Source organism: Lindgomyces ingoldianus (genome assembly GCF_010093535.1).
Source record: "Lindgomyces ingoldianus strain ATCC 200398 unplaced genomic scaffold BDR25scaffold_44, whole genome shotgun sequence".
In the NCBI taxonomy this organism is placed as follows: Eukaryota; Fungi; Ascomycota; class Dothideomycetes; order Pleosporales; family Lindgomycetaceae; genus Lindgomyces; species Lindgomyces ingoldianus.
Window position 1 is genome coordinate 100,161 of NW_022985205.1, and position 57,759 is coordinate 157,919.

Consider the following 57,759-nt stretch of genomic DNA (forward strand, 5'->3'; position numbering starts at 1 on the left):
TAATAAGTTATAGTAGTCTTAAAAGACTATTATTTTTAAGTTAGTGCGTTTTTAGAGAGCTAGAGCTTAGTCTATATTAGAAATTATAACTGCGTAGATTTTATAATCTAGTTATTAAGCTAAAGTTATAAATAAAGTAGGTTTTATATAGTAGATGTTTATCTACTATTTAAGTTCTAGTTTATGTTTAAATTAGGTAAGTAAAGATTTTTTAAAGGCTTTTTTTTTTTAAGTTTAAGTAGTTATTAAATTATTTTACATAGCCTATCTTAGTAAAAGGCCTAGCTTATTAGCCTTACTTAAGTAGTTCTTTTCTAGGTTATTAAAAAGTAAGTCTAAAAACCTTTTATATTAAGTGCTACTTAGGTGTTGTTTAGGTGTAAGTGTAAGCATATATCTTAGCATTAAAAAAAGTTAAAGTTTAAAACTTACTTTTAGTAATTAAAGGCAACTTTATGCTAATACAGCTATAGTTGTTTTAGAATTAGGTTATAATATTTTATGTTTATTACATAGAGCTTAATCTGCTCCTTATAGTGTTAGTAAGTAATTATAATAGTTATAGTATAGAAGATAAAACTTTTTTTAAGTTATTTTTTATTAAATCTAGTTAGGTAAATTATTTAGGTAAGTAGTGTTAATTAAAGATTTAGTTTACATACTAGTTTTTTATTAATGTAACCTATACTATTTACTTCTAAGTTAATAAGAGCTTATATTAGAGCTAATATAGTTTCTTATTATAAATATATAAAAATATTAACTTAGTACTTTTAGTTATTAGTAAGAGACTTAGCCTATAAGTTAGTAAAGATCTAGTGTTAAATTAGTTCTAAAGAGTAACTTAGCCCTAAAACAAGCCTTTTTACAGGCTTCTACTGCTATAGCTGCAGCTATGTTAAGAGTAGCAAAAAAGATTAAAGCTTAAATATAAGTTAAAGCCTTTATTAAAATAATATTAAAATAGTAAAAATTTTTAATAAGTGCTAGTAGCACTACTTATATAGACTTAAAAAAAAGAAATAAAGTAGTTTTAAAAAATATAACTATGCTTACTACACTTAAAGTATTAACTTTTTTTTTTATAATCTTTACACTTTTTAGAACTAACTAAAGCATAATTTAAATTAATTTTTATTATATTAGGGTCTTTATTTATAACTGCGCTAGTTTAGGGGTGTATTAGGGCTTATATAGGGAGGAACTTTATGTTATTATTATAGGTAGTAATTAAGTTTGCATACGCATTAAAGTTGTTTAGAAGGGGTTCTCCTACTATAGCGCGTTACAGTTTAGTTAAGAGGGAGTTATATAAGGCTATAATTAGACCTATCTTATTTAGGCCTATATTAAATGCAAGTTAGCAGAACTTAGTAAAGTGTAAAGTAAAGCTTTTTTTTTTTTATTATAAAGTATTTAAGCAACTTAAGGCTGTTAACTCTTTATTTAAGTCTTTATAAGTTACTTATAAAAGCACTATAAATTAATCTAAGTTAATAATATTTTTATTTATTAGTAAGTTAATTAAGGCTATTATATTATAGTTAAGTTAAAAGTAGGTGTATAGTAACTAGAAGCATTTAAAAAGAAATTAGCCTATGTTTTCTTTAAGTTTATATTAAAGCTTATATAGAAAAAAAAGTAAGTCTTTTTATTTTCTATTAAATAGTAGAGGATTAAGAAGTTAGTTAGATTTTATTACTAGGTTAAAAAGGTTATAAGTTATAGGTAGTGTTAAGTAAAAAAAAGTTAAGCTATCTCTAGACTTTTAAGTAAGCTTTAAGGCTAGTAAGTTCTTAGTTTCTACTACTATAATAGAAGTTAAGGTAGAAATAGACTGCTTAATAATATAAAGATGTTTTTTAAAGTTTTTTTAAAAAGCTTTAAAGCTTATAACATAGTAGCTTTTTTATAAAGTAAGCGCTTTTTAAAAAGCTTTTTAGCTTACTTTAATAGCTTAGAGTTATATAAGTACTAAGCTTATTAGATTAGATTTAGAGGCTATTCTTAGCTAAAGTTTTAACATAACATAATGTTATAATTATGCATAAGTAAGGTTATAAAGCTTTATAGAGGTCTAGTTTAATTACTACATAAAGTATTATAGTAAGTACAAGACATTATATAAGAAATAGAAAAGTTTAGAAGAAAATTAGTAATTAAATACTTAGCTTAAAAGTCTAAGTGCTTTAAGTATAAATTAAGCCTATTTTAGGTTTAGTTAGTGTTAAGGCGGTTTGTGCTTAAGTTTATGTCTGTGTTGTGTTGTGTTTGTGTTAGACGTGCACTAATAATACTCTAGTACGCGTCTAATACGGTTATGTCTGGGATCCGGGGAGGATACCGTGACACACGCAACTAATCACAGCCTGCAACTTAGCGTAGCTAATGCTAATCCCTAACACACTAATATAGCTAGAGAGGTAAAACAGACGTAACTAACTATAATTTAAACATGCTTTACACAATACATGCTAGAGTAAACTATATGCAAATTAACATAAAAGTGTACTTATATTAAGTATACATCTTTTTAAAAAAAAATGTAAGAAATATATAAAGTAATTAAGAAATAGTGTTACTAGGGCTTATTTAAAGAAATTATAACTAACTAGCGCGTTTAAAAGAGAAGATTCTGCTTAACGTTTTATTCTACAAATCTGAATATATTAAGCAGAGCAAGCTCTGCTAACAAGCTTTGCTAATAAGTTAGCTATAGAATTAGCTTATAAATATTGTCTAGTATGTTAGTTATTTATTATCTTTTAAAAAACTTTGTACGTAGCTATAGTATGTTATTTTAAGATTATTACAAGTTGTTTAAAACTCTATAGTGTAAGCAATATTTATTATTGTTTTTAGCGCGTTTAAGTAGTGTTGTTAGCAATGTAGTAGTATAGAAAGAGTAGTTTAGTAGAGTCTTAGTAGAGGGAAGTAACTTAGGTGTGTAAGCAACTCGCTTATAGTATACGTTAATATATAAACACTTTAAAGTATAAAAACTTATAGAAGGAACTTTAAAAGAAATGTAACAGTTACAACATACTAAGTCTAACATAACTATATAAAAAGGTTGCATAAGAATGTAATAACTACAGACAGAACATAAACTATAAGTCTAAACTATATAGGCTACTATAACCTATAGAAGCTCTAGACTAACTTTAGAAAATAATTATAATAAACTTTATTAAAGAACTCTCTAAGTTAGAAGAACTAAAAATACATAAAATATATAATGCTACTACTATTATATAAGATAAGACAACTAAGTATGTATACTTTTAGCTATTAGAAAAGTTAATAGTTATACAGAAAATGGCAAATAAACTACATAAGTATATTATTACTAACTATATAGTTCTAAAAGTTATTATGTTAAATTAAAAGAAGCGATTTATCTTAAAGTATTAGTAACATTTAATAAGAAACTAAAAAAATAAAGATTTAACTATCTATAGCATATTGTCTAAAAATAAACCAACAAACTAAATAAATAAACTAGACGCTATTAGAATACCTACAAAAGTACATTAATATAAAAAGAAAAGACTAGGTACAGCAGCTACTAGCAGCCTAGTTTACTTTTAACACCTAAGATTGTAGAAAGCGGGGTATAATTGAGTTGAACGTTGATACTGTTCGGAGCAGGGTAATCCAAAGACGTGGGAAAGGAGAATTCGCGAGCCAATACACGATAGATTCCTTCGTCCGTCGAGCCGCTGAAGGAAGAGAGTATGTAGGCGGCCTTTTCAATGATCCGGGTTCGCGTGTCCTCTAAAACTACGCTCAAGTACTCTACGTGTGCGATCAACGCCGTGAGCTAGCGCACAGCGATGCTGCGCGTAGTACCGCGAGCCTTCCCCTACTACCTCTTTCTTCCTCGGCGTCTTCTTCATCCTAAGATGCGTAGCCAGAGTCGACTATGTTGGTGTGGGAGCAGGCATATCTCGGTCTTCTTCTATTTTGCGAACGATATGGGCAACCGAAGGGGGTGGTAAACCTCACACAAATTTCGCAGCGCAGCGTCGACGGTCCTTTCGCCAGCAAGGCAAAGTGAACGCACAGGGCGCAAGCTGCTCGGAGGGAGGGAGCATTCCTCCCCCGAAACCCATTAGACCTCTCAGGAAGCAGGGAAGGCGACGAAAAGATTGCATGAGAGAAGTGGAAAGAGATTTCGGGAAAGAGGAACATATAGTAGACTACCGGAACCAATGCTCTAACCGACTTTCGGCTTATCCACAGCCCTTATCCATAGCCCTCTTATCACCGCTCATCACCGTCAAGGCGTAACAAAGCCGCATCCCGACCCCAAAGTGGATATAAATAGCTGACATGGCTCGTGCAGTTATCGTGAAAGAGGATGGCTGATGCAAAGTGACCATTGTTGCGACTTCATGAGTCGCGACCTGGATCTCTGCAACTTTTCCCACGATGCTTAGCGCAAATTAGAGCTTCAAAATTGCCATATAGTTCGTTAAAGTGATCCATTCGCCGATTCGCAATTAGCCTAATATAAGTAATGCAACTTTCCCTGTCAAGACAACTACCTAGTATCTGCGTATTAATAAGAGTTAGCAAAACGTTAAGAATGGCAAAGTTGTTCTGTGTACTAAGCCTGCTGCTTTTTAGCTAGAGTAGATTAATGAGCAGGAGGACCTGTAGCTCTACACTGTACCTACCCAGGGTGTTAATATACATAGTGATTTTCGCCGCATACTCGAGAATTGCGAACTAGATAGAATATACAGTTTTCTTTGCTTCCCAACGTCGCAGGTAATGTTAGGCTTACTAAATAAAACAATAGTCCGCTCTCAATCTAATAGTCATACTCCGCTCCACTATTAAGACTATGTCCAGCTCATGTTGCTGGCCTTGGTTATATGCCATGTGCGATCGTACACAACTCTCCTTACCCTCACGTAGGAAGCGGCTTACAAGTCCCACTATCGCAACACACCGGATCCTCAGCCAAACAAGCCCCATTCACACAATGACACTGACAACTCCCATTCGCACAGCACGCCATACTCCCTGGCGAACACCCACTTTCCCCACAACTGCAATTGAAATCCGCCGGTCTCGCAGGCATAGGCGGAGCAGGCGGAACCGGCTGATCACCGCCCCCAGGTTTGAGGTCCAGCGGTTTATTATCAGGATCATCGACACACCGATCCACCGTGGCGTCTTTCCCCACATCACTACAGCTCTGAGGCTGTGCGCGATACGCTTGTAGTTGGAAAGCGTCTGTCTGGGTGACGCCGAGGCTATTCATAATGGACTCGGTGTCGTTGACGAGGCTGATGATGCCGTTGTCGTTGAAGACGGCGAAGGAACCGCGCGAGGGGGCTTGAATGGGGCGGTCGATGTCGGGGACTTCGGGGTGCCGGGGGTAGTCGCCTGCGCGAGAGGTGGCCCATACGGCGAGGGCGTACAGGGCGAGGTTGTCGGCTGAAGACTGGTTAGTGTGGAGCGTAAATCATTAACCTGGTTGGGTGGGGGACACAATGAGGTTTCATATGAGCGTGTTTCAGAGATCATGGTTTCGTACCGTTCGTTGCAACGTAGAGGCCTCCACCGAGTGTGTATTTTGCCATTGCCTTGGTGAACTGTGGACCGTACGCCATGAGGTTCATGATGTCGCCGTCGCGGCTCCTGATTTTGATCATCCGGTCCCAAATGTGTGTGACCTTGTATTTAGTGACCGCACTAGGCATTTGATCGATGTGAAAGAGTTCGTGGAGTGCTATGTAGCCTAGGAAACGTAGCGTCAGTAATGCTTCATCCATTGCAACACGGCTTTCGGCTCTCTCCCAAAGCGAACATAGAGTGTGAGCAGGAGCCGCAGTGCTCAAGAGAGTCGAGACCAGACTGACCGCGACATTCATAATTCTTCAGACGCAACCGGTTGTAAGATCCGGCAGGATAATCGTTGACAGCTTTGTTCATCGCATCATTGCATGTAGGAGTATCGAAGAATTTCGGACAGAAATTTATGGATCCAACATGCGGTCCATCTGAGCTGGTTGTATATGCAGCTGCACGATACGACCACTCCACAACATCATACTGCCCATCATCGGGGTTTCTCTCCGTACGCGCTGCCCAACATCTGCTATTACCTATATATTGTCAGAACCGGAAAAAGTTTGCGCAGTGCCAACATACATCGATATTCCCATTCGGGCTTAGTCCTTCCTGGGCAATTGAGCTCTGCACGACGCAGGTGATCATCACAGCGCATGTTGAGTTGCCAGGCCAAAATCGTTCCGTCGTCTTTCCACGTTTCGATGTTTTTGAGAATGGCTATACGCCATAATTAGCTGGACTCCCCTTCCAAGTGCGAGCGACTCGGTTGATTAACTAACCTTGAATCTCAAACTGGTATTTCTGATTGTTCATTTCAGATCCGAAGAAGTCACGCGTAGCCTGTATTCTCTGTTAATATCCCAAGCAAAAACCTGAATCAGAAATAGTGAGGAAAAGAACGTAATAAGAAAGGACAAGATGCTGCATCTAGGAGCCTTACAGGAGCCTTCCAGTCAACATCCATGTTGACGGCTTTTCCTAGCATGAGTAACTCCTTCCAGGCAGCTCGAATGTCCGACTGTTGGGCTTCACTGCATCCCTGCCATCCTTCAAAGCGAATAGCTGCTGGATTGATATCTTGTCTCCGCAGTAGGCTGTTGGATGATGCCTCAACATCTTCGTTGATCGTTGGAAGAGCGAGCGCCGGGGTAGCTGTGAGCGAAAGAGACGCAACAAGAATGCTGAGGGAAGCCAGGATTCGAGCCATTTCAGCTGTTGTATTTGAGGCTTAAAACTGGGAGAGGATATTGGTTTGCTAGCTTTTGCGGACCGGGACGTTGAGCTCTTTATAGCTTGCTCTCGTGAATTCACCACCTTGCTCTGATGAGGCTTGGATCGATTCGACGGAAATTGGTAGTGGAACGTCAACCATGAACTCGCATAGTCTGACTGGAGGATGCCATCACGAACATAGATCCTCTGGGGAGGAGGCTGAAGAAGTCTTAGCTGTGGAGTCATTGGACTCGTTAGACGCCTGCAGTCGGTATGGGTCGTGCCTACGGAGGTCTTGGTACTGTTCAATTGGCTAAAATCTCGCCCGGCAGCAAACTTCTCCCGAGCGTCAAATTTGAAGCTGAAACTATACGATCTTAATAATCTGCATATTGTTCAATGTGGTCTAGTGAAGAGAATATGACGGACGGGCAATGGTTAGGCCATGTTGGTGAGTGTAAGCCTTACCCGAAATACTTCCATCCCTGCAGAAAATCAGCATAAACGAAGGGGGGCTGTTGATTCGTCAACGTAGGCGCTCCTGTAGTCCTTGCAGTACCAGCAGGCCACAGCAGGTTCGTAAACCGTTGATAGGAACCAAACAGGGCGCGACGTGTTAAAACAACGCGGCGATAGTACCAACGTTAAAACGCGCCTATGAATTATTTAGCTGCTAGCTCCAGCCTAAAGTTTGCAGTGTCTAGCAGCAACGCGGTCATGCAATATTAGCAGGCTAAGAGAAGCTAAAGGCGACAGAGGCCTAGCAGTGTGTTGTGAACTTGCCTCCGTAGGGCTACAAGCTCTTTCTTGACAGCTGGTGAAGATATGCATCAACTAGGCTAATAGTCTGTCAAGGAGTTTTGCTTCTGTAAGGTGGATTGTAGGTGTAGGTGTACGTGGCAATGATCTAGTACTGTGCACAAGGGCAAGACAAGTTATGGAATAACCAAGTGTCTATTCAGTGAAGAAAGGGGAATAACTACGAAGAGACAATCTGAGTATGAGATCCATCCTCCTTATATATCGCTTCTGTTGGCTACGCGGGCGCTATATTAGCGGGAGGGAGAGCTATCTCACAAGTCAGCCGCTCTACAGTTGATTTCGCGTTCATGCTATTTTTAGACTAAATAAAACTTCTAAAATTTCTAGGCTAATTAAAAGTTAATTACTAATTATATATAAAATTATTTCTAATGTGTTTAACATTTTTTAGTCTATACTTTAATACTGTACCTTATAGGCAAGCTACCTACACACTTAAGTTGCTTACTTTTACTATAACTACACTAAACTACTCTATTTACACTAATGCATTTCTAATAACACTACTTAAATATGTTAAAAAAATATTAGATATTGCTTATACTTTAGGCTTTTAAATAAAATATAATACTTTTTAAGTAACATGCTATAGCTATATATAAAGTTTTTTAAAAAAATAATTAATAACTAACATATAAAATAACATTTATAAGTTATTTTTATAGCTAACTTATAAAAGCTAAATAATAATAAAAGTAAGTAATGTACACTACAGGCGAGTTACTTACTGTCAGATTGAAGCACTGTTTCTAGGCTTCCTGAGATGAATGATGGGTTTGGATATGATGTATAGGATGATTATTGATTGTATTGATTTATCGATCCTTTCTCTGCTCTACTCGTGTTGCTCGGCTTTTGTTTTTCCGATCCGAGTCCCTCGCGCACTAGCCCTATGCGCGACCAGCTTGCAACATGCTGCAAAATCCTGCAAAATCCTGCAAAATCCTGCAAAATCCTGCAAAATGCTGCAAAATGCAGCAATTTGCAGCAACATACTGTTCGAGCTTATTGCTCGTACTATGTAGCAGCTTTCGTCCAGCGTTCCTCCTGTCTTGACAGTAGGTGCGCATATCTGACACTTACACACCTAAGCTGCTTACTTTTGCTAAAATTCTACTTAACTACTCTTTCTACACTATTACATTCCTAACAACACTACTTAGACGCGCTAAAAGAATGTTAGATACAGCTTACACTCTAGACTTTTAAACAAGACATTGTAACAGCACAGGCAAGACAATAGGTCCGAATGCGGTGGGAATCCACTCAGAGGCATATAGAAGTGTGTGGGGACTTAGAACCTAGGAATTTCTATTAACACCTATAGGCCTTGTACAAAGGATATTAGATAACTACTAAGCTAGCTAAGAGAAAAGGTGCAACTAAATACTTAAAAAGAAATAAGAGTAACTATAGAGAACAGGATTAAGCTATAGTTAGAGCTAATACAGGGACCCTTTAGATAGGTTCTAAGCAACCTAAGATAGAACAATTTGTAAGAATTGTTATACTACCCCCTTTTTATAGGCTAATTGTCCAAATAGCAGTATTTGGATACGCAGTTAGGCGTTACGTGTCATGGTCTTGTGTCACAGTTGTACGCACAGACAGATAAATACCCCTTTCCTTTGCACAGAATTAGAAGAAGGAGAATTAACACCAGTTACCTGCAACCCCCCTGCGCAATGTATACACTATGCAAACCTCTTTGCTTTGTATAGCTAGCATAGAGCTTATTTAACACGAATTAGTAGTTTAAATGCTGTAAGATAGGAAGCTTTTTTTATACCTTTCTATTTAAAAAATTGTGTATAAAAGAAATTTTTTTTCTTACTAATTTAACTATAAATTAGTAAGAGTAAAGACAGAGTCTAATTTACATGTAAGTAGCTATAAATCTCTATTTAGTTACTTAATAAAAAGTAGAAAACCTGTCTGTATAATACTATTTAAAGGTATTATATAAATAGTAGTGCTTATTTAATACTAAAAGGTTTATTTTATTTTTTTGCACAAGGCTATTTAGAGGCAGTGTACAACAAAAAGTAAGATAGTGCGCAACAACGCATAACTAACTACTATAAAGTAACAAGCAACACTAGCTCTATCCCTAACTAGCTAACATAATGTATTAATGTATAACTAATACATACCTCTAGTAGGCATCTTAGCAAAGACTCTAGCAGAGCAGATAAATATTAAAAATTAAGTAAATAAAATTAAACTATTAAATAACACACTTAAAAAAAAAGCTTAATTTATATATAGCTAACTTAATTATAAAACTCTACACATTAAGCATAATAGAGGTATAAACTTTTAAAAACTTTTAAGACAACTTTATAAAGTAAAAGCTTATATACTTTAAAAATCTTAGCTAACTATTTCTATAAAAACTAATTACTACCTTATAGAATAAAGGCATTAGTTTTAAAAAAGATAAAATAAAAGCTATTACACTATATAAACTTATAAAAAAAAACACACTTTTACTATTTTATTAAACTACTATACTAAACTATTACTACTAGCGCTAGTTCAAACACTATAGAGAATATCTTTATATAAATTACCTATAGACGTAATACTTTCTTTATAATTAGTATAACTACTTTATAATAGCTTACTGTATAAGAGTATAACTAGGTAGCTACATATTTCTGTAGCTACAGCTCTGCATAAGACTCTCTAAAGGTTGTACCTACTGCATATAATTTAATTACTGTATAATCTATACTAACTTCTACTTATATAAGATATTATAGCAGAGAACTTTACACCTAAGAAGGTTATATAATTCTAAAAGGCATAAAGAAAAAAAAATAACTATATAAAGTAACTATATAATATTCTAGCTAATAAGGCTATAGTATTTATTAAACTCTACTAACACTTTATTATTTATAAAGCTTTATATACAAGCATTTTTTCTAATATCTTTAAAGGCTGCGTACATATGTTCTACTTTTATAATATTAGTTCTAAAAAGATGTAAAAGGTTTTATATAAATAGCTTAGTAATTACTTTAATACTAATATAAATTATAACTAGTATTAGATAGATTAAATAATAATAAGCTTTGTATAAATTAAGTTAAAGAACTTTATAAAAACTTTATATAAAGCTTTTAAAGCTATAATTAATAGGCTTACTTTTATATAAAAAGCTTTTAGTCTATAATTCTAAGGTAAGATACAACTTTACACTACTATTATATAAGCATACTAAGAATAACTTAACTTAAATAAGTAATATTCTTAATTAAGCTTATATATAAAGCACTATACAGTAACCTTTATTTAGCACTTTAAGTTATAATTAATTAGTAGAATAACATATTTCTAAATAAACTAGAAAATATGTACTACACTAATAAAAGATACAACTCCTCTTATATAATTAGCTTTTAATAATATAAAAAAAGTCTAAAAAAATTTAAATTACACTTTTTTATATAATTAAAGCAATTCTTTATCTGCTATAAAAAAGAATGTTAGTTAATAAATTATCTTTATATAAATTAATCTTATGCAAAACACTAGTACATCTTTTTATATAAAAATTTTTATAATAAAACTCTAATATATAAAAAAGTAAGCATGTACATTTAAAAATTTAAAGGTAAACTAAAGTAAAAAGAAAAAAAGTTATATAATAATAACTTAAATAAAAAGAAAAGTAAAAAGATTAAAATACTACAACAGTTTATACATGATCTGTAAAAGCAAAGCTTGCTTAGAGCAATAGTTAGCACATTAAGGTAGGTGTAAGGCCGGATGTCCTAGAGCGGGCTAGTATGGCCTCCCCTAACCTGTTTAGAGGTCACATGACCTGTACTTTGTATATAAGCATAAATTCTAACAAGTAAGGCCTAGTAGCAATTTATCCCTCTTATAATACACTTCTATCTTTAAACGCTTACTTTTAGTGCTATTTATGTTACTTACTATTCTATCTTTATAGTAAGTTATTTAGGTTAAAGAATAGTTTATAATAATTTTTATAAATTATTTTATCTTAAGTTGCTTAGAACTTATCTAATAAGTTTTTATATTAGCTTTAACTATAACTTAACTTTATCTTTTATAGTTACTTTTATTTTTTTAAATATTTAGTTACACCTTTTTTTTTTAGCTAGCTTAGTAGTTTTCTAATATTTTTTATATAAGGCGTATAGGTGTTAATAGCATTCCTAGGTTCTAAGTCCCCACGCACTTCTATATGCCTCTAACTAGATTCCTACTGCATTTAGACCTATTGTCTTGCCTGCGCTGTTATATAGTTGTAGCATAATGCTTAGCAAATTAGTATTAGATAGGTAATAGACATATAATAATAATATTTAACTATAGCACGCCTAAATGCCACCACACTAAACGCACGCCTAAGATTAATAACCGCACAGATAGCAATAAATAAAGGTCTTAATAATTAACAGGCTAGACATCTATACAGATCACTATCAGAACAGGCGCGCATGGCGTTGGGTATGGAGGACACTGTGTTACGGCCAACAGTCAGACCGTAATAACCCAACTGGCTGTCCCACACAGCCCGAACGATGTCGGATGGAAGACGCTTAGCCCCGCGCTAAGCGAATCACGTGACAGAACGGATGAGGAATGGCTTCAGCTTTTAGACAAAAGCCTCGCAGAGTGCACCGTCTAATAAGGACTAGAGCATTGCAGGTAATGCAGGTATTGCAGGTGGTCGCAGGCAATGCATGCAACACCTGCAACGCATGCAAACGCATGCAAACCTTATGTATATAGTTTTGCTTACAACTATAGTTAGAAGGCTGTGATTACTATTAAGTCTATTTACTACACCTCCTATCTAATAGACTAAGAAGCTGTAATACCTTTCTAAAAAGGACACTGCTGCCTTGTATATCTTGCACTATATATACCTCTATTCCTATCCCTACAGATTAGGTTTACTAGCTCCCTATACAGCTGCTAGGTTAAACCACAAGCCTGCCTACCTTACCTTCTCTTAACCTATACTCTGCGTAATAAACTGTACACTTAATTAAGCTAAGTCCTTCCCTTTTTGCTAACATACTAATATAGGCTAACGTACTCTTAAAAACACTATTTTACTAGAGTAAGGATTATAACAGTAATCACTACCCCCTACAAAGTATGGCTACTACCACCTCAGACATCAGCATAATAGGTGCTTTAGCCGCTGGCACTAGCCTAACTCCTACAGCAACTAAGGAAGCATAAAACTAGCAAATACTTTATCTCTAAAACAAGCTTAAACAACTTAAACAGCACCTCTAGCTACAGGCATAATAAGGGCCCTTAAACGTCTACTAGATCTAAGCCCTCTAGCTAGAAGTAGCAAACTTTAGAAACATTACTTAAGAAAAAACTAGTATTAAGTCTAAAAAGACCCTATGTTTAGCCCCTTCTAAAGCATTTAATAGCTCTGCTAAAGACCTAAAACCTTTCTTTACTAAATGCCACCTTTACATGTAATATAACAAAGGTGCCTTTAGAATAGACAAAGAAATAATCTTATAAATAGGCCTATACTTAGAAGGATTACCTGCTATTTAGTTTTAACCTTACGCTAATAACTAGATAAGCTATAAAGTAAATAGCAAACTTTTACTATTAGAAACACAGAAAGTCTTTAATAACATTAATTTATTTAAAGCAGCTCTAACTATAATTTATAAGCTAGTTAATAAAGAAAAACAAGCAGTTAATAAAATAAACGCTCTCTAACAGGGCAACAGCTCTGTCTAATAATATGCAGCCTGCTTTAGAGAACTGCTAGCTATCTGTAGATAGACAGATAAAAAAGCTATAGAATAAATGTTCTATAAAGGGCTCTTAGAAACTATTAAGGATAAATTTACTTATATTAGAAAACCTAAGAACTTTAAAGATTATGTTAAAAAAGCACTTACCTATAACAAAAGACACACTAAATAACATAGTAAGAAAAAAAAAGGCTAGATAACTAGAAAATCTAACTAGTTCTAGAAAAAGAAGGAAACTCTATAAGCTAACACTAAGCTTATAGACCTTAGTTACACTAAACACACGCGTAGCTTCTTTAAAAAAAAAGTTATACCCCTAGAAGTGTAAAGCTACCTTTAAATAAGAAATAAAAAAAATAGCTTAAAAAGAAAGCATGCCTTAACTATAGAAAAGTAGGCTACTTTTGCTAGAAATGCCTAGACTCTAAACAACTAGAGAATAAAGATAGCAGATTAACTATAAAAGCAATGCATATAGAATAAGGCCTAACAGGACAAGAGATCCTAGACTAGCTAGATAAACACCTCTACTAGTAATGCAGAGATAATTACAAATCTAAAGAATACCTAATAGAGTACTAGGAAGTTAAGGTACAAGACAGTAATAAAGCCTTTAGAGCACTAGAACAAGCTGCTACCTATAAGAGATAGTAAGGCTACACCTAAGCTGCAACATACGTTGTAAATGTTAAAAAAGGAAAAGAAAAGTTTCCTTTAGAACAACTAATAACAGGAATCTCTGCCTAGAAGCTTAGGTACTAATTTACTTACAGTAACTACTAGAAATGTAGCAATACTTACAACACATAAAGCTGTAAGAAATTAATGTATAAGGTATATATTAATAATAACATAAAAACTTATAGCATACTAAAAAAAATTACTAAAACACATTATGTAGTTATAAATATAAATAAATAATAGAAAATGTTTTAAAAAATTCTTAACAAAGAAAAAGGTCTTAATTAGCAATGCACGCTACTGCTAACTCTAAATCTATGTAAGGAACAAGCTAACACACCCCCCTCTGCGTTAGCTATTACTTAAAAGGACTTAGAAACTTAATAAGACAAGAGATACTATATTCTCTATAAAAGTAAGCAACATAATAAGTTCTAATGCACTTACTAAAGTTACCTATTACAAATAATAAGGACTAAGAAATACCCTAGATAGACATAGGTCTAACTAATACTAGTACAAAACAACCTTAACAAATGCCTCTATACCTAGTACCTATGCAGTAATAAGTACTGCATTAAACACTAGTTAACTAAGCATAAGGCTGGCTAGTAGCTACACAGAACACAGGAAAACGCAACTAACATGCTAGCCAGCATAACATCTACCTGCGAAATGCCACACTGCCTCTATTGCAGGAACAGCGTAGACCACAAACAAGAATTATAGACAGAATGCAACAATAAAGCAGCATGCATGTTCTATTACTTTTAGTAGAGGGCACACTAACAAAATAATTAGATGCTATACTATTATAAAGTAGAAAATGCCTAATGTACTGTACTAGAATCTATAATACTAGGACATTAAAAATATAAGTTATAATTAGACTAAATTATAGAGTATAAAGAAGTAGCTAAGGCTGTTAAAGAAGATAACAGAATAGACTATAAAGAAACACCTTACAAACTCTACATTCTTATTGCAGTAGGATAAGGACTAGGCAGGAGCCTAACAACTAAAATTACTCTACATTGCCTAGGCTAAGAATAGACAGGACTTGCCTTAATAGACAGTAGATGCACGTTTACAGTAATTAATTTAAAATAGGTTAACTAGAATAGCATACTATATTAAAAAAAGAAAAACCCCTTTAGAGTATCCTTAGCTAATGCTTTATTAATAGAATATAGCATAGGACAAATCTAACTTAAAACAGAAGAACTTATTACTAAAGCTAAAGAAATTAATAACTAGATATTTTTTAACATACTACTACTAGAAAACAAATACTAAGCAATATTAGGCTATAACTAGCTTTATAAGCATAACCTAATAATTAACTAGCAGACTATGTCTCTAACCTGCTAGGTTTACACAGAAGAAGCATAATTAGCATCTTGCAAAAATACAGACAAAATTCCTTAACACAGAGGACTAAAGAGATTCCTTTGCTAGAAGCTAGAAGCTTAGGCTGTCTGCCTAATAAAAAAAGAACTAAAGGAAATCTCTTTTAAGAAATTTAAGAAAGAAAGAAACTTTAATTAAGTTAAAATTTATTAAATAACTTATAAAACAACTAAACTACTAGAAGAATACTAAAATTATAAAGACATGTTTAAAACCCTAGAAGATCTAAGAGAACTGCCACTACACTAACCCTAAGACCACACTATTAACTTTAAACTAAACCTATAACTAAAAACCTACAAACTACAGCCCCTAACAAAAGCTTAAAAAGACGCCTTATAAGAATACATAGACAGAATGCTAGCTTAAAGACACATAAGAGAAAGCAACAGTCTAGTAGCATTAGCAGTAGTTTTTGCAAAAAAAAAAATAGTAAAGTAAGAGTATGTTAAGACTACTAAACTCTAAATAATAACACTATAAAAGATTAGTATTCTTTACTAATTATTTAGAACATTATAAACTAGCTTAAAGGAACTAAGCACTTTATAAAGTTTAACATCTAGAATAAGTTTAACAAAATAAGGATTAAGAAAGGACATAAGTAGATAACAGCTTTTTAGACCCTAAAAGGACTATATAAACTCCTTGTTATGCTATTTAGACTAACTAATGCTCTAGCAACCTTTTAACAGGTTATTAACTCTGCACTTAACCCCTACTTAGACATATTTGTACTTATATACCTAGATAATGTTCTAATATACACTAAAAACAACTAAGTAGACTACATATTAAAGGTAAAACTTATACTTAACTAACTTTAACAATATAAACTCTACCTACAACTAAAAAAATGCAAATTTAACATATAAAAAACTAAATATTTAAGGTTTATTATTAATAAAAAGAAGATAAAAATAGACCTTACTAAAGTAGATAAAGTACTTAACTAGCTAACACTAATAACTATAACAGAAATTAAAGGATTTCTAGGCCTTACAGGATATGTATAAAGAATAATTAAAGACTACTCTAAAATAGCGCTCTCTCTTACTAACACTACCTTAAAGGAACAAGCAACTTAGAAATTCTAATAGACGCTAGAAATAAAAGAAGCCTTTTAAGAACTAAAATAAATAATAATAAGCTACTCTATCTTTAGAATGTACAACCCTACGCTAAAAATAAAAGTGCACATAGACACTTCTTAATAGGCTAAAGAAGCAGCACTTTCCTAGAAACAAGAAAATAGTTAATAGCATCTAGTAGCCTACTACTTAGCAAAATTTGTGCTACTAAAACAAAAATACACTATTCTTAATAAAGAACTAAAAGCTATAGTTAACACTTATAAAAATTAAGAAGTTAAGCTTTAAAGCCTTAGCTAATAATTTATAATCTACACTAACTATGTAAATCTTATTACTTTCCTTACTACTAAAAAACTCTTGCTAATGTATGTATAATAGGCTATAGAACTTGCTTAGTTTAATTTTATTATTAAACATGTAGCTAAAAGCAGCAACTAATAAGTAGATGCCTTAAGTAGACGCACTAATTACTTTAAAAAAAATAAAAAAAACTCTAAAGAATTTATAATTTTTAGAGAAACTTTAGAAAGACTAGTTAATAAAGAACTAAACTAAGAGAAACTACTATGTTCCTTTATAATAGTTAAACAAAGATAAAAAAATCTAATAAAAGAATATTATAAAGCCCTTATGTTTAGACACCTAGAAATTAGATTACTACAGAAGAAAATTAAGACTGTTATACTCTAAAAGGTACCCTAATTAAAACATCTGTGCACTAAAGTCCTAAAGAAATGTAATACCTGTAATAAAAATAACTTATAACAACACAAGCTCTATAGATTACTTTAGCCTATAATAGCGCCTAGCTAACTATAGATAATAATAACTATAGACTTTATAACTAGGCTACTACTTTTATATAAGCCTAGAATAGAAAGACTCTGCAACATAATTACTTAAGTTATAGACAAAATTACTAAGTTTATTTATCTATAGCTATTAAAAAAAAGCATTATAGTAAAAGAATTTATGTTTAAACTAGAAAAAAATGTCTTTGCTACTTATAGCTACTCTAAGGTTATTATCTTTAATTATAATAAACTATTTACTAGTAAGTTCTAGACAGCCTCTATTAAGCATCTTAGAATTAGTTATAAACTCTTAACTGCTTATTACCTGTAAACAGATAGATAAACAGAAAGAGTAAACATAGAGGTTAAAAAATTTCTACAGAAATATATCTTATATAAATAAATAGATTAGGTAAAATAGCTACTAATAGCATAATTTATTATTAATACTTTAGAATTAACTATAACTAAAGAAACCCTATATAAAGCTAATTTTAGATACCCCTTGCAATACAAGCTCTATAGCTTACAACTAACTAACTCCCTAAAAGCTATAGATTGCACTACTAAACTTCTAGAATTACATTAGAAACTTACTAAAAAAGCCTAATTAGCCTAAGAAGCTATAGAAAAAGTAGTAAACTAAAAAAAAGAACCTGCACTAGAAATACACCTAAATAATTATGTGTATCTAGATATAAAGAACTTTAAAACACTAAGACTTGCTAGGAAGTTAGCTAAGAAACGCATAGAACTATACTAAGTTATATAAACACGCTCTAGCATTTGCAAACTTAAGCTACTAAAGGAAATGTAAATACACTCTTAGTTCTATGTCTTTAAACTTAAACTTACGCCTAAAAGCATTCTACTTACAACTACTAGATAGAAAGAGGAGAAAAAAGAATATAAAGTAAAAAGAATTCTAAACTATAAAGAAAGTAAATATTTAGTAAAGTAGAAAAAATAGCTTACTGTCACGGTATCCTCCCCGGATCCCAGACATAACTGTATTAGACGCGTACTAGAGTATTATTAGTGCACGTCTAACACAAACACAACACAACACAGACATAAACTTAAGCATAAACTGCCTTAACACTAACTAAACTTAGAACAAGCTTAATTTATACCTAAAGCGCTTAGACTTTTAAGCTAAGTATTTAATTACTAATTTTTTTCTAAACCTTTTTATTCTTTACACAATGTCTTGTACTTACTATAATACCTTATGTAGTAATTAAACTAGACCTTTATAAAGCTCTATAACTTTACTTATGCATAATTATAACATTACATTATGTTAAAACTTTAGCTAAGAATAGCCTCTAAATTTAATCTAATAAGCTTAGTACTTGTACAACTCTAAGCTATTAGAGTAAGCTAAAAAGCCTTTTAAAAAGCGCTTACTTTATAGAAAAGCTGCTACATTATAAGCTTTAAAGCTTTTTAAAAGGACTTTAAAGAACAGCTTTATGTTATTAAGTAGTCTATTTCTGCCTTAACTTTTATTATAGTAGTAGGAACTAAGAACTTACTAGCCTTAAAGCTTACCTAGAAGTCTAGAGATAGCTTAACTTTTTTTTACCTAACGCTGCTTATAACTTGTAACCTTTCTAACCTAGTAATAAAATCTAACTAACTCTTTAATCCCCTGCTATTTAATAGAAAATAGAAAGACCTACCTTCCTTCTTACATAAGCTCTAATACAAACTTAAAGGAAATATAGACTAATTCCTTTCTAAACACTTTTAGTTACTATACACTTACTCTTAACTTAACTATAATATAACAGCCTTAATTAACTTACTAATAGATAAAAATATTATTAACTTAGATTAATTTATAGCATTTCTATAAGTAACTTATAGAGACCTAAATAAAAAGTTAACAGCCTTAAGTTGCCTAAACACTTTATAATAAAAAAGAAAAAGCTTTACTTTACACTTTACTAAGTTCTGCTAACTTACATTTAATATAGGCTTAAATAAGATAGGTCTAATTACAGCCTTATATAACTCCCTCTTAACTAAACTATAACGCGCTATAGTAGAAGAACCCCTTCTAAATAACCTTAACACGTATGCGAACTTAATTGCTACCTATAATAATAACATAAGGTTCCTCCCTGTACAAGCCCTAATACGCCCCTAAACTAGCGCAGTTGCAAATAAGGACCCTAATATAATAGAAATTAATTTAAATTATGCTCTAGTTAGTTCTAAAAAGCGTAAAAATTATAAAAAAAAAAAGTTAATGCTTTAAGTATAGTAAGTATAGTTATATCTTCTAAAACTACTTTATTTCTCTTCCTTAAGTCTGCGCAAGTAGCGCTGCTAGCACTTATTAAAAATTTTTACTATTTTAATCTTATTTCTGTAAGGGCTTTAACTTATATTTAAGCTCTAATCCTTTTTACTACTCTTAATGTAGCTACAGCTATAGCAGTAAAAGCCTATAAAAAGGCTTGTCCTAGGGCTAAGTTGCCCTTTAGGACTAATTTAACACTAGATCTTTGCTAACTTATAGGCTAAGTCTTTTACTAATAACTAGAAGTACTAAGTTAATATTCTTATATATTTATAATAAAAAACTATATTAGCTTTAATATAAGCTCTTATTAACTTAGAAGTAAACAGCATAGGTTATATTAATAGAGAACTAGCGCGTAAACTAAATCTTTAATTAACACTACTTACCTAAATAATTTACCTAACTAGATTTAATAAAAAACAACTTAAAAAAGGTTTTATCTTCTATACTATAACTGTTATAATTACCTACTAACACAATAAGGAGCAGATTAAGCTCTATGTAATAAACATAAGATGTTATAACCTAATTCTAGAACAACTATAGCTGTATTAGCATAAAGTTGCTTTTAATTACTAAAAGTAAGTCTTAAACTTTAACTCTTTCTAATGCTAAAATGTATGCTTACGCTTACACCTAAACAACACCTAAGTAGCACTTAATATAGAAGGTCTCTAGACCTACTTTTTAATAACCTAAAGAAAAACTACCTAAGTAAGGCTAATAAGCTAGGCCTTTTACTAAGATAAGCTATGTAAAATAATTTAATAACTACTTAAACTTAAAAAAAAGAAAGCTTTTAAAGAATTTTTACCTACTTAATTTAAACACAAACTAGGACTTAAACAGTAGATAGACATCTGCTACATAAGACCTGCCCTATTTATAACCCTAGCTTAATAACTAGATTATAAAATCTACGCAGTTATAATTTCTAATATAGACTAAGCTCTAGCTTCTTAAAAACACACTAACTTAAGAATAATAGTTTCTTAAAACTACTATAACTTGTTGCATGTTTTTTTCTAAGACAAGTCTAATAAGCTTTTAATATAATGTTTGTATAATTACTAGATAACCTTTAAGCCTAGTAAACAACCTAGTTATAGGCTACTATATAAGATGTTACTAAATAAATTAAAAGTGCTCTAAAAATACTTTAATAAAAACTTAAAAAAAGGGTTTATTTAAGCTAGCTTTTTACTAGTAGTGTTACCTATACTATTTATAAAAAAACTTAGGGGTAGGCTTTAATTCTACATTAACTACTAAGGACTAAACACTATTACTATTAAAAACTAATACTTAATTCTTTTTTTATAGGAAACCCTAAGCTAACTAAGTAAAGTAAAGTATTTTATAAAGTTAGATATTATTGCTGCCTTTAATAAGCTAAGAATAGTAAAGGGTAATAAGTAGCTAATAGTGTTTTAGACTTAATATAGACTATTTAAGTACCTAGTAATGCCCTTTAGCTTAGCTAACGCGCCTAGTACTTTTTAACATTTTATAAATAACTTGCTTTAACCCTACCTAGATGTGTTCTGCACTATGTATATTAACAACATTCTAATCTATAGTAATAGCCTTTTAGAGCATAAACAGCATGTACGCCTAGTGCTAAAGGCTATAGAAGAAGCAGGTCTATAACTTAACATAGATAAATGCAAGTTCTACTAATTAAAAGTTATGTATTTAGGATATGTAATCTCTATAGATAGCATCTAAATAGACCTTGTTAAGGTTTAAACTGTGCTAGATTAGTAATACCTAAAGAATATAAAAAATGTTTAAGCCTTTATAAAATTTACTAACTTTTACTAATAATTTATTAACAACTTTTTATAGTAAGTAAGCTTTATAATTGCACTTACTAAGAAAAAAATTTAATTTAACTTTAACTTAAATTACTAATAGTTCTTTAACTAGCTAAAAAAAGCCTTTACTAAAGCCTTAATACTCTACTACTTTAACTTTAAACTACTAATACTTGTAAAAGCTAATGCTTTAGACTATGTAGTAGTAGGAGTTCTCTTCTAGACTAAGCTAGATAGGACTATTAGGCCTATTGCATATTTCTTAAAAAGAATAAGTCCTGCAGAAGGTAATTATAAGATCTATAATAAGAAATTACTTGCTATAGTACACTACTTTAAATAATAGTAACCTAAACTAGAAGGTGCAGCGCATTTAATACAGGTTCTATTTAACTATAAGAACTTATAGTACTTTGCAACTATAAAATAACTTAGCTACTAATAAGCTTGTTAGTTTAAATACCTATTCTGTTTTAATTTTAAGATTACTTATTATCCTAGTTAAGACAAAAGAAAACTAGATGCCTTTATAAAGTAATCTTAAAACATCTCTGCTTAGGAAGAAGTGTAAAAGGTTTAATACTAAACTTTACTTTAACCTAAGCTATTTTTAGACCTTAACTTAAATAAAATAGATTAAATAATTAATTAAATTATTACTAATAAGTATCTAAATAATAAATTTATCTAAGAAACTTTAGACCTGCTCTAAAACAGCGCTAGTTAGTTAAAGAAGGTAACACTAGCTAACTATAAAAACTAAAATAGTAAGCTGTATTACTGTAACTAACTTATAATCCTTAATTCTAATAAACTAAGAATTAAACTACTCTAAATTATACACAACTTGCCTATTAGAGAACACCTAGGCAGAGGAAAGACTCTTAACCTACTACAGAGAGAGTACTACTGGCTCTGCATGTTCTATACTATACGCTAATACATATTATGTTGCTATACTTGCTGTAAAGTAAAAGCCTCTTAAAAAAGGTATAATAGCCTACTTAAACTACTCCTAATCTTTAAATAAGCTTAGAAAGACATATTAATTAATTTTATTATAAACTTACCTTTATCTAAAGGGTATATAAATATTATAGTAGTTGTTAATTACTTAACTAAGTATTAACACTTAATACTATGTTTCTCTATAACTGCCTCTAATATAGCCTAGTTATTCTACTAATACGTATAAGTTTACTATAGCCTGCCTAACATAATTATATTAGACAGAGGTACGCAGTTTGTCTTAGCCTTCTAGAACAAACTCTATAAATAGCTCTAAATTATCCTCTATCTATCTACAGCTTTTTACCTAGAGACTAACAGCTAGACTAAGAACATAAATGCTGTAATAAAATAAGTTCTATAAGTGTATATAAACTACTAGTAAGATAACTAGGTAAAATAGTTAGCTACAGCATAGTTTAAAGCTAATAACACAACATCTAAATTAACATAAGTATCCTTGTTCTTAGCAAACTATAGATACTACCTTTAAATAGGATTTAAACTACTTTTTAATACTCCCTAACTAACTTATTAATTTATATAAGTAATAAATGTAAATAGACTTATTAATAAGATCTAAAATATATCTAAATATGTTTATAAAAAGCTTACATAGGCTTAAGCTTTTTAACAAGAGTACATAAACTAATTCTAAACCCCTGCCCCTGCGTATGCAGCTAGCAAGAAGGTCTAGCTAGACGCTAGAAATATTTAAATAAACTAATAATTAAAGAAACTTAATTAGAAGAACCTTAGCCTTTTTATAGTAGCTTATATAGTCTTATTGTATGCTTACTAATTAATCCTACCTAACAGCATAAAGATACACCCTGTGTTCCACGTATTATTGCTGCGCTAAGCAGCCTCTAAATCTAACTATCTACTTAGACAGCTAAACCTGCTACTTAAACTTATTATTATAAATAATAAACTAGAATACATTATAGAAGACATTAAATAGATCTAGTTTAATAAGAAAAAATGTATCTATAAATACCTTATAAAATAGACTAGATATAACAAACTGTTGTAGGAACCTGCAAAAGCTCTATAAAAGAACTCTACAGTAACTTAATTCTACGCCTAATACCTATTTAAACTAAACCTGTACCCTAATAAAGACAATCTAATGCTAGAACTACTAATGTAAAGGATTTCCTTCCTAATAAGGGGGGGGGTACTGTCACAGTATCCTCCCTAGATCCTAGACATAACTATATTAGACGTGTACTAGAGTATTATTAGTGCACGTCTAACATAAACATAATATAACATAGACATAAACTTAAGCATAAACTGCCTTAACACTAACTAAACCTAAAATAAGCTTAATTTATACTTAAAGCGCTTAGACTTTTAAGCTAAGTATTTAATTACTAATTTTCTTCTAAACCTTCCTATTCCTCACACAACGTCTTGTACCTACTATAATACCTCACGTAGTAATTAAACTAGACCTCTGTAAAGCTCTATAACCTTACTCGTGCACAATCGTGACACTTACTAGTAAAAACACTTAGAAACTTATTAAGAGCTTATTAAACACTTCTTAGGCCTTTTATAAATACCTAAAATCCCTTCTAAATAAAACTACCCTAGAGAAAGCTCTCTAGACTAGAAAACACTATTATTAGTTAAAACTGCAGCAGCATTAGCTAGCTATAATATAGAAGGCCTGCAACCCTTTAACATAGGTTAAGGAGGAGGAAGACTAGCTGCTTTTGCCTCTAACACTTTAAGCTTATTTAGTAATAAGAGGTCTTTTTTTAGATACTTTACTTTTTAATTTGCTAGAACTTTTAACTATTTTTAAACTTATTTCTACTAAGCTATAAAAGGCTAAAGACGCTTTAAAGACTTAGCCTATTCCTACATCTTTTTTTTTTCCCTTAACTCTCTCTTTTTAGCTGCTTTTAGCTCTTTAAGTAATTTTTTTTTTTTACGCTCTAAGCAATCTTAAGCTGTATTAGAAATAAAAGCATTATAGTAACTACTCTTTTGCACACACTTTACACACTTGTCTAATAATAAGGACATCACGTAGAAGGAACTATAGGACTAGTAAGGCCTATAAGGACGCATTTTTGTACAACAAAAAGGATTAAGATAAGTAATAGTATAAAGGCAATAGGCAACAGCAGAAGTACAAGAAACCTAATAAGGCATAGTTAAAAAAGGTTAATATTAGACTAGCTTTTATAGACAGAGACGCACTAGCTAAAAAGAAAATCTAACACTTGTAATAAGAGAAATGTAACAGCAAGGACGCTAACTAGGAGGGAAGCCTGCGTGTTACAGCTAATAGTTAGACTGTAATAACCTAACTAGCTGTCTTACACAGCCTAAACAATGTTAGATGGAAGACGCTTAGCCCCGCGCTAAGCAAATTACGTGACAGAATAGATAAGGAATAGCTTTAGCTTTTAGACAAAAGCCTTGCAGAGTGCACTGTCTAATAAGGACTAGAGCATTGCAGGTAATGCAGGTATTGCAGGTAGTTGTAGGCAATGCATGCAACACCTGTAACGCATGCAAATGCATGTAAACCTTATGTATATAGTTTTGCTTATAACTATAGTTAGAAAGCTGTAATTACTATTAAGTCTATTTACTACACCTCCTATCTAATAGACTAAGAAGCCGTAATACCTTTCTAAAGAGGACACTACTGCCTTATATATCTTGCGCTATATATACCTCTATTCTTATCCTTATAGATTAGGTTTACTAGGTCCCTATATAGCTGCTGGGTTAAACCACAAGCCTGCCTACCTTACCTTCTCCCAACCTATACTCTGCGCGACAAACTGTACACTTGATTAAGCTAAGTCCTTCCCTTTCCGCTAACATACTAATATAGGCCGACGTACTCCCGAAAACACCATTTCACCGGAGTAAGGATTGTAACACACTGCTGGCAGTGCGAAGGAATACTTAGCAAGGACACCTAGCTAAATTAGACCAGTTTCGTTTCAAGGATGCAGAGGACATGACAGCAATACTTTGTACTATAACTACTACTAATAGGGACTATCAGTCTACAGAGGGGGGGGTAGTGTAACAATTCTCATAAATTGTTCCATCTCAGGTCGCCCAGAACCTATCCGAAGGGTCTCCGTATCAGCTCCGACCCTGGCTCGACCCTAACTCAACTCTGCCCAGCCCTCTGCTGTTACTCTTATTCCCTTATGTATTTAGTCGCACCTTGCCCCTGTAGCTAGCTCAGTAGTTTTCTGATATCCTACGTACAAGGCCTATAGGTGTCATTAGTATTCCTAGGTCTCTGAGTCCCCACGCACTCCCATATGCCTCTGAGTGGATTCATACCGCATTCGGACCCATTGTCTTGCCTGCGCCGTTACAATAGTAGCACTACTAGTGCTTTTTTTTTATTAAGTGTTATATGTTAGCTAACTTCTAGGCTAATGCCTACACCTTATACATATAGCAGAGCTGTGGTCTGCATTGTAACTACTATATGTAAGGGGTGGTAGCTTTTTCTTTTTCTGTATACTAGATAAATAAACTGTTTTTTTACATATTCTTCTCTTCTAATCTTATAATAAGAAAAATAAGTGCGTATAATAAAAAAAATAAAAAAAATAGGCCTTATATAAAAGTGTTATTAGTTTAGTTAGTCTAGAGCATCTTTGCGCACAGTATCTAGCTAGTCTATAGATGCTTCTATCTAGACAGAGAGGCAGTTAGTTAGAACTAATAATTAAAAAGCCTAGTTTAGTGTTTTCTTTATATATATATTTACTAAGTTGTTTTTACTATTAATTTACTTTATTTTAGTAATTTCTCTTTTCTTGTATAATTTATAAAGTAATATAATGTTAATTATAAGTTACTTTTTACTAGTAGTGCCTAGCTTAATAAGGTAATTATATAGAGACCTTAAATCTATATAGATTATTACTAGAATTAGTAGTAGTTTAAGTGTTTATATAATTTGCTATAAAGTTATAACGTACTTTATAGGCAAGTTGCTCACACACCTAAGTTGCTTACTTTTACTAAGACCCTACTAAACCACCCTTTCTACACTAATGCATTCCCTACAACACTACTTAGACGTGCTAAAAGAATGTTAGATACAGCTTACGCTTTAAGCTTTTAAATAAAACATAAAACTCTTAAAAAAATGTGCTGTAGCTATGTGTAAAGTTTTATAAAAAACAATAAATAACTACAGCGCTAGATAACCTTTACAAGCTAATTCTACAGCTAAATTATAAATGCTAGGTAATAAAAAGAAGCAGGTGATTGTTAAGACTATACTTAAGCTATATGCGCAAGAAATTTCCCCTTAGATAGCATTTATAGCTAATATAGCTAATTCTTTACACGCTAAGCATAATCTAGGCTATGTTTACATAAACTAGCCTAGTATGTTTGTAAAGCGTTATTTAGAGCTTAAAGTAAAGTTTTAAGCGCAAGTATAGTTAAAAGATATCTAGCTAATTATAAACCCTATCTTACTAAAGTTGTACGTGTTATTATCCTAGATGCTATACTTAGCTTTAATATTCTCTATAAGGCTAAACCTGCCCTAAATTACTCTAGGACTCTTATAGAGGGCTCTTTTATAGTTGTACTTACGCTTAAATGTTACTTTAAGCTCTAAATAACGCTTCACAAACGTACTAGGCTAGTTTATGTAAACATAGCCTAGATTACGCTTAGCGCGTAAAGAATTAGCTATATTAGCTATAAATGCTATCTAAGGGGAAATTCCTTACGCATATAGCTTAAGTATAGTCTTAATAATTACTTGCTTCTTTTTATTGCCTAGCCTTTATAATTTAGCTGTAGAATTAGCTTGTAAAGGTTGTCTAGCGCTATAGTTATTTATTATCTTTTATAGAACTTTGTATATAGCTATAGCACATTTTTTTAAAAGTTTTATGTCTTATTTAAAAGCTTAGAGTGTAAGCTGTATCTAACATTCTTTTAGCGCGTCTAAGTAGTGTTGTGGGGAATGCATTAGTGTAGGAAGAGTAGTTTAGTAGGGTCTTAGCAAAAGTAAGCAACTCATGTGTGTAAGCAACTCGCCTATAAAGTATGTTACTAAAAGTAATTACATTATTAAACTTTTTAACTATTTTATATAGTTTACTAGTAAGGACACTTCTAGTTACTTTTTTACACTTAGTAGAATTCTAGTGTATAATGTTGCCTAGTATTTTAAAGTAGTTACTTTACTTTATATAGTCTTTATTATTTAATATAATTAAAAATTTTAGCTGTAAGCTAAGGTCTTTATTATTAGTAAATAATTTATTTATAAAAATAAATAGCTTTGCATAATTAAGCTGTAATAGTAGAAAAGTAAGACTACACTTACTATTATCTATCTGCTATTAGATTTATACATTAAGTGTGTTAATGTTGTTATATAAAGGGTCTATAGTTTATGCAGTAATAAATAGGTTAAATGCTGCCTTTAGTTAACACATAAATGCAATGTATACCTCTCTTACATATTACTTAATATATTATTATGCAGCATCCTTGTCTTTTAGGTTAATTATATAAAAGTAGCTTACTTATCTCTTTTAAGTAAAAACTACTATGTTATGCATAAGTTTAATTTTTTTACTAGTAAACTTAATAAGCTGCTTTTTTACTAAAATAGTTTTACTTTTTATGTAAAACTTTACTTTTTATAGTTTTTTCTCTTCTTTTTACACAAAATTTTTTATTATAATGCTTAAAGTGTTATATAAATGCTTCTAGTTATGTCTAGAGCCTATGTTGTGCATATAGTGCATATTTACCTAACTTTTTAGAATATCTAGAAAGATGTCTATGTACTAAGTTTTTTAAATATTTAGCTATTAACATAGATTAATAAAAATCTTTATTTTATTTATAAAGATATTATATAGTTAACTTATATAGTTATTATTTTTTTTATGCTTTTTAAAATTATATAATTTTATCTACTAAAAGTTTTTCTTTAGTAGTTTCCCTCTAGAGTAGAAGTTTATACAGGTTATAATGTAGTATAGATTATGCAGGTGGTATTAGTAGTGCATACATTACTGCAGGCGGTGGTGTGTACAATTAAGGGTGTGGAGCAGGCGTTAGGTAGGGTAGCATGTATTGTTTGTACAGTAATTAGTGTAGTGCTAGCTAAGGTGTAAAAGCAGGTAATGCTAGTATATTTAGTGTTAATAGCAGCATTATGTTTAGTCTGCTTCTATGTAAAGCCTTATATAGTAATAAAGCTTATATATAAAGCTTTTTTAGTGCAATTACTTTTTTTTATGCTATATTATATAGCTTCTAGGCTTAGGTACCTTTAGTGCTTAGCTATAGTGTAATTTCTTTATTTTCTAGCACTTATATAAGCTTTCTTTTAAACACGCAGCTAAGTGCTAAGAAGTTTTATAGTATTTATTTTTTAAAATTCTTTATATATAAACTTAGAAAAGTAGCGCCCTTTTAAGTTGTTATATATAAATTAGTAATTATATAACTTATATATAATTAAGTCTATAAGCTTATTAAAGCTTCTAACATGTTAATCTTATTATTCTAGTACTCTAGGCTAGTTTTATTTTATAGTGTTACCTTTAATATCTTTATATTCTTTATAAGTTATTTATATAATAAGAATTATTCCTTATTCTTTTTATTATTACATAGTGTTATTAGTTGCTAGTAAGATTTTATTATAATAGTATAGTTAATTACTTTTCTAGTAAATTGCGCAGGTACTGCTGTTATCTAGCTGCTAGGTTATGCAGCTTTAATAGCTTTAGTATGCGCCTTACACTATCTTCTTTTTACTTTATATAGTAGCAGAGCTTGCTATATAATGTAAAAGATTAATCTACTATTCTAAGAGATAAGTAACTAAATAAAGTACTTTATAAAGTATAAGTACTTTATTATTACTTTTTTTAAGAGATAAGTAATAAAATAAAGTGCTTTATAAGGCGTAGAGTTAATTGCTTATGCAGTAGATTACACAGGTACTGCTGTTATCTAGCTGCTAAGTTATGCAGCTTTAATAGCTTTAGTGTGCGCTTTACACTATCTGCTTCTTACTTTGTATAGTAGCAGAGCTTGCTGTATAATGTAAAGGATTAATATGCTATTATCTAGCTGCTAAGTTGTGCAGCTTTAATAGCTTTAGTATGTGTCTTACACTATCTCTTTTTTACTTTATATAGTAGCAGAGCTTACTATATAATGTAAAGGATTAATCTGCTATTCTAAGAGATAAGTAACTAAACAAAGTACTTTATAAGGTGTAGGTGCTCTATTATTACTTTTTCTAAGAAATAAGTAATAAAATAAAGTACCTTATAAAGCATAAGTACTTTATTATTACTTTTACTAATTTATAGTTAATTAAATTAACTACTAATTAGTGTTAAATAGGCTCTAATAGCTAGCTGCTTATTGTATAAGCACTTAAGTAGTAAAAGTAAGAGTAGTGTACAGTGTGCACAGCATATAAGGTAAGTAAGGTAAGGGTAATATGTTTCTAGTTCTATTGCTCTTATCTTTTCTCTGTATAAAGAAAAAGGGGGATATCTAGATGTTCGCGCACAGAGGTTCGCGCACAAGCATCATGTGACATAGATACGTGATCCTGCTTGTGCGCGATCGCTCGTATCCAGACCGTGACGCTGCTGCTGCGTACAGACACTTAGGCTTATATAAAATAATAAATAAAGCATTATATTATAAGTATAAGTAGAGCAGACTAGGTAAGGTCTATGTAAAGAGAAAAGAATAAGTTACTAGTGTCTAAATAGTAGTATTTAGATACACAGTTAAGCGTTATGTGTTATAGTCTTGTGTTACAGTTGTACAAACAGACAGATAAATACCCCTTTCCTTTGCATAGAATTAGAAGAAGGAGAATTAACACCAGTTACCTGCAACCCCCTCCCCGCGCGATGTGTACACCGTGCAAACCTCTTTGCTTTGCATAGCTAGCATGGAGCCCATTCAACACTTATAGTCCCTATCTATAGTGTTTAGAAAGTATTTAGAACTACTTTAGAACTAATTTAGATAAAATATAATAAGTACAACTATCTAACTAAAATTTCTTGTTACTAAGAAATAAACTAAAAACTTAATACTAATATAATGCCTTTAGTATAATATTTTTATTTAGTAGTAACTAGTAGTGTAGTTATTATTAATATAGCAAATTTATTATTTATAGTAATAAGTGTTTACTTACCTTACTTATATAGTTTAGTTAATGTTGTTAGTTTTTTTTTAGCTATTATCTAAATTTCTACTATGTAGGTATTATTATACACCTAACATCTTATAGCTTAGTCTGCTAACTAATTATAGTATTAAAGAAAAATACTATGCTGCTCTATCCCTTTTATACAGCCTCTTTAGAGGCGTTTTAAGTTATCTGCTTTTAAGCTACCTATGCTTTTACTTATAGCTTTTAAGTTAAGTTCTCTTATTAGTTTTTTAAATTAAAAAAATGTAAATATTACTTTATATAAATATAGTTTAATACTACTAAGGTCTAGTTTACTAACGCGTGTGTAAGTTTTTTTATATTATAAAAAAAATTCTAGTCTATTTTAAGCTATAGGCAGCAGCCTAAAACATAGAGAGTAAAAAGAATAAAAAAGAGGCTTTTAAGGCTATTTTAAAGTTTACTTAGAACCTAGCGTAAGTAGTGTAGGTTATAAAGAGTTAGAAAGCTAGTCTTCCTACAGCTAGTGTCTAAGTAGCCTTATTCTACTAAAATACTAAGCTGCTCTGTTAAATTTTAGCTCTAAAAGCTCTAGTGTCTAACCTTTAAGTAAACATTATAGCGCTCTTAGGCAGCTAAATATAAGGCAGAGGGGGTTTAAAAAAGGTCTAGAAGGGAGGGAGAAAAGAAAGAAAAGCAAAGAAGAAGAAAGAGAAAAGTCTAGAGGTGTCTAACAGCTTGCTGTTAGACCTCCCTAGTGTAATATCTGTAAAGTTATAATACTATTATGTATAACTATAAATTAACTTTTTACTTTTATACTTTATTATCTACTAAGTAATTTATGCCTTCTACACTAGCTTTAAAAGCCTTAATCTACTTATGTAAGGCCTTTAAAAGTCCTAGCTACTTTAAATGCTTATTATAAAAGGCCTTTAGTTTATAAAAAGCACTTATAAAATTTAAAAGCCTTATACTAGACTAGATTAAAGTTATGTCTTACTTATTTTACTTAGTACTTAAGTGTTTTTTTAGTAAAGCTTACTAGTAAGTATTTTCTTTACTTTCTACTTCTTTATATTATTAATAGTACTTCTACAGAGTTTTAGAGGTTCTTGTTTTAGAAGTAGATTCTAGGAGTCTTTATAAAGTATATTTAGTGCAAAGACATTATGTATTTTTAACCTTAAAAGTAGCTTTAGGTAGTATAAGTTTCTAACTTATTTAAGTACTTTAAAGAAGCCTTTTTATTACTTAAATAGTTTTTAGCTAGGTCTTTAAACAGCTAACTTTTAGTGTCTAGGTAGACTATGTTACTAACCTCTTAGTTAACTAGCTAGTAGTAGCAGTTAACTACAGTTTACATCTAATTTTAGGCCTTTTTTATATAGGTCTTAGCTAACTTCTAGGCTGCGTGTATACAAGTTGCTAATGCTAGAGCATCTTTATAATTTAACTTATCTATAGCTGTAATAGGTTCTGTAGAATGTTTCTAGTTCTAGCTTTAATATAGTTTAGAGCTATATAAGACTTAATATAAAAACATTTTAATTATTTTATAAAGTAAAGTTATCTAAGCCTAATTAATTAAAGGTAGTAAGGAACTTTAGTTATCTTAGTTAAAAAATATAAAAGGCCTTAGTTTTTAATTAATATACTTATTTATAATCTTTATTTAGCTATTTATTTTTTATAATAAGTAAAAATAGCTTGTTTAAACATGTAATTAATTATAACTATAATCTAGTTATAACAAAACTTATTTTAAAAAAAATTCTTAATGTTAATACATAAGTGCTGCATTAGTTAATTAGAAATTAAAAAAAGTAAATAAACTCTAGAGTTTAAGTTTATTTTAAATAAGCTTTATAATAAAGAAGGTAATTCTATATATATTATTTATAAGTAGCCTTTATACTCTTTTAGTAGTACTTTTAGGACAGTAACTAATAAGTCTTAGTAGCACTAAGGTGTGCTAAAGATACTTAGTTATAGACTTTTTAGATAAGTTAGGTACATAGCAGTAAGTCTGCTAAAACACATAAATAGTTAGCATAAAAAAGTAGTCTGTTTCCTATCTAATAATAGTAAAGTAAAAGCTTTTACTTTTACATAAAAAAGACTTAATTCTTTTAAAGTAATACATAAATTAATTTTAAAAAATTTAGAGACATAACCTAGTCTAGTGTTTTTATAATATTTAGTAAAGTTACTTAAGTTATTATTTAAGTAATATAGTACTAGGCTAATTTCTTATTAATTTAGAAGTAAAGTTAGTATAGTCTAAGTAAGACTTTTAGCTAGTTATTAGTTTAAGCTGCTTTTAAATTTTCTATATCTTATTTATAATAGCTAAGAATGTCTACTCTAGTGTTGTCTTTTCTAGTGATGTACTTAATTTAAAAGTAATACTAAGCTAACTTTTTAGCTTAATAAACCTAATAAGTATTAAGTACTTTTATTATTATAAAGTACTTTAATAACTAATAATTAGTATATACTAAAGTGCTTATTCTTATAAATGTAAGCTTAGCCTTTTATTATTTAAACATAGTAATAATTATAAATAGCTCTTTGTTATGTATTTCCTAGTTTAGCTCTAAACTAGATAGGACCTTACTATAGAATAAAACAGGGCACTAATTTCTATTAGCATGTTTCTAAGATAGGACTCCTGCTACTACTCTATCTAAAGTGTTAGTTTTAATTTTAGTTTACAACACAAAGTTAAAATAGTAAAGTATAGGTATACTTAGTAGCTTAGACTTTAGCCTTTTAAAAGCTGTATTACACTCTAAAGTCTATATAACAAAGTAGTAAGACTTTAAAGTGTAATAATTAGTTTTACTATATAAAAGAATTTTAAAATAAATTATTAATAGAATCTAGTAAAGCCTAAAAAATCTTTTACACCTGTTATAGTAGTAGGCGCCTGCTAGTTGCATAGCACCTCTACTTTCTCTAGGTTAACCTCTAGTCCTTTGTTTAAAAGTATATAGCTAATGTAACAATTCGCATGAATCATTCCATCTCAGGTCGTCCAGAACCTATCTGAAGGGTCCCTGTATCAGCTCTAACCCTAACTTAATTCTCATGAATCGTGTCCATCTCAGGTCGCCCGGAACCTATCTGAAGGGACCCCGTATCAGCTCCGACCCTAACTCAACCTGGCCCCAACTCTGCCCTGCCCCCCTGCTGTACCCTTATTCCTTTGTGTATTTAGTTGCACCTCGCCCCTGTAGCTAGCTTGGTAGTTTTCTAATATCCTTTTGTACAAGGCCTATAGGTGTTAATGGCATTCCCAGGTTCAGAGTCCCCACGCACTCCCATATGCCTCTGAGTGGATTCCCACCGCATTCAGACCCATTGTCTTGCCTGTGCCGTTACAGCTAAGATACTTTATTTAAGTAACATAAAATTTACTTTTTTAATTTTTACTTATAGTCCTGCTTACTAGAGCCTTTCTAAAACTTTCTTAACATAAAAAATAAAAGTTGCCTTATTTTTAAAGTAGAGAAAGATGTTATTTAGGTAGGTAATGTAGAAATTATTTAAGTAGTTAATTAATATATTATTTCTATAGCGCTAGTAAGTTACTAGGCTATTATATAATTTAAAAAGCAAAACTTTACATTTATATGTTCTATATTATGTCTAAAAGGTAACTAGTACACTTTTTAAAGCTTAGGTCTATTCTAATTTTAGTAAAGGCTGCGCAAATATTAAACTTAGTAAAGATAGCTACTTTTATAGGTCTTAATAAGAGTTTGTTTATACACAGTATTAGACACATATCTTTATAAGTAATAGTGTTAAGTTTATTGTAATTAATATAAATATATAAGTTACTATTTAGTTTCTATACATAAAAGATAAAAGATGTAAAAGGGCTCTAACTCTACTTAATAAAGCTATATTTTAGATTATTTATAACTAGCAGTAACTTCTTTAGCTTTAGCTAAACATTATTCTACTTTACAGTAAAAGAGACTTTAAAGTTAAAGTAATTATTAGTTAAAAAATTATAAAAGCTAGAAAACTTTTTAGGGCTAAAGTAGGGCGTTTTAAAGAGAGACGATTGTAATTAAGCAAGATAATAAAAGCTAGCGTAATAAGAAACCCTAAATTATTAGAAGAAGAATTAAGATAAAGTAGTACGCCTTTATAATTAAAAAGCTAGGAGATCTAGCTTATTATAATAATTAATAATAAAATAGGCTAGGAAAATAGTAAGGAATAAGATAAAAGTAAAGCAAAAAGTTAACTATACTTATAAGGGGCTATTTAGCTAACTAATTAGAAAAAGGTGCTATAGACTATAAAGTTTTATGTAATTATTACTCTAAATTACAACCTTAAACAACACTTCTAACGTGATAGCTAATTAGGTCTAAAACAGGTTAAACCCTCCTAAAATATAACCTCTTAGTCCTGTACTACGGTACGTACCTGGCAATTCACTGTCTGTACAGTACGGCTCCAAAAACGACTACGTTTGTACGGCTCACGTAACAGGTACGTTAACGTACTACGTCTACGTACTACGGACTGTTGGAAGCGTTGGTGCTATGGCCATACGCGAAGAACCCCTGTTTGAAGACTGGAAACGGGATATCTAGTCTGATGAGACATCTGTGGTCTGTGGTTTTCGAAGAGCAGGATACCACGTTTGGCATTTATCTTCCGAGCGTTTTGTTAAGTCCTGCATTCGGCCGCGGTGGAAGGGATTCTCTGAATTTATGTTCTAGGGTTGCTTTTCGTATGATTCAAAAGGCCCATGTTATATCTAGAAGGCATAGACAATGAGCAAAAGGAAGATTGCAGATCAAGAATTAGAGGATGTCAACAGGGAACTTGAGCCTCTTCTTAACGCTAAGTAGGAGCTAAATACGCCTTTGGCTTGAATGGGTCTTCGAAATTAACTAGGACGAAAACTACAATGGACGTGGGATAAACAGCATAGTAAGCTTCAAAGAGAGGGCAGTACTAGGATTGATTGGTGGAGATATTGCCGTTAGGTTGTTATCCTAAATTTAATTTCTTTTGTACAAGAATGTGAGAAGACTCGTCCCGGAATGATTGTTTAAGAGAATGGTGCAAGCCCACACAAAGTCTTTTACAAAGACAGGCTCTATAGCTTGGGTGGGTTATGCACTTGCTGTGGCATGGAAACTCTCCTGACTTAAATATGATTAAGCCAGCCTGGGCTTATATAAAAAGAGTAACAACGAAGAAAGGGGCACCTCAGTCAAAAGCAGAGGTAGAGCGCGTATGGCGAAAGGGGTGGGAGGAGTTAGAACAGTGGCGGATTCAGGCTTGGATTGAGAGGATTATACGGCATATTCAGGAAATTATTCCTCTCGAAGGCGGTAATGAGTATAGAGAGGGCAAGACTGAGAAGGTAGGACAGTTTCAAGCTACTATTACAGATGAATGAGTCGATATTGAATAAAGATGCCTGGTATGGATGACTTTTGTGGCGTTTGTGGCCTACGCCACCGCGCACGGTCCTGGAAACGACTTTTGAAAGACACCTCCGTTAGGACGGCATGTACAAGGGGGGCTCATGTACGGAGAGCGTAAGAGTCTTGTTCGAGGGGAATACTTCCGATTGGATGCATCAGAAAGTGTCCGAAAAGTCACCGCTTGACCCTAGCCATTACTGATAAGGTTAGGCCATATTCGCTGAATGGGTACTAAATAATAGAGTTGTAAGCGAAGGCAATCATATAATTGACCTCAGTCTCATAGGTGTGCACCAAATTTCAAGACTCGGCTCTTTCCCCAAGGTGACAACCACAGACATGTCTTCTTTTTCAAGCCCCTACGTGGAAGCCCTTCGGTCCTTCTATAACGCGATCGGCAAAAGGTACAACGGCTTAACGGGTTCATTACACAGCGAAAGTGCACAAAGACTTGTCACCGCGGCAGGCTCAACGATCAAAGCGGGCAGCTGGGTTCTCGATTTAGCCACGGGCACAGGCAACGTGGCCTTCGCCGCAGCAAGCAGGGTGGGCCGAACCGGACGTGTTCTGGGCATCGACATTTCAGACGATTTCCTGGAGCTTGCGTCTCAGGAAGCAAAAAGACTTGGGGTTGGAGAGTTCGTCGATTTTCTCCAGCAGAATGTTAGCGATCTCTCACTTCCGGAACCATATGCCGGTAGGCGGTGTTTTGATGTGGTAACTTGCGGGAGTGCCATCGCCATGATTCCATCTCCGGAGATGGTATTGGCTATGGCTGCAACGGAACTGTTGAAACCAGGTGGAATATTTGTTGCGGACATGCATGGGACGCATGTGCCTGCGAAGATATTTCTTGATGTTGCAGTACCGCTAGGATTCGAGTCCCCGATCGATCCAGTGTGGCTTAGCGATCCACAGGCAGGTTTTCATAAGATCTTCAAAGATTCGATATTCGAGCTGAAGGCTCTCACGGCGAGCAATGTGTCTTTAGAGGCCAAGTGGGATGCAAGCACGGCAGAAGCGACAGAGAAGCTTTGGGAAAGTATTATCGTTGACTCGACATGGATTTCCTTTGGCGTGGACAAGCTTGATTCGAAGGTCATTGCAGAAATCAAGCAAGCTTGGGCTAAGAAACTCAGCGATTACAAGGGTCCAGATGGGGTTATCGTTGCTGAGATGAAGCAATATCTTGCTGTAGCCATTTCCAAAAGCGAATAAGCGGCCTACCCCAGAGGATGTGACGAAAGACACTCAATTCGTAGGTGGACGCTTAGGACAAACTAGGGGACTGAAAGAGGGAAAATTCTTTCCTAGAGATGTGTTCTGTGGTTATTACTCTTGGCCACAGTCCCGTTATACGATATGATCTACAATACATTGTGGAGGCGGAGTTTTGAATCAGAGGAGGTTCCTGTAGCCAAAAGCTCTTTCATTATTTCCTTTCTCAAGCCCAAATAGATATGCTCCATGCATACATGTCACTAGAAAACGTATTGCGAACCAAAGTCTACTGTCTCAATCAGTCTCTTCACCCAACAATGATGCTAAACGCCAGAAATCCAAAATTAGACTCACAAGGTGAAAACGCTCAGCCCATACGCAATCCTCATGACCTCGCATCCTGCTCTACACCCTTTCCCTGCATCGTCGCATCCACGATCAAGGTACCATGGTCTCACACTGATATGCTCATTGTCTGTGAAATCGCCTGAGTTCTGCGAAGCAACGCTGTAGAGCCACAGCGCAACGAGCAGCATGTCGTATATGGCATTAATTGTTACCGCCGCGTACGGGTCCTGGATGCGTCCCCGAATGTAGAAACGAAGAACCCAGATGATCGCCGTGACAATTGCGATGCAGAGATTGCATCGAGTTATCCTAGTTCATCAGCATCTTTGAAACATTTAGATATATAGAATTAGCTGACATTTCATCCCATATCAATGGAATAGGAGGCGGCTCGCGGTAGTTTGCGTAGAAGTAGACACGTAGTTTTGGGTTCGAGTTTAGCCCACGGGTGCCGCCATCTTGCCACAGTGCTGTGCGAAACCGATCTGGATACGCTGATGCAAAGAGTGTAAGGAGGGTTACAGCTAAGAAAAAGTCGAAAGCTGTCGCTATAGAGTAGAAACGGTGCGGGAAGCGACCCGTATTACGAGGTGCTTTGGCGAATTGGGCGATGGACAATGGAAAAACCAATCAAATGCATCGGTACAAAGATTGCATGGAAGCGATCGCTAGATGTTAAGGATATACGCGGTTCCTAAGGGGTCCTCTATACATAGGACGGAAAAATAGCGCATATTTGCGCAATCCGGCGCACGAGAAGGCAAAGCGACCAAGTGACTATCAGGATAATTGGCTTATGCTAAGCTTCGGAGTAGAGATTGCCCTGCAATATCCAATTGTCATATGAGAAGGTCCAAGCAGATGAGGTTACTGTACCGTAGAGGCGTGCTGCAGGTAAGTGGTTTCCTCATGCACAAATGACGCAAATGGGCGCATTCTCCGATACGGCCTCAGGCTACTAAATAGCCTTTAATAATAGGACAAGCGTGCCACCTGTTCTTCACTCCAACAAGGCTAATCAGAGCCTGAGCTGAAAGCGGCTTAGCGTCATTCCAACTCAGTCATTTACACGTAGCAAAATACCTCGTATGCTCATGTGTCAGCTACAAAATGAGGGTGGCTGCAAGTATCACCCGGATCATAATTCAACGAAAGCATCGAGCGTACTCTTTATCGGCTAGCAATAAGAACTCGGGCTCGGCTTGAATCAAAAAGAAAGACGGCCTTGACTGGCCAAATGCGTCGAATCCATCACCGTACGACGTCCTTAGTCACGACAGATTCGTTCCCTACAGGAAGTAGCGCTTCACCGACATAAGGCAGACGACACCATCGCTAAGGCTTTGAAATTTGAGCGCTTTCAAATGATTCCAAACACTCATAGAATCCTTTCTGATCCAGAGAAGCGGGGCATACAGGGTGGTTGTGATCTTATGAAGAATACATCAGAAGGAAGGAATTTCTCATCGTTTTCAGGACTTGCGTCTTCTGTACTCGGCCAATTGGATACCAGGGCTCACCAAACAACCGCCTACAAATCCAGACTGAAGGGAAAACTATGCCACACGTCCACCCAATCACTCCTCCCCTTCGCCTCCGGCCAGATCTCTTCCCACAATTGTCTTTCATCCCTAGCCTCTCCCATGCTTTCCTTCAGTTGCAGCCTCTCGCGCATCCTAATCTCCCTCACAATCACATCACCATTGTCTATATCAGCAAACCTTCGCTCACAAACCCAGCTGCGTCCAACCCAATCCAATAGCCGTTCGAAGTCGTTCCAAGGTTGTCCGTCACCAACAGAGCGCAATTTGAGGTATCGAAATGATGGTATGACGCCTGGTCGGGCGGCACGATTGGCTGCGAGTATGAGTTGGAACAAGGATTGAGCGCGTTGTACGTCCATGGCTCTGGTAATGAAAGCGGAGCGCAGATGCTGGGGCGAAATTTTTTTGTTTACGTTGTAAGACCCGGGTGGAAGGTCGTTTCCTTCTTCGTCTGGCGGGTACGGGTTATAAAGCGTTACTGTGAGTTTCTCCATACGCGGGTGAGAGCCTAAAACCTGGTATATCCTTTTGTCTTCTTTATCGTGCTCGGTGTGCTGGAGCTTCACATGTAGCTCGCGCAGATTGGAGCATCGCTGGCGGAATTTCTGGACGTCCTCATAAGTGAACCAGTTCTGCGATTTGAAATTTTGTAAGGAGGGCCCATGGCGCTCTAGTATGGGTATGAAGGTCGCTTTACTGCCCGCGCTCCGCTCTTCCTCTTCTCCGCTAGGGGTTTCATCGGTGAGGCTTGTAAGAGGAGGCAAAACAGATAGAAGATGGCTGAATGCTATGTCTGCATCATTGCCGGCAATATCTGTGAATCCAAGAAAAGAAAGTTTTTGGAGCCTTTTAAAATTACCGTCTTCTGCCATTCGGGTTAGAGTTTGGAGGCTTTGCCTTTCGATTCTTATACCCAGGTCAAGCGAGCGCAACTCCTTGAAGTTCGCGTGAATAGCCCAGTTCTGTAGCCATTGGGGGAGTATCGAGCCCACGCCTCCAGTGAAATATTCCACAAACGAGCCTGCGAGGTCTGAAGGCTTTTTTCCGCGAAGAACCCCTGCCACGCTGGGCGGGGTAAACGCATTGCTTCGAGTAATTGCAGGGAGTTCCCTGCGAGCTTGTGCCACATACACACCGATCTTAAGTTTGAAGCAGCCCCTGCTACTATCTGTAGAGTAGCCTCTTCATTATAGTCAATGTTTCCATCGCTATCGAGATGCGTAGATACTACGCAGATGCTATACAGTGATGGAGATGTCGCGAGCGCATACTCATCAACGTCCACATCATGAAGCTGACCTCGCTTCTGGTATAGGCTGCGGAGACTGAACGTGTGAACGTGGAGGCGACATCCAGGCAAGTTGGTGCGCAGCATATCTAATATGCAGCGGGGAACTTGGTCGGTGGATGCCCAGTAGAGGTCCTTGAGCCCTGTGAGACTCGCCAGGAACTGTGCAACGGGCTTCCATGCTTCGTTTCCCCTTGCTTTGTTTGCTTGAGTGCAGGCAGGCTCAGAGCCTTCAAAATACTGGAGCGATGTTGATTTCCAGAAGCTATTCTCTTCATCATGGTCGTTGTCATCCGGATTAGCCCAGGCATGCAATTGCATGTCCCGGAAGTACTGATTTACTCCCCCAGCCTCGAATGTGACTTGTCCAGAGATCCTTGCGCGTCGCACATATTGGGTTCGCTCGTCGACTTGGAAAAGTTCGTTGCACCGTGCCAGGACCTGTTCAAGCTGTTGTTGATCCTGTGGCGCGATATGGACTTGCTTGAAACGCTCTCTAGCTGCCGCGGCAGAGCACCGCTTACTGGTGAGCGAGAATGCGAAGAGGCTGCGCTGTCCAGAGTTGCAGCTTGAAACGTGCTCGCAGATCAGTTCAAGTGCCAATAAAGGAAGGCGCTCGAGATTCGAGTATGACGCGGTTCTGGTCCGAGTCATCATAGTGCGGTAACCTGGGGAAGGCATGGGCGTTAGCGGAGGTAGTGGGGTGAATGAACTTTCAGCTCCCCCTGGTTCGGTCCCACATGTTCGGGACCCTGCAGAATTCGGGATCACGAAGGCGTCAACCTTTTGGCCGTAATGATATCAAATTATAATAGACTGGCCATAGTTAGCGATCTGCTAAATATATAACTTTACCAACGTACACTATAACGTGTTCCACCACTCATCCGCCAACACCGGTCATCCGCCGGCCCCACCAAAATCGACGCGTCTCTCTCCACCAACATGCCTCTACCACCACCAAAACGGCTTGAATTAGAGCAAAAGAAGGCAGACTAGTGCTAGCTGTCTCTGTCCTTTAAAATTATAAAAATCTGTCTATCTATCACATCTTAACCCTGTACAACACGTCTTAATTAACGCTCTGTAATTGCCTTGCAGGCGTCCTCCTATAAGCTACTACTAATGTAAAGAAATAAATGCTAGTACCTGTTAAAAAGTAGTCATTTATTTACTAGATCTTAGACCTTAACTAATAAGGTTTTCTGCCCTATATTATTAATGTGCGTTAAATAGCAGACGTCCTGCTCTAAGCTCACAGCTAGGATCCCCCCCTAAAGCCTATAGGCAAGAACTAGGTGTCACGCTTTGTTAATACTTAGGCAGAGCTCTAGATAATGTGGCATAAAAAGCTGCACTTTTAGCGCGCTCTTTATTAGAATCTAGTTAAATATAGCACCTAGTTTAAGCTTATAGATAACACACACTACAAGTATAAAATACTAAGATACTTAACGTACACTACAGGCAAGTTGCTTATACACCTAAGTTACTTACTTTTACTAAGACCTTACTAAACTACTTTTTCTACACTAATGCATTTCTAACAACACTACTTAAATATGCTAAAAGAATGTTAGATATAGCTTACACTCTAGGCTTTTAAATAGAATATAATACTTTTAAAGTAATATACTATAGCAATGTATAAATCTTTTTAAAAAATAATAAATAACTAACACACTAGATAATTATTATAAGCTAATTTTACAGCTAACTTATAAAGGCTAGATAATAGTAAAAAGTAAGTAATTATAAAGTATATACTTAAGCTATATACACAAGGATTTGTCTTCTTGCTAGTAACTATAGCTAATATAGCTAATTCTTTACACGCTAAGGATAATCTAGGCTATGTTAGTATAAACTAGCCTAGTCTGTTTATAAAGTGTTATTTAAAGCTTAAAGTAAAGTTTAAGCGTAAGCATAAATATAAAAAAGCTTTTTATAAGAATTCTAAAGTAATTTAAAGCTAAGTACAGCATTTAGAATAATAACATATATAACTTTAATAAGATAAGCTTTATAATAAGCTAGATATTTACTAACTATACCTATACTTAAAACATTACTTTAAGCTTTAAATAATACTTTATAAACATACTAGGCTAGTTTATGCTAACATAGCCTAGATTATGCTTAGTGTGTAAAGAATTAGCTATATTAGTGTCAGATATGCGCACCTACTGTCAAGACAGGAGGAACGCTTGACGAAAGCTGCTACATAGTACGAGCAATAAGCTCGAACAGTATGTTGCAGCAAATTGCAGCATTTTGCAGCAGTTTGCAGCATGTTGCAGCATTTTACAGCATGTTGCAGCAAATTGCAGCATTTTGCAAGCTGGTCGCGCATAGGGCAAGTGCGCGAGGGACTCGGATCGGCAAAACAAAAAGCCGAGCAACACGAGTAGAGCAAAAAAAAGGATTGATAAATCAACACAATGAATCATCATCCCATACATCATATCCAAACCCATCATTCATGTCAGGAAGCCTAGAAACAGTGCTTCAATCTAACAGTTAGCTTATAAAGGTTATTTAGCATGTTAGTTATATATTATCTTTTAAAAGACTATATCCATTGCTATAGTATGTTACTTTAAAAGCTTAAAGCGTAAGCTATATCTAACATTCTTTTAGAGCATCTAAGTAGTGTTATTAGAATGCATTACTGTAGAAAGGGTAGTTTAGTAGGGTCTTAGTAAAAGTAAGTAACATAGGTGTGTAATCAACTTGCCTGTAGTGTACGTTATACTTAGACTTTTAGAGATTTTTATTTAGTAATTGTAAAGATATTTTGTTGCAAAAAATTAATTTCTTTTAGGTAAAAAATCAAATGTACCACTTAGTAGTTCTTGCTACTTAGTAGTGGAATACGTTAAGCATAAAAGCTTAGAATATTATAAAATAGCTTTATTAATAGCTTAAGCGGTTGTTTAGTCTACACGCGTATAATTACAGGGGAAAGCGTGGTTCGTCCCTCTCTAAAGGGACAGGGAACCGTGGACAGGAAGGTTTCTAGCCTTCGTGTAGCCATAAACGTAATTACAACTCTTTTAGATTTAGATATTAGGTTAATAGCCCCCATTACCGAGCTTAGTCTAACTTTCATAACCAGAAGGAAAAGCAATCCACTGCGATCAGGACTCAACGCACCATATCTGGATTTAATCGACTCACCGCCGAAGAGAGACAGGTGCAAAAACCTTATGGCCTTTATTCCGCTCAGTGATCATATCTACAAGGCATTACCGTCAGTGCACCGGTTTGCCAAATATACTAGGCCACTGACGTAGCCAAATTCACCGATCAAACGGTACCCAACGGGTCGACATTTGGCTCACTTCTCGGCTCTGGTCAAAGATAAACCCAGACCGCAATATGATTTTGATGATCTGATCAGTCGCAGACGAAACAGAGTTCTAAACAACATTATCGGGGGCGGGAGCTGCGATGCTCCGGGAATTTGGTGGTGGCACAAAGTGTACGCAAACTTTTGGGTTAATATTTTCGTTCGGCGAGCAAGTTCAAAATTAAACCCGTCTTCTGTTGGTCAGGAACAGGCTGGCAAATCTGAATATGTTTATGTTTAACTGTCGGCTAACCATTGAAAAGATAATGACCGAAGCCAAGACGGTCTACGTTACCCATTGAGGCGGGTTCCGATGCCGTCCGCTCTTCTCAAGGTCTTGTTCAACTCACGGGCTTAAAAGAATATACCAGAAACAACTTGGCTGCGCTTTTTTCTTACTCTCTCAGACTGATCAACAAGAACATCCACGCAAATATTTTCCTATTCAAGAGTTCAGGGATCGTGTATTGAAGTATCTGTCGCATGGGGCCTAGATGGAGCTGATGGAGCTGATGGAGGGCATATGGGGGTGCAGTCAAATAGGTGGTGAGAGACAACCTAGGTATATTGAGGTGAGGTGTAATGTCTCCAGAAGTCAAGAGAGACCAGAGGTAAATATATAGCTAAAAGAGGGTTAGTCCTAAAAGAGGGTTAGTCCTAAAGAGGAAAGGACGAGAGGTGAAGGACCCACACTCACTCTGACTCAGGGTCACGTAAACTAATGTCACGTGCGACAGTATCTTGCGGCTAAGATCTAAACTTCGTCATTCTAACAGATAGATACCAAATATATGAAGACGACACCGCTCTTCCCATTTTCCACCAAGGAATACAGCTTTCCCTTCCCAATCATAAACACCACGTTCCTTCACTCCAGCCTTAGCCATCACTCGCAAACTCGCTGGATTACCTTCATTCACAATTGCTCTAACGTAGAGCTTTGAGAAGGGTGTCCAAAAAGATTGCGCCCTCTTGCAGGACTCAAATACTGCTTCCACCGACTCAGTGGCGTAACCTTTACCCCATGCGATGGGTAAGAACATATATCCGAGCTCAACGGTCAGTGTTGTAGCTCCAGCTACAGCCGGTAACGTGAGATCCTCTGGCAATGCAAGGGTACTATGATCCAGCGATTTCAGCGTGACAAGACCGACAAATTCTGTTAATTTTTCCCCTTGCCCTACGGCTTGCGGCTCGCTTTCAACAGAACCTTTCATTGACCCAAGGAACTTGTGCACGGCATAGGCGACTCTGTATGATTTTTTCTCTCCCTCATCGGTCGGCAGACAACCTTTCATGACTCTCTCCGTGTCCTCAATGGACTTCGACTGGCCATAGATGCTTCACGAAGTCAGTCGCGACAACAGCTCAAAGAATAAATCTCCACATTACCTCCATGACGTAGTCTTTTCGTTGCTGCGCAGTTCATGGAACCACTCGAACTCCGGACTTCCTCTTTCCGCTTTTGTAACAAGCGTAAGTTTCAACCGTGATGTGAAGATGATCGGGTCCATTCGGTCGCTCTGTTGCTGCGCTTTGTATATTTTGACGCTCACGACTGGTAAGTGTTTCTGGTTCCCCTCTGCCTTGTGGAAACATCTATGTTAGTGGAATGGCAGAATAGCTTCATTTTATAGTAGCAGCTCATCCGCGATTCGGACTCGGAGTCGGGATCGGAACTAAACGTGAGATATCTCGGCGCTCGCTTAGATCTATGATGTGCGTTAATCTGTGGCTATGTCTTGGCATTCGCGTCGCGTCTTTTTCGCCTCACTAAATATATGAGAACTTCAACAAAGCGACAACTTGCCTGCATATATGCCTAAATATTTGTTATTTTAGTTAGATTTTAACGATGCACGTCCTTCCTAATTAGGAGATAATAAAACTAATTTCTAGTGGTTTAAAAAAGCCCTGAGCAAACGTTTTCTGCCCTAAAAGCCATGGCCAGAGCAGCCACGCGTTTGAGAACTGGTACTGGCCGCCAACCATCAGCTAGGGCCCTTGCTGCAGCAGCGTCTAAAGCACCTTCTAAAAGTCAGAGAGCTGGTAGATTAAAGAACCCAACGCGGAGAAAGGTTACCTTTGTGGATGAGCAGCGCGCTGCAGCGTCAACGACTGCTATTGAGATCCCATCCTCACTGTCACGATTGTGCACGAGTAAGGTTATAGAGCTTCACGGAGGTCTAGTTTAATTACTACGTGAGGTATCATAGTAGGTATAAGACATTGTGTAAGGAATAGAAAGGTTTAGAAGAAAATTAGTAATTAAATACTTAGCTTAAAAGTCTAAGCACTTTAGGTATAAATTAAGCCTATTCTAAGTTTAGTTAGTGTTAAGGTAGTTTATGCTTAAGTTTATATCTATGTTATGTTATATTTATATTAGACGTGCACTAATAATACTCTAGTATGCGTCTAATATAGTTATGTCTAGGATCTAGGGAGAATACTATAACAGTACCCCCCCTCTTATTAGAAAGGAAATTCTTTACATTAGTAGTTCTAGCATTAAGTTATCTTTATTAAAGTATAGGTTTAGTTTAAATAAGTATTAGGTATAAAATTAAGTTACTATAGAGTTTTTTTATAAAGCTTCTATAAGTTTCTATAACAGTTTATTATATCTAGTCTATTTTATAAAGTATTTATAGATATATTTTTTCTTATTAAACTAAATTTATTTAATGTCTTTTATAACATATTCTAGTTTATTATTTATAATAATAGGTTTAAATAGCAGATTTAGCTATTTAGATAAATAGTTAGATTTAGAGGCTACTTAGCGCAGCAATAATACATAGAACACAGAGTGTATCTTTATGCTGTTAGGTAGGATTAATTAGTAAGCATGTAATAAAACTATATAAGCTACTATAAAAAGGCTAAAGTTCTTCTAATTAAGTTTCTTTAATTATTAGTTTATTTAGATATTTCTAGTGTCTAGCTAGACCTTCTTGCTAGCTGCATATGTAGGGGCAGAGGTTTAGAATTAGTTTATGTACTTTTATTAAAAAGCTTAAGCCTATGTAAGCTTTTTATAAATATATTTAAATATATTTTAAATTTTATTAATAAGTTTATTTACATCTATTACTTATATAAATTAATAAGTTAGTTAGAGAGTATTTAAAAGTAGTTTAAATTCTATTTAAAGGTAGTATCTATAGTTTACTAAAAACAAAGATACTTATGTTAATTTAGATATTATATTATTAGCTTTAAACTATGCTATAGCTAACTATTTTACCTAGTTATTTTACTAGTAGTTTATGTATACTTATAGAACTTATTTTATTATAGTGTTTATGTTTTTAGTCTAGCTGTTAGTCTTTAAGTAAAAAGCTATAGATAGATAAAAGATAATTTAGAGCTGTTTATAAAGTTTGTTCTAAAAGGCTAAGACAAACTACATACCCCTATCTAATATAATTATGTTAGGTAGGCTATAGTAAACCTATACATATTAGTAGAATAACTAGGCTATATTAGAGGTAGTTATAAAAGAACATAGTATTAAGTATTAATACTTAGTTAAGTAATTAACAACTACTATAATATTTATATACTCTTTAAATAAAAGTAAGTTTATAATAAAATTAATTAATATATCTTTCTAAGCTTATTTAAAGATTAGAAGTAGTTTAAGCAGGCTATTATACCTTTTTTAAAAGGCCTTTACTTTACAGCAAGTATAGCAACATAATACATATTAGCGTACAGTATAGAACATGCAGGGCTAGTAGTACTCTCTCTGTAGTAGGTTAAGAGTCTTTTCTCTGCCTAGGTGTCTTTTAATAGGCAAGTTGTGTATAATTTAGAGTAGTTTAATTCTTAGTTTATTAAAATTAGAAATTATAAGTTAGTTATAGTAATATAGCTTACTATTTTAGTTTTTATAGTTAGCTAGTGTTACCTTCTTTAACTAACTAGCGCTGTTTTAGAGCAGGTCTAAAGTTTTTTAAATAAATTTATTATTTAAATACTTATTAATAATAATTTAATTAATTATCTAATTTATTTTATTTAGGTTAAGGTTTAAAAATAGCTTAGGTTAAAGTAAAGTTTAGTGTTAAGCTTTTTACACTTCTTTTTAAGTAAAAATATTTTAGGATTACTTTATAAAGGCATCTAGTTTCCTTTTATCTTAACTAAGATAATAAGTAATCTTAAAATTAAAATAAGACAGGTATTTAAACTAATAAGCTTATTAGTAGCTAAGTTGTTTTATAGTTATAAAGTACTATAAGTTTTTATAGTTAAATAGAACCTGTATTAGATGCGCTACACTTTCTAGTTTAGGTTGCTATTATTTAAAGTAGTGTACTATAGTAAGTAATTTCTTATTATAGATTTTATAATTACTTTTTATAGGACTTATTTTTTTTAAGAAGTATGCAATAGGCCTAATAGTCCTGTCTAGCTTAGTCTAGAAGAAAACTTCTGCTACTATGTAGTCTAAGGCATTAGCTTCTATAAGTATTAGTAGTTTAAAGTTAAAGTAGTAGAGTATTAAGGCTTTAGTAAAAGCTTTTTTTAGCTAGTTAAAGAACTATTAGTAATTTAAGTTAAAGTTAAATTAAATCTTTTTTTTAGTAAGTGTAATTATAAAGCTTACTTACTATAAAAAGTTATTAATAAATTATTAGTAAAAGTTAGTAAATTTTATAAAGGCTTAAACATCTTTTATATTTTTTAGGTATTGCTAATCTAGTACAGTCTAAACCTTAATAAGGTCTATTTAAATGCTATTTATAAAGATTATATATTCTAAATACATAACCTTTAATTAGTAAAACTTACATTTATTTACATTAAGTTATAGACCTACTTCTTCTATAGCTTTTAGCACTAGGCGTACATGCTATTTATGCTCTAAAAGGCTATTACTATAAATTAGAATATTATTAATATACGCAGTATAGAACATGTCTAGGTAGAGTTAGAGCAAGTTGTTTACAAAATATTAAAAAGTACTAGGCGTGTTAGCTAAGCTAAAGGGCATTACTAGGTACTTAAATAGTCTATATTAGGTCTAAAATGCTGTTAGCTACTTATTACTTTGTACTATTCTTAGCTTATTAAAGGCAGTAATAATATTTAACTTTATAAAATACTTTACTTTACTTAGTTAGCTTAGAGTTTTTTATAAAAAAAAAATTAAGTATTAGTTTTTAATAGTAACAGTGTTTAGTCTTTAGTAGTTAACATAAAATTAAAGCCTACTTTTAGGTTTCTTTATAAATAGTATAAGTAACGCTACTAGTAAAAAGCTAGCTTAAATAAACTTTTTTTTTAAGGTCTTATTAAAGTATTTTTAGAGCACTTTTAATTTATTTAGTAACATTTTATATAGTAGCTTATAACTAGGTTATTTACTAAGCTTAAAAGTTATCTAGTAATTATATAGACATTATATTAAAAGCTTATTAAACTTATTTTAAAAAAAAGCTATATAATAAGTTATAGTAGTTTTAAGAGACTATTATTTTTAAGTTAGTGTGTTTTTAAAGAGCTAAAGCTTAGTTTATATTAGAAATTATAACTATATAGATTTTATAATCTAGTTATTAAGCTAGAGTTATAAATAGAGTAGGTTTTATATAGTAGATGTCTATCTACTATTTAAGTCCTAGTTTATGTCTAAATTAAGTAAGTAAAAATTTTATAAAAGCTTTTTTTTTTAAGTTTAAGTAGTTATTAAATTATTTTATGTAGCTTATTTTAGTAAAAGGCCTAGCTTATTAGCCTTACTTAGGTAGTTCTTCTCTAGGTTATTAAAAAGTAAGTCTAAAAACTTTTTATATTAAGTGCTACTTAAGTGTTATTTAGGTGTAAGTATAAGCATATATCTTAGCATTAAAAAGAGTTAAAGTTTAGAACTTACTTTTAGTAATTAAAAGTAACCTTATGCTAATATAGCTATAGTTATTTTAGAATTAGGTTATAACATTTTATGTTTATTACATAAAGCTTAATCTGCTCCTTATAGTGTTAGTAAGTAATTATAATAGTTATAGTATAAAAAAGAAAACTTTTTTTAAGTTATTTTCTATTAAATCTAGTTAAGTAAATTATTTAAGTAAGTAGTGTTAATTAAAGATTTAGTTTACATGCTAGTTTTTTATTAATATAACCTATACTATTTACTTTTAAGTTAATAAAAGCTTATATTAAAGCTAATATAGTTTTTTATTATAAATATATAAGAATATTAACTTAGTACTTCTAGTTATTAGTAAAGGACTTAGCTTATAAGTTAGTAGAAATCTAGTGTTAAATTAGTTCTAAAAGGCAACTTAGCTCTAGAATAAGCCTTTTTATAGGCTCTTACTACTATAGCTGCAGCTATGTTAAAAGTAGTAAAAAAAATTAAGGCTTAAATATAAGTTAAAGCTCTTATAAAAATAAAATTAAAATAGTAAAGATCTTTAATAAGTGCTAGCAGCACTACTTACATAGACTTAAAGAAAAGAAATAGAGTAGTTTTAAAAGATATAACTATACTTACTATACTTAAAGTATTAACTTTTTTTTTTATAATTTTTACACTTTTTAGAACTAACTAAAGCATAATTTAAATTAATTTTTATTATATTAAAGTTCTTATTTATAACTACGCTAGTTTAGGGGTGTATTAGAGCTTGTACAGGGAGGAACCTTATGTTATTATTATAGGTAGTAATTAGGTTTACATACACATTAAGGTTGTTTAAAAGGGGTTCTTCTACTATAGCGTATTATAGTTTAGTTAAGAGGGAGTTATGTAAGGCTATAATTAAACTTATTTTATTTAGGCCTATATTAAATGTAAGTTAGTAAAACTTAGTAAAGTATAAAATAAAGCTTTTTTTTTTTTATTATAAAGTGTTTAGGTAACTTAAAGCTATTAACTTTTTATTTAAGTTTTTATAAGTTACTTATAAAAACACTATAAATTAATCTAAGTTAATAATATCTTTATTTATTAGTAAGTTAATTAAAGCTATTATATTATAGTTAAGTTAAAAGTAGGCATATAGTAACTAGAAGTGTTTAGAGGGGAATTAGTCTATATTTTTTTTAAGTTTATATTAAAGCTTATATAAAAAGAAAAGTAAGTCTTTTTATTTTCTATTAAATAGTAGGGGATTAAAGAGTTAGTTAGATTTTATTACTAAGTTAGAAAAGTTACAGGTTATAGGTAGTGTTAGGCAGAAAAAAGTTAAGCTATCTCTAGACTTTTAGGTAAGCTTTAAGGCTAGTAAGTTCTTAGTTCCTACTACTATAATAAAAGTTAAAGCAGAAATAAACTACTTAATAATATAAAGCTGTTTTTTAAAGTCTTTTTAAAAAGCTTTAAAGCTTATAATGTAGTAGCTTTTTTATAAAGTAAGCGCTTTTTAAAAGGCTTTTTAGCTTACTTTAATAGCTTAAAGTTATATAAGTACTAAGCTTATTAAATTAGATTTAAAGGCTATTCTTAGCTAAAGTTTTAATATAACATAATGTTATAATTATGCACAAGTAAGGTTATAGAGCTTTATAGAGGTCTAGTTTAATTACTATGTAAGGTATTATAGTAAGTATAAGATGTTATGTAAGAAATAAAAAAGTTTAAAAAAAAATTAGTAATTAAATACTTAGCTTAAAAGTCTAAGCACTTTAAGTATAAATTAAGCTTATTTTAGGTTTAGTTAGTGTTAAGGCAGTTTATGCTTAAGTTTATGTCTGTGTTGTGTTATGTTTATGTTAGACGTGCACTAATAATACTCTAGTACGCGTCTAATACAGTTATGTCTGGGATCCGGGGAGGATACCGTGACACTCACCACCAGTGGTAGTGGAGCAAGAGCATCAACTATCGCCACAGCGGCAATCGTCCCCACCTCCCGAAGAGCCTGACTATGAGGTGGATATGAAGTATATTCTACGCGTGAATGTTGCCGCAAACTACAGTAAACTACAGCAACTTGCAGCAAACTGCAGCAACTTGTAGCAAACTGTAGCAAACTGTAGCAAACCACAATAAACTGCAATAAACTGCAGTAGATTACAACAACGTACTTACTTCTACTAGTAATAGCTTTTTAATAATATTATATTAGTTATATATTTAATTATGTTTACGCTTAAGTTATACTATTTATATACTATTATATTAAATTATTTAGTTATTTAAATAAAAATTTAAAAACTTTATATTAACTAAGTTTAGAACTGTTTATTTTTATAATTAAAATTACTTTTAAAAAAGTTATAAAACGTGTGCTAAAGTAAAAACATAAAAACTACTAATAACTTATTAAAATTAAAAATAACTACTAATGCTTAACTTCTAACTACTTGTAGATTTTAGTGTAAAATTTATAACACACTTTAGCTACAGCTAAAGTAAGATGTTTACTACTAAAGCTAAATAACTACTTACTTAATAATAGCTAAACCTACTTTCTAAAAGCTTAAAGTTAAAAACTTACTTAATTTATGTAACAAGGTTGGCATAGTCAACCACGTGGCCTTCTCTCGCTGATAGAGGTTTAGGCTAGGCTAGAGACAACTGCTAGTGCTAGTGCTTACCCTAGCATTACCTATATATATATATATATATTATACTATGCGAGAATACTTAGCTTAAGTATTCTCGTGCGTACCTTTTAGTACAGTAGGAAAAGTTGTATAGTATTAGCTTGGCAGGCGGGGCGCCTACCTTATTACAATTTATAGTTAAACTATAGTAATAACGTACTTTATAGGCAAGTTGCTTACACACCTAAGTTACTTACTTTTACTAAGACCCTACTAAACTACTCTTTCTACACTAATGCATTTCTAATAACACTACTTAAACATGCTAAAAGAATATTAGATACAGCTTACACTTTAGGCTTTTAAAGAAAATGTAACACTTTTAAAATAAGATACTATAGGTATGTATAAAGTTTTTTAAAAGATAATAAATAACTAACACACTAGATAACCTTTATAAGCTAATTTTATAGCTAACTTATAAAGGCTAAGTAATAATAAGAAGTAGGTAATTATTAAGCACATACTTAAGCTATATGCGTAAGAATTTTCTTCTTAGCTAGTAGCTATAGCTAATATAGCTAATTTTTTATACACTAAGCATAATCTAGGCAATGTTAGCATAAACTAGCCTAGTATATGTAACGGCGCAGGCAAGACAATGGGTCCGAATGCGGTGGGAATCCACTCAGAGGCATATAGGAGTGTGTGGGGACTCTAAACCTAGGAATGCTATTAACACCTATAGGCCTTGTACAAAAGGATATTAGAAAACTACTAAGCTAGCTACAGAGGCAAGGTGCAACTAAATACATAAGGGAATAAGGGTAACAGCAAGGGGCAGGGCATAGTTAGGGCTAGGTTAAGGTTAGGGCTAATACAGGGGCCTTTTAGAGGTTCTAGGCAACCTAATAATTTATAAAAATTAAGTTAGAGTTAAAGCTAATATAAAGACTCTTTAGATAAGTTCTAGGCAACCTAAGATAAAATAAGAATTATTACACTACTTCCCCCTTTATAGACTAATAGTCTCTATTAGTAGTAATTATAGTATAAAGTATTACTATTATATTCTCTGCCTTTTTAAACTAAAACTAGTCTAATTTAGCTAGGTGTTCTTACTAAGTATTCCTTTGCACTGCTAGCAGTGTCCTCTAAAACTAAACGCCACGCATGTAGTTATTAATTATTAGAGTAGTAAGTGTAGTTTATTAATTAGAGCTAATTTAGATAAGATAATAAGGTCTTTTTTATAAGTTTTTCTTTCTAAATTATACGCTATAAGGTAGGCTACTATCGCTTTAAAGAAGTTTACTTAAGTATGTTTAAAACTATAATTTAGTACTTATAAGCTAAAAGAAACCTTTTTTTATAAGTAAAAAAACTAATCTAACTAAAATACTTTTCTTTTAATAGCTGCACTAATAAAGCGCGCTTTAAATATAAAAAAAGCCTTCTTTTTATCTATCTTAAGAGTTTAAAACGCTTACTGTACCTTAGTCTTCTCTTAACTAGTAATAAAATAAGCTTATAAGAGCTTTATTATATCTTCTGCACTTTTAAACTAAAACTAGTCTAATTTAGCTAGGTATTCTAGCTCTAGATAATCCTTTGCAATACTAGCTATATGTCCCTATATTTGTAATAATTCTTATAAATTGTTCTATTTTAAGTCGCCTAGAACCTCTAGAAGGCCCTTGTATTAGCCCTAACCTTAACTTAGCCCTAACTCTGCCCTGCCCCTTGCTGTACTTCTATTCCTTTATGTATTTAGTTGCACCTTACCTCTGTAGCTAGCTTAGTAGTTTTCTAATATCTTTTTATATAAGGCTTATAAGTGTTAATAGCATTCCTAGGTTTAGAGTCCCTACGCACTCCTATATGCCTCTAAGTGGACTCCTACTGCATTTAGACCTATTATCTTGCCTGCGCTGTTACAATATTAATGCTATGTGTGCACACTTGCTTTAATAGTAATCTAAATTAATGTTAAGTCTATTTATAATAAAGGCTTACAATTATTTAAATATAAGTTTTTTACTATCTATAAAGATCTTAATTTTAAGTGTGTGTTTAGTAAAGTAGATTTACTAGGTCTAAAAAGTGCCTAAAAAGTCTCTTACACTTAAAGTAGTAAAAAAAATATAGAGCGTTATTAAAAGTAATTTAGTAGTTAGTAAAAGTTAACTAGTAGTTTTTAGCTAAATTAGCTACTTAAGCTATACTTATAATTTAGTAATCTAATTATTAATAAATATACTACTAGAGGTTAACTTTAAATTAGGTAAAAGTATAGCTTTAAGTGCTGCAGAAGTAGGTTTAGCTATTAACATAAATTATTAATTAACTCTAGAGGGCTTGCCTTAGCTAGAGCGTATTTTAATTCTAGAATTAAAGAGTAGTAGTTAGTTAGACATTAGCAGTTACCTTTAATTTTAATAAGTTATTAGTAGTCTTTAAGTTTCTACTTTAGCGCCTTTTTATAACTTTTTTAAAAGTAATTTTAATTATAACGTACTTCACAGGTAAGTTGCTTACACACCTAAGTTACTTACTTTTGCTAAGACCCTACTACACTACTCTTTTTACACTAATGCATTTCTAATAACACTACTTAGACATGTTAAAGAAATATTAGATGTAGCTTACACTTTAAGCTTTTAAATAAAATATAATACTTTTTAAGTAACACACTGCAGCTATCTATAAGGTCCTTTAAAAAATAATAAGTAACTAACACACTAGATAACCTTTCTAAGCTAATTATATAGCTAACTTATAAAAGCTAAATAATAATAAAGAGTAGGTAATTATTTAGTATATACTTAAGCTAAATGTGTAAAAATTTCCCTTCTAGCTAGTAGCTATAGCTAATATAGCTAATTCTTTACACACTAAGTGTAATATAGGCTATGTTAGCATAAACTAGCTTAATATATTTATTAAGTGTTACTTAAAGCTTAAAGTAAAGTTTAAGTGTAAGTATAACTATAAAAAAGCTTTTTATAAAGATCTTATAGTAATTTAAAGCTAAGTATAGCATCTAAAATAATAACATATATAACTTTAATAAGATAAAGTTTATAATAGGCTAAATATCTACTAAAGCAGTTATTATAAGTTTAGAAAAACAAGGACAGCTAAAAGCAGTCTAGCTAGGTGACTAGAAGTAGACAACAGCTATCTAAAGCATTAATGCTAAAAAGTAGGCTATTCTGCTTTTTATTATCTTTTAGGGTAGCAACTACTTTTTAAACTAGTATAAAAAAAATCTACTCTAAAATTAAGTTATTATAATCTTTAAGTATAGCTAAACTACTAATTAGCTTAGTCTAGACTAGTTAAAGCACTTTAACATGTATATAAAGAAGTGTACTATTAGTAGCTACTATTTACTAGTTATTAATAGCTATAAAAGCTATAACTTACTTTATTTTTTATAATACTATAAAAATAATAAGATTATTACTATTTATATGCCTTTTTACTTATTACACTTTTTATAGCTACTTAATGTAAGTTGTTTTACTCTTTTAAAAAAAGTATATAAGCGCTAAGCTAAAAACCCTATACATAACTAAATTACTTATATTATAAAGATAAAGTTTTTACTATGCTTTAAAGCAGCTTATAATACTATAATTACTTTTAGTAATATCTAAAAAAGGTTTTAAAGCGCTAGATTAGTTTCTTTTAACTTATAATAAGTTATAATAGGCCTTAATGTAAAGTTATGCACTTTATTACTACTACTACTTATATATAATAAGCTTTAGTAGTTATAAACTTTAAGTAATACTCTAAAACTTAAGTTATAATTAATACTTATAAAAATAAAAATTTAGAAGTATATAAATAGTTTACTAACTTTTATATTTAAAGTGTTTAAAAAAGTCTTAAAAAGAGTAGTAATAATTACACATAAGCTAGTGTTAGCATAATAAAAAATTACTAAGCTTTAAGCAGCTAATAAGGCTACTACATAATATAAATTACATAAAAAAAAGTAGATTAAGGTAGAAAAAACTTTAATAATTTAAAAAAGCTTACACTTAATAGCTTTAAAAGAGTTTAAGGCGCGCAGTAATAGAAAAAAGGCAAAAAAGTAAGTGTAAGCTAAAGTAGGTAAGCTATCCTAAAGGCGCTATAAACAGTGCAATTAGACTAGGCATAACGCGCAAATGTGTAAGTAAGAAGTAGAAGTAGTATTTAAATAATATTCTAGGCTATACTATACTATATAGTGCTAGAGCAGGTTGTTATAGGCTATAATAGAGTTTGTTAGGGTGGGATCTTAGCAAAAGTAAGCAACTTAGATGTGTGAGCAACTCGCCTGTAAAGTACGTTAAGGGATAAGAAGTTTTAAACCTAAAAGCTTTAGTTAACTAAAGGTTAATAAAATCTAGTCTATAAACTAAATAGTTTAATATAATAGTGTGTAAGTATTATAACTTAAACTAAATTAAACACGTCTTAGGCTTAGACATAGTTAAATAAATAATTAGTATAATATTATAATAAAGCTATTACTAGTAAAAGCAAGTTTTCTAATATACTGTAACAGCGTAGGCAAGACAATAGGTCTAAATGCAGTAGGAATCTACTTAGAGGCATATAGGAGTGCGTGGGGACTCTAAACCTAGGAATGCTATTAACACCTATAGGCTTTATACAAAAGAATATTAGAAAACTACTAAGCTAGCTATAAAAGCAAGGTGCAACTAAATATATAAAGGAATAGAGGTAACAGCAGGGGGCAGGGCATAGTTAGGGCCAGGTTAAGGTTAGAGCTAATACAGGGGCCTTCTAGAGGTTCCGGGCGACCTGACAATTCATGAGAATTGAGTCAGGGTCGGAGCTGATACAGGGACCCTTCGGATAGGTTCCGGGCGACCCGAGATGGAACGAGAATTGTTACAGGATAGTCTAGAATCTATCCGAAGGGTCCCTGTATCAGCCCCGACCCTGACTCGACCTAGCTCCAACCCTGCTCTGCCCCCTGCTGTTACCTCTATTTCCTCTAAGTATTTAGTTGCACCTCTCTCTTATAGCTATCTTAATAGTTTTCTAATATCCTTTTATACTGTCACGGTATCCTCCCCGGATCCTAGACATAACTGTATTAGACGCGTACTAGAGTATTATTAGTGCACGTCTGACATAAACACAACACAACACAGACATAAACTTAAGCATAAACTACCTTAACACTAACTAAACCTAAAATAGGCTTAATTTATACTTAAAGCGCTTAGACTTTTAAGCTAAGTATTTAATTACTAATTTTCTCTTAAACTTTTTTATTTCTTACATAATGT

The 57,759-nt window shown here is 32.8% G+C and overlaps 7 protein-coding genes across 7 annotated transcripts; 2 read left to right on the plus strand and 5 right to left on the minus strand.

Annotated features, from left to right (window-relative positions):
- Positions 1–3,594: 3,594 nt before the first annotated feature.
- BDR25DRAFT_361383 (uncharacterized protein) lies at positions 3,595–4,491 on the minus strand (the record flags this gene model as incomplete). The annotated part of the gene is made up of 5 exons (XM_033696404.1): positions 3,595–3,748; positions 3,833–3,900; positions 3,925–4,202; positions 4,244–4,393; positions 4,434–4,491. 5 exons carry the CDS (start codon positions 4,489–4,491, stop codon positions 3,595–3,597), a joined length of 708 nt encoding a protein of 235 aa, XP_033541387.1.
- A 297-nt stretch (positions 4,492–4,788) lies between these two features.
- On the minus strand, positions 4,789–6,796 carry BDR25DRAFT_380739 (uncharacterized protein; the record flags this gene model as incomplete). The annotated part of the gene is made up of 7 exons (XM_033697677.1): positions 4,789–4,791; positions 4,961–5,451; positions 5,552–5,755; positions 5,877–6,122; positions 6,169–6,306; positions 6,369–6,438; positions 6,530–6,796. The coding sequence occupies 7 exons, from the start codon at positions 6,794–6,796 to the stop codon at positions 4,789–4,791; spliced, it is 1,419 nt and encodes a 472-aa protein (XP_033541388.1).
- A 278-nt stretch (positions 6,797–7,074) lies between these two features.
- Positions 7,075–7,857, plus strand: BDR25DRAFT_361385 (uncharacterized protein; the record flags this gene model as incomplete). The annotated part of the gene is made up of 8 exons (XM_033696405.1): positions 7,075–7,099; positions 7,134–7,210; positions 7,244–7,326; positions 7,358–7,414; positions 7,485–7,515; positions 7,593–7,618; positions 7,657–7,674; positions 7,713–7,857. 8 exons carry the CDS (start codon positions 7,075–7,077, stop codon positions 7,855–7,857), a joined length of 462 nt encoding a protein of 153 aa, XP_033541389.1.
- A 28,602-nt stretch (positions 7,858–36,459) lies between these two features.
- Positions 36,460–37,519, plus strand: BDR25DRAFT_95437 (S-adenosyl-L-methionine-dependent methyltransferase). The gene has a single exon (XM_033699296.1). The coding sequence runs from the start codon at positions 36,520–36,522 to the stop codon at positions 37,396–37,398; it is 879 nt and encodes a 292-aa protein (XP_033541390.1). The 5' UTR covers positions 36,460–36,519; the 3' UTR covers positions 37,399–37,519.
- Positions 37,520–37,751: 232 nt separating this feature from the next.
- BDR25DRAFT_241964 (uncharacterized protein) lies at positions 37,752–38,304 on the minus strand (the record flags this gene model as incomplete). Its single annotated transcript, XM_033685771.1, has 2 exons — positions 37,752–38,058; positions 38,108–38,304. Coding segments are annotated over 2 exons (504 nt in total), but the record flags the coding sequence as incomplete, so codon positions are not given.
- A 976-nt stretch (positions 38,305–39,280) lies between these two features.
- BDR25DRAFT_319076 (uncharacterized protein) lies at positions 39,281–41,262 on the minus strand (the record flags this gene model as incomplete). The annotated part of the gene is made up of 2 exons (XM_033691792.1): positions 39,281–40,451; positions 40,565–41,262. 2 exons carry the CDS (start codon positions 41,260–41,262, stop codon positions 39,281–39,283), a joined length of 1,869 nt encoding a protein of 622 aa, XP_033541392.1.
- Positions 41,263–44,697: 3,435 nt separating this feature from the next.
- Positions 44,698–45,530, minus strand: BDR25DRAFT_337396 (uncharacterized protein; the record flags this gene model as incomplete). The annotated part of the gene is made up of 2 exons (XM_033693185.1): positions 45,326–45,530; positions 44,698–45,274 (listed from the first exon to the last, which is right to left on the minus strand). The coding sequence occupies exons 1-2, from the start codon at positions 45,445–45,447 to the stop codon at positions 44,698–44,700; spliced, it is 699 nt and encodes a 232-aa protein (XP_033541393.1). The 5' UTR covers positions 45,448–45,530.
- Positions 45,531–57,759: the final 12,229 nt, after the last annotated feature.

Excerpts from the sequence above, each read along its gene's own strand:
- BDR25DRAFT_95437 (XM_033699296.1), top strand. The coding sequence starts at position 36,520 with ATGTCTTCTTTTTCAAGCCCCTACGTGGAAGCCCTTCGGTCCTTCTAT.